This window comes from Pinus tabuliformis, chromosome 6, assembly GCF_031772625.1.
Source record: "Pinus tabuliformis cultivar Carrire ecotype Pingquan chromosome 6, CPIR1, whole genome shotgun sequence".
Taxonomy (NCBI): domain Eukaryota; kingdom Viridiplantae; phylum Streptophyta; class Pinopsida; order Pinales; family Pinaceae; genus Pinus; species Pinus tabuliformis.
In genome coordinates this window covers 1399571102-1399643190 of record NC_142292.1, presented here as the reverse complement: position 1 = coordinate 1399643190, position 72089 = coordinate 1399571102, and the positions used below count along the sequence as shown (strand labels likewise).

The following is a 72089-nucleotide window of genomic DNA, read 5'->3' as shown; positions in this document are numbered from 1 at the left end:
ACCAATGTAGATCCATATTAATGCCTGATCTATCAAGTCCAAAGAGGGATCAAATCCCTCAAGGTACAAACCTCTTTTTTGAGTACAAAACTTGAGTATAAGTTTGCAACACAAGATATTTGATCGGTGAGATATATATATATATATATATATATATATATCACCGATCAAATATCTTGTGTTGCAAACTTATACTCAAGTTTTGTACTCAAAAAAGAGGTTTATATATATAATTTAATTTAATTTTCATGTAATTTGATTTCATCAAAATATTTAGATAGCATAACATAACCATAGTATTACATGACATTTTAAGATCTATTCAATTTAATTTTAATATTGCTACTAAATTAAATAACAAATTAGTGTATAAAACTCTTTTATTTATAAAATAATAACCAACACATCTATATAAATTAAATAAACAGTAAACATTGATAAATATAAAAAATGTTTACATGCACATTAACAAAATTAAAAAATTATAACTTTATCATTATTAATTATAAAAATAATACATAATAAAAACATGTAAACAAAATTATTAAACATAAAAAACACACCTCTCTTCATAAACATATTAATAACTTCAAATAATATTTAGAAATAAAAAAACAAACTCAAATTATAATGACAGCATTTAAAAATTATATGTCAAATAAAGTAATTCACTTTCACATATATTCTAAAACTAATTTTTAGAAACGAAAGAGAAAATATTAAACAGTAAGCTAATCATACTTTTTTATTTTCTTAATTAAATAAGAATAAGATATTATTTAATAAGCAATAGGAAATTGGTCTCTGTAATCATTGAGTCACCCCTTTTCATTTTCTTAATTAAATAAATCAGAACAAAATATTATTTAATAAGCAAGAGCAAATGAAACCAACCACCCTCGGATATTTTCATGTAAGGTTTATATTATATAATAAGCAATAGGAAAAGAAACCAACAACCCTTGCGATAATTGGTCTCTATAACCATTGAGTCACCCCTTTTCATTTTCTTAATTAAATAAGAACAAAATACTATTTAATAAGCAATAGGAAATGAAACCAACCACCCTGGGATAATTGGTCTCTCTTTCATGTAAGGTTTTTGAATTAAATAATTAAATTAAATTAAATTAATTTAATTTAATTTTAATACAGAGATAAAGTAATTTTGTTTTTAGGAAAAATGAAAATAGAAAAGTATTTTATTTTAAAATGTGAGGTTTTTAAAGATAATAGGGAAAGTTATTCACAGTTAAAATTATGAAGATATGGTTTCATGGACATTCAAGTAATTTTATTTCTTTTTTTCTTTTTATAGAAATAAAGTAATTGGAAAAAAATGACTTTCTAGTATAAGATAAATATATAATGCTTTTAATACTTAATATGGAATTGACAAATGAAATGTAAAAATAATATTATTGATATTACATAATGTGTAATTTATTGACATGTAATATTTAAAACAAAAATATTTTAATAACATAAAAATAAAGGAGAGAATTGGTAATTCCTTTAACATGTAATATTTTAGAAAATATCAATAACAAAAATAAATTAATATATATGTATATAGCTTTAGAGAGAATATTCTATGGATATATGTTTTCAAATATAAGAAGGCATGTATTAATATTTTAATATGGAGAGTGTCAATCATAAATATGATATTTCAATGTTGATTTTATGGGTAATCTCTGTGGTGTGAATATTGACTTTGATTGTAGGTTTTAACCCCGTACAAAAATTACCTTCATACGAATTCTCAAAAACAGAAAATAAACAAAGGCGAGAGCATAACACATAAAACAAATATACACAAAGATTTTCCCTTGGATCCTAAAACCAGGACTACCAGCTTGATTTTTCATTATGTTCATTTCATATGTTACAATACATATATATACATGTTGAAGCATCCAATATCATGGACTGAAAACCATCGCGCACAAAACCATGTGTGAAAACCATGCACAAAACCATAGGTAGGTTCACCCACCTAATATAGGCTCCAAAAAAAAATTCGCTGTTGCCACGGACCCCGTAGAGGGGACCTACCCACCCCACTCAAACCCCATGTGACCCTCCCGCTGCGCAATCAACGCAAAAAAAGGGGAGGGCCCTGGTTAACTAGGGGGGATAGTCGTAGAAAGAATATAACACAACCTGGCATTCTCCCACTTGTTGTTTTCTTTCCACAGGAGAGCTTAGTTATTTATCTAGCCCTGCAACACCCATTGTTTCTCTACACCAAGAGAACTTCTCAAAGCTCACAAATTTTTTCAATGCATCTGCAGAATTCTTCAAAGTGTCCACCTTTACTAGCAACACCTTTTTGTCTTCTATCATATCCCTCACAAAGTGATACTGAACATCTATGTGCGTTGTCTTTGAATGGTATGCAGGGTTCTTTGCCAAGAAAATTTCACTTTAGATGTCACAGTCTATCCTTATAGCTCCCTATACTAACCCCGTGCTTGAACAATCTCTGCAACTAAACTGCTTCCTTGCTTGCATGAGTGGCTGCCATGTATTTTGCCTCTGTAGTTGATAGTGCCACTACAGATTGCTTCTTACTCATCCAACTAACTGCACCTCCAAATAGGTTAAACACATACCCACTTGTAGATCTTCTCTGATCCAGATCTCCAGCCCAGTCTGCATCAACAAAGTCACGAATATCCAAAACTCTGTCCAATCCTGGTCTTCCTTGGTAGCACAAACCATAATCACTAGTGCCACACAAATACCTGAAAACCCATTGCATTGGTGTCCAATGCTCCTTCCCTGGTTTTGACATAAAGTTGTTCAATACTCCCACTACATGTTCAATGTTTGGTCTAGTACAAACCATCGCATACATCAAGCTACCAAATGCACTTTCATATGGAACACGGGACATGTCCTCTTCCTCTTCTTGTGTCTTAGGACACTGTTCAATAGATTATAACTTTACACCTACAGGAATAGGAACCTTCATGGTTTACTATCCTGCATATTAAACCTCTGTAATATTGTCTCGACATACTTCCTTTGGTTTAACCAGAGCTTCCTCTTTTCCTGATCTCTTTTAATTTCCATTCCCAAAATATAATTTGCAACACCAAGATCTTTCATGTCGAATTTGGAGGACAATTTGGTCTTCAAATCCTGGATAATTTCTTTGTCACCAGCAACATGTCATCCACCTACAAGACCAGATAAATAACACTGTCACAAATTAATTTAAAATACACGCAGTGATCTGATTTTCTTCTGGTGAAGCTAATTCCCTATATAAATGTATCAAATTTCTGATACCACATCCTTGGTGACTGTTTTAGCCCATACAGAAACTTCTTTAACTTGCACACCAGTTCTTTCTTACCCTTCACTGCAAAGACTTCAGGTTGCTTCATGTAGATCTCCTCTTCCAGATCCCTGTGAAGAAATGTTGTCTTCACATCCATCTGTTCTACTTCAAAATCAAAAGCAGCAGCAACAGATAAAAGTAATCTAATAGAAGCTACCTTGGAAACAGGAGAAAAAATATCACCAAAATCAATTCCCGGTACCTGGGAATAACCTTTTGCTACTAACCGAGATTTGTATTTCTCCACCTTTCCATCTGCATTTGTCTTCTTATTGAACACCCATTTGCTGCCAATGGGTTTCCTTCCAACCCGCAACTCCACCAGATCCCAAGCCTCATTTTTTGGCAAAGATGCCATTTCATCAACCATGGCCTCTTTCTAGAGTTTGCGATCCTCTAAATCTACTACTTCCTTCACAGTTTTGGGATCGTCATCAGTAAGAGATAAAGAAAAATTTGAACAGAAAGTAGATGGACTATACCTTTCTAGTTGCCTTCTTTCTCTAACCGATCTTCTCACAACCGGAGATTGTGGCTCTTCATCTTTTGATTCCTCTTTTGATGTAGAGTCTAATTCTTCCTCCTCTAGCTCAAACCTTATGTTCTCAAGTTCCTTTGATGGGACTTCATGTATAATAACATCTTTCACCTCTTTGAACACCACATCTCGACTGTACAAAACCTTCCTTATTACTGGGTTCCAAAGCTTATAACCCTTTAAACCATCCTTATACCCAATAAAGATGCACTTTTTAGATTTACTATCTAACTTGGTTATTTTCTCCTTTGGAACATGTACATATGCATCATATTCAAATACCCTCAGATGTGAAAGAGAGGGTTTCTTACCAGTACATACCTCTTGTGAAGTCTTATCCTCCAACGTTAATGAAGGTGATCTGTTGACCAATTAACATGCTGTCTCCACTGCCTTTGCCCAGAATTCTTGTCCTAACCCAACACCACTAAGCATGCTTCTTGCCATTTCCATCAACATCTTGTTCATTCTTTCTGCAACTCCATTTTGCTTAGGTGTGTATGGAGTAGTCTTTTTTCGTGCTATTTCACACTTCTTACATAATTCTTCAAATTCCTTGCTACAAAAACTCTCCACCGTTATCTGTCCTCAACACCTTTATCTTATTACCTCTCTAGTTTTCCACCAGAGCCTTAAATTCTTTAACTTGTTAAAGACTTTAGATTTCTTCTTGAGGAAACATATCCATTTATTCCTTGAGAAGTCATCTATAAATGATACATAGTACAAAGACTTACCCAGTGATGGAACCTTCACAAGTCCAAACACATCACTGTGCACAAGCTCTAATATCTATTTCGCTCTCTTACCACGAGAGGGGAAACTCACCCAATTCTGCTTCCCATATACACAATTTTCACAGAAATCAAAATTCAAAGAGCTATTATTCATACCTTCTACCATAACCTTACCATGAAGTATTTGAGGGCCCTTCTTTCCAATATGTCCAAGCCTTTGATGCCATAGAATGATATTTTCTCCAGAGACCACTAGATTTTCTACTCCACTTTTAGGAACCACATAATTGTTGCACCCATCAATAATAGTGCTACCTTGCAGCTTGTAAAGAGTTCCAATCCGAACTCCCCGCATCAATAACAATGCTCCCCGAACCATCTTGCAGGTATCTTTCTCGAACACTATTTTTACACTTGAATCATCCAACTTGCTTACAGAAATCAGATTTCTGGCCAATGCAAGAATATGCAGAACACCCTGAAGTGTTCTAAACCTTCTACCTTACAACTTCAACTTTACTTTTCTGTGACCAACGATTCTAGCCTTCCTATCATCCTCTAAGAAGACATCACCACCATCATATTTCTCATACTCGCAGAACCACTTTCTATGGGGATTGAAGTGAAAGGATACTCCTAAGTCAATCAACCATGCCTCATGATCTACATGTGTACTTGAAGAAGCCATGTATACATCCCCACCTTCATCTGATGTGGTTTTTGCCTCTATAGAAGGAGCATCATAAGAACTCGTTCCTTTGTTAGGAGCTTTAGATTTACAGTCCCTTTTGTAGTGCCCTTCCTTTCCGCCTTTCCAACACACCTTTACAGGTTTTCATGGAGATTTAGATCTCCCTCTAGATTTAGATCTCCCACTCGATGACTTATTTTTGTTTCTGTTCTGGGACCGTCCTCATACAAACAAGGCATCACCATTCTGGCTCTCCATATTTTTCCATCTCATCTCCTCCATTAGCAAGGATGAGACTATTTCATCAAACTTTAAGGCAGTTGCATTGCTACCTATTGCAATAACCTAACTATCCCACGAATCTGGTAGAGAACACAACAAACTGATGCACTTATCTTCATCTAAAATTTTAATATCAATAGATAATAAATGACTTACCAAAGTATTAAATGCATTCAGATGCTTTATCACCGAGTCTCCATCTTTCATCCTTAGGTTATACAAATTTTTCCGTAGGAACAGTTTATTCACCAGAGACTTAAATTGGTACAAAGTCCCTAACTTGTGGCACAAAGCCTTCGTCATAGCATCCCCTAATACATTCATCAATAATGAATCTGAGACATACAATAGTATTGTGTTATTTTCCTTCTGATCCATTTCTTCTATTCTTCATCAGACACTCCCGTTGGTTTAATACCCAGATCTACTGCAATCCACTGATCTTTGTCCACCAACAGATCCTCCATCTTGAGTTTCCACAACTCAAAACTCTGACCATTAAATTTCTCGATCTCTATCTTTCCATTACTCGCAATCTTTTTCTAGAATCAATCCGACAGATCTCCCACTGAACAGGGTCTACCACAACCCCTCAGCAACAAAGGCATCCCCTTGAAGCCAAAAAAACATTGATACCAAATGTAGGTTTTAACCCCATACATAAATGACCTACATACGAATTTTAAAAACAGAAAATAAACAAAGGCGAGAGCATAACACATAAAATAAATATACACAAATATTTTCCCCTGGATCCCAAAACTGGGACTACCAACTTGATTTTTCATTATGTTCCTTTCATATCTTACAATACATACATACATACATACATACATACATACATACATATATATATATATATATATATATATATATATATATATATATATATATATATATATATGTGCCAAAGCATCCAATACCATGGACCGAAAACCATCGCACCCAAAACCATGTGCGAAAAACCATGCAAAAAATCATAGGTAGGTTCGCCCACCTAATATAGGGTCCAAAAAAAAATTCCCTAGGGCACTGCCCCGGCCCTGTCAAACCCCCTATGATCCCCCTGCTGTGAAATCGGTGCAACAAAGGAGGGGCTTCGCCCCCCCTCTAACCCCACGGTTAACTAGGGGGCTAGTCATAGAAAGAATATAACACAACCCAACATTGATCTCTGTGGTGCAGGTAATCTCTATGGACTAGTATTGAAGACTAGCAAAATTTTGTGGTCTGAGCCACAAATTCTCGCCTTCGTATATAGATTTAATCTCTGCGATGTGGGTTTCGCTGGGTTGAAATATTGATTTTGATCGTTCAAATTTTGGTTTTGGTTTCATTGGGTTGAAATCTTTGTTGCAATTGGTCATCTTCTGCAATTCGGAGAAGTCATTCGCTAGGGTTTATGGGCTTCTAGTTTCATTTCTATCATGAGGTTTCAATCAATCTCTTTTGCAGATTTTTGCTTGGGTTAACTTGCCACTTAAATATGGGTTTTGCTGGTCTTGAATAGAATGCGGTGGTGTTTGTGGTGCGGCATTTAAAATAGAAAATTTGTTTGGACACATGACTAATATTGAAGACTAGTGAAATTATGTGGTTTGAGCAAACAATGAATCCTATTAGCGAGTTCGCTATTAGAGGGTTCAAATATTCTAAGTTTTCCGTAGAGTTACGGACCAAATCCTAAATCTGTAGTAGGGTCCACGAAATTCAATAGCTTTATTCGAAGACTGATAATCCAAATTTTGGGGCACGAATTAAGATTTGAAGCAAGCAATCCGAGAGTTTGTCAAAATTCCAAATGAATAGCATCTCTTCTCTACTGTGCACTCTACATATCTCTGCAGGTGACCTCAACTACTTGGACTTTGACAGGTTCATACATTCCCTCTTACCCTCTTTTGTTAAGTTTTCTTGTTTACTTTATGAGTACTTCCCGTCACATATCTAAGCCCCTCTCTAGCAAAGGGAGACCAAGTAAAATTACTCTCAACAATCCTTATGAGTAAATTGAATCTTTAGACATATGAAGAGAAGAAAAAAAAAAAACCAATTTAAAATAGAATTCACGAAAGTTGCTTGAAAACAATCACAAATCGCTAGAAAATAAAATAATCTCACTTGAGAATGAAATCTGAGGAATCAAAGGCATGATTCAAGAAATAGAACATAGTAAACAACCAATGATTGAAGAAATTGACGGTTTGAAAAACGATATTAAAATTCTAAAAAAAACCTAAATAATAAGTTAGCCCTAAATAACACAAAGAGTAAATTATTTATTAAACCCAAAAAAGAGGAAATTAACAAATTGATTGAACTCGACCATGAGTTCCATAAAAGAGCCTTACACCTTATAATTACTAGAATAGAAGAACAAAACAATGAGGACACATTATAAATAGTAAAAAAACAATTAAAAGCAAAATCTCAAAATAACTTATATCACGGAAGCAATCCAGGTAGGAAAGTTACTTGAGAATAAACATAGACTAATCCGTATTAAGGTAAGTTTCAATGAACACAAATTATATATAATCAAGAAATCCTTGAGCCTAAAGGGAACTAGAATCTTTATAAATGAAGATATGATTCGAGAAGACCAAGCGGAACTCAGGAAAGAAGTCGAAAAGGTCAAATAGGCAAGAAAATAAGGGAAATGGGCTATCATTAGGAATAGGAAAGTTATTATTCAAGATAGAGTCCAAAATATGAGTGATAAATAGGGATTAGGATCACCCAGGATCCTCTTCTGGATCTATCATGGTGTTCCATGGCATAAAAGGTCCTATGTGAAGTTGGATCCCAAGTGATATTGACCTTATTTTTCTAGTTGAAAATTGAGAGCATGACGAATCTAGGGTTCCTCACCTTGACATATTCATTCTTTGGTCTGCTTGGAATAATAAATCCTATCGAAGGGGTCTTGTGGGGTATAGACTGTTATATTAAGAACATTATTTCTCCTCACATCCAACTTCATACTATCAACCCCTTCAATCAGTACATTTGGATCGAGATCTTTGATTCTTCCTCCAATAGGATTTTTCTTGCAATCTGCTATTTCTGTCCTATCAACTCTACCTCCTATAAGAAAAACAACTTAGATAAGAATTTTGATTTCACTACCTTAGAAAAAGAGATTTACAACCTAAGGAATGACGGTAATATCCTTTTTCTTGGGGACTTCAATGCTAGAACTGCTACCAACCAAGCTATTATGTTAAGTAACCACTCTAAGCCTGATCCCTTGTGGCTTGGCGAGGATGGTGACTTAGTTAATAGATTCAAGAGAACCTTTGAAGACAATCGAGAAATTATTTGGCACCAAGCTCCTCAGATTTGTAGTTCCCAAGGTATCATTATCTATAATATTGGTATTAGCAAGTGGCCTTCCTCTGGCCAGATGACATGTTTACATGGTTGGGAAATAGTGTGTTGGACTATGTGATTTCGGACACCCGTGTCCTTAACCATATTACCAACTTTGAGCTTCTTAAAGATTCGAGCCTAACTCTAACCACATGCCTTGGTCTTTAACCCTCAATCTTGTTATGCATACCAACCACATGCAAGATACTAGTTTATCCAGGTGGATATTAGTGGCAATCGAGAAATATAATTTTAAGAGGTGATTGGGTATTATGGCCTAGAGATTTCGTGTATTTGTCATTTGATGTAAAGTGCTCTTTCTCTCTTTTGTTATGAAAACGTGGGCATTTCTTTCATTTGAATGCCCAACTCCCCCAAATTTTAAGAAGATTTTTTATGTTAAAATGCTCTCGTATCATACTATCCTGCCCCCCCTTTCTAAGCTACCCCTATAGATTCCCTTATTTGGTATTTTTTGCTGAGTGGTCTTGGGTTTTCATTTTCAGCGATTTTTGCATCTCTGCTGCTTAGTCATATGCCTGGCTTACTCAGTGACCCACCTGAGCATTCTCAGACCCAATCGTTCATTCATCCAAATCCATCAATTCCATCAGACACAGAGACGCGTTTGTTGTTTAATTTATTCGTTCATTGTATAATTGATTCCCCTTACTCCAATTGCCTTGTGTGTGTCAAGCACTTTTGGTTGGCTCTTAGGATTGTGGGTTCTGTCAAATTGTGAGTTCAAGGCATAACCCATAAGAAGTTCTCTTCTATCCAACCCCCCTAACTCTCCACTCCACAAATTTCATGAACCTTACCTTGTTCTAACGTTGTAGGGAAATAACCCTCTTTATCTCTTGCTATGTATTTTTTTCTTTTTTACCATAGACCAGGTTCAACAAGCTTCTACAAAGGACACACTAAAAGTGAAGGATTTTTACTGCAACTTATGTTAAGATGGTATGATATCGCTGGCTTCCAGTGAAAACACGAGAATATTTTGTTCTTCTTGGTTATCCTAACTCAGAGTTGGATTCAGGTTTATTTTATATAAACGATGGGAATTGGGGAAGAAGCAACGCCAACTAAGCTTGTAGCAAAACCATCTTCCTCCTCCCAGGGTAAACGACAACAATTGTTTATCTAGATTGGGCAGTTGCTTTCTAGGCTTATTATGGTCCAGGTGCTACCCCACCTCATCCTGTGTTTTTTGCTTCAATAGTGGTATCAGAGAAGGTTACGATTCCATGGGAATGAGGGTTTAATGCATATTTCAGTTTCATATTTTTGCAGCAATATTCAACAAACTTCAAGCACGTGCTATGACCTCTACAGAGCGCATTCTTGGGCCAGGCATGGAGAATTTTTATTTTTTCATTTTTAACAGGAATTTGTTTTGGGCGGCAAGTTTGCAGATCATATCTGAAACATTTGGTGCTAAATTTACAAGAACAAATAACATATCTGGATTCCTTGCGAAAAAATACGAAAATTCAAAAAAAAATTGGTCGAATCAGAGTTTGGATGAGGGAGATATCGCAGGTTTAAAACCAGTTATGTTGTAGACTTTTTTCTAACAACAACTGGTGGACGACGAATATCCTATCATTTTGAAGATTTTGTGTATAATTTCAGAACAATGGTTGCAAATCTGAGCTTCTCTTGAAAAATCACCCAATTTCCAAAAACATGGGTCGAATCGGAGCTTGGATGTCGGAGATACCCCTGATTTAAAATCAACTATTTTTTTAGAACTTTTGTGATAGCGGAATAGTTGCAGCACAAATATGAGATTCCAGAGTGTCCAGATAAGGATTTCCAACACATGGGAAGATGTAGAATGGTCATTCTGTTTCAAAAAATAGGTTATAATAAATATTCTGAGTTATATTGACCGAGTTATGTCCATTTTAAATATGGAGTAGCATTTAGAGAGGGTTCCCTTTGGAGATGTGCCCCCCACTTTAGTAGGCACCTACTTCACATTCATCAGTTTCAGCATAGCAGCATCTAGCTTGGGTTCTCTGGAGACGTTCCCTCCCATCCCAAGTTATGTCGGCACCTGCTACTTCATAAACAATCAACATCACGATTATGGGTCAACCGCACAAAATCCTTGTCATCGAAGTCCATTTGCTAGGCCGCACACTGTTAGTATCATAGTTGGTCATAAACATTACATGGTATCTCTATCTGCAGATCTTCGTTTGTCATGGTTATCGGTCATCCACAAACCCACACTTCATCGAGGTCCATTTTCTAGGCCGCACATTCTCAATATCACAGTTGGTCACAAGAATTACATGGTATCTCTATCCTTGGATCTTCGTTCATCATGGTTATGGGTCATCCACAAACCCACACTTCATCAAAGTCCATTTGCTAGGTCACACACTGTCAGCATCACAGTTGGTCACAAGCATTACAAGGTATCTCTATCCCTGGATCTTTGTTCATCATGGTTATGGGTTAACCACATAAAACCCTTCTCTTCAGTGGCTCTTCATATTCAACAAAGGCTTTGCAGGAGGTAACTTCACGCAATGGGGATAATTGCTTCTTAAGGAGGGAGGAATGATCCGAATGGAAAATGAAATCAACCCATGGTATTCATCCACCCATGGGATTTATCCATGGTATTGTAAGTGGCATCCACGCATGGTATTGTAAGTGACATCAACCCATGGTATTTGCCCATAGTATTGTGACATCCACCCATGATATTCATTCACCCATGGAATTTACTCGTGGTATTGTAACTGAAAAATACTATATGTAACACGTCACATTTTGTAAAAGGAACGTTTGTTCGCCACAATGTCTCTTTTACAGTTATTCTCCATTTTAATAAAAAGTTTCTTTGTGGTTTTAAGGCCCTAAACGGCGTTTTTTGGGAAAATGGAGAGACCGAAAATATCCCAAACTGGCTTCGGACGATTAGGACCTAAAAAACTGCCAAAAATAGTAAATTGTGCTACAATTAAGGAAACCGAAAAAACTAAAAGAGACATTGTTGGGGGTCCAAGTGGAATAGGCAAATGGCTACCAATATCCACTTGGATCACTAGTGAAAGCCAAAGAAACACTTGTTTCAATTGGAATAATATTGACCTCTTCTTAAAGGAGTTAAAAAGGGATTTATGTTCCCTCACTTATAATAACAATATTGATCAAATTTATTACAATTTTACTACTACCCTTTCCATTACCATTAACAGGTTCTCTAATGAGGTTTCATACAACAAGATTAATAGAACTTCCAACCCTTAGTATGACAAAGACTGTAAAAGTGTCAGGAAAACTATTTGGTACACTCCTATCGAAATTGTAAAGCTCTAAAATATTAGTATATACAAATCCCTCATTAAAGAGAAGAAGCATCTTATATTAATAAAATACAAGAGCATTTTCTTCACCTTTCTAATGTTGCGTCCAAACATTTTTGGCGGAATGTTCTTGTTCGTAAATGTAAAGATAATCATCTGATACCCTTAGAAAAATGGGACATTTATCTTAATAAAAAATGCATACCCCCCCCCCCCCCCACCCCCCCGATGCCACCCATATGGAAAAATAAAAGTTGGTCGAAGGGGCTGAGGGTTCAGGTAACACAAGCAGAGGTTATGGTAGCCGATGGGCGGAGATTAAATTTTAATCTTGTTGACTATGGTAGGAGGTTTAAAAAAGATAACCCAACAAGGCTGGGTGGGGTTGGTGGATGTTTGGTTGGAAGGTGGGGTGATGGGGTTGGTGGATGTTTGGGTTGGAAGGTAGGGTGATGGGGCCCCATCAAGGAGGGGCCCTATCTTACTATATGATGCATTTTGGCCCTCTCCCAGCTTTGGTGGCAGTTTTGGGCAAGCTCCATCACTTGCCCAAAACTGCCACCCCTTTGGATGCCGGGAGAGGGCCAAAAAGCATCATATAGTGAGATGGGGCCCCTCCTTGATGGCCAAAATGCATCATATAGTGAGATGGGGCCCTCCTTGATGGGGCTCCATCACCCCACCTTCCAACCCAAACATTTGCGAACAACATGGAAAACATCGTTAGAACTCTTATTAAGGAAGATATCTTTTCTCTTAAGGACGTTGAGTTTGGGATTAACAAGCTCACTAGTGGGAAAGCTAAAGATATTGAAGGATACCAAGCTAAGATCTTAAAGCTGGGAAGATATATCCTCATTCATCATCTACATAAGCTTCTCAATTTGGCTAGAAATCATGTCTTCCCTAAGCCTGACGCAAATCCTTATTGTGCTTACCTTTAAAAATGGGGACAAAATTGTTCCCTCTAACTACAAGACCATTATGATTAGTTACATCTTAGCCAAGCTTTATGGTCTCATTTTGGAAAAGGATATTAGTGATTGGCTTGAAATCCATGGTAAAAGAGCTAAGGGAAAGTTTTTTTAGGAGATACCACTCGACTATCAACCATACTGTCACTCTCAAGGTCATTACCTAGGAATGTCGCAATAGTAAAGTTGATCTCTTTTGTTGCTTTGTGGACTTTAGAAAAGCCTTTGACATTGTTCCTCGGGATAAGATTTGGAAAATATTGGATGAGATGATGATTCCTCCTGAGTTGAATCTTGCTTTGATTCTCCTCTATGAGACGGTAGTTTCCAATCTTAAGACCAATGAAGGGTGGTCTAAAGAGATTAAATGTAATATCGGGATTAAGCAAGGGTGTCCCATTTCCCTACCCTATTTGGTATTTACATTGATAAGCTAGAGGAGTGTTTGGAAATTGGGGTGTAAGGGGACCGAGCTTGCTGGTATTATCATTACTCTTCTCCTCTATGTCGATGATATCGTTCTTCTTGCTAGAAGCCATGAGGACCTGGACAAGCAACTTAAGACTCTTCATGATTATTGTTCCTAGATGGGTATGATGGTGACCTCTGACAAGACTAAAATCATGATAATTAAATCCAAAAAGATCACCCATGAAAATTTCGTCTATGATAACAATTGCTTGGAATGGGTCTCTTCTTATAAATATTTGGGTATTGACATTCCTTATCATCTCAACTAGAATTACAATATTGAGAAAATTATTATTGGAGGTTGGAAAGCTTATTATGAGCTTGAAAACAATTGTAAGGCTACAAATCTTTGTATTTGGAGTAAAAAAAGGTTCCTCTTTGAGACCCTCGTCACCCCTGTTGTCATATACGGTTGTGAAGTCTGGGGTTGCAATATATCCATAGAGTCGTGGAGAAAGATTAAGATGATTCAAAAGCAATTCATAATGTACAAAATCAAGATTAAGGGAAATACCCCCTACCCTATCCTGTTGATCCAAGCTGGCCTCTCCCCTATTGAAAGCAAGGTTATGTTTAAGTATCTCATGTATAAGAAGAAGCTTTACAACATGGAATCCAAGAGGCTTCCTAAAATTTCTTCTAACTTTAGTCAAAACCCCCACCTTCGCCTTAAGCATGGGTGACATAAGGATGCTCAGTCTTGGCTCAACCATTGGGGGATAAATGAGGAGATCATCGTGGAAAGCAAGGATACTGTCAAAGATACTATCACCTCCAAATTTAAAGATAAGCTATGGGATGATAAGGAGTTGGAGGGTAAAAGAAAGTTAAGATATTATAAGGAGGTGATCAACCCAACCCTTGAGAATTAGAATTATCTTTTTGTTTTGACCAGCTCGAATAAAAATATGAACATTGCTAAGATTAGAACTAATTCTCCTGAGCTTCGAAGTGAAACTGGACGATGGTCTACTCCCAAGACTGCCTGGGACAATAGAATTTGTTAGCTTTGTGATATTAAGAGGTTGGAGGATGAAAGGCACTTTCTTTTAGATTGTCCGACCCTTACTCACATCCACTCTCATTTCCCTAACATTTGTCACACTTCCAATCTTATTGACTTGTTAAGTCAGCACAACTATAGTGGTTTTGGCGCACTTCTTTCCCTTCTTTTTAAGCATAGAAATAAGATTCTAAAGAATTACAATTAGATTCTTATTCTTATTAAAGTTCAATAGACCACATTGGTCTTAGTGGACGTTAATCATCATCATCATCATCATCATCATATATATATATAACAAGATTATCATCTATGTTAACTTTGTATCTACCAAAAGCCTAAAATATCAAATTTCTAGAGATGCAAACTTTTCCTCAATTTTTGTACTAAAAAATAAGTTTGTATTTTAAGAAATGTCATATTTTCAACTCTTCTACGATTTCATTCCTTCTATTAATAGTATATGCTTATGTTTCTATATGGATTACATTATTCTTTTGATATTGTCACGATCTCTCTCTCACATATATATATAATTTTAAAATATGAAATTATAATAATGATACTTTTTAATAATAATATACATTATAATATTTCTTGTGAAACTAGATTTGATCTCTTTGGGCGCTTGCTTGGTAGATCTAAAGTTAAGTTCAATAATATTATTTAATAATAATGTACATTATTATATTAATTTAAAGTAAATAAAATGATTATTACAATAATTACACCAATAGGCGTGCTTATTTCAAAATAGGCCTCCACAGATTTAATTTAATTATCAGTAACTATTTGGTGGATGGTAGAGATTTAATATCCATGGAATATGTCAAAATATTCATAGTAGTATTCACATGTGAAAGGTTAAAATTAGTCTCCAAGTTAATTATGCTCTTTTAAATAATTATATTGCAAATTAATCAATTAAAGAAAATGTCATAGCAACACATGTCATATTGGGCACGTGGTATTGACAGGCCATGGTATCGACACATGGTATTGTAACAAGAACTATGAATAATGTTGCATGTTTATATATATATATATATATATATTACTTTTTTTATTAATATATTACTTTTTAATTAATAATAAATGATAAATTAAAATAAAGTTATAATTTAGTTAAATTTTACGATTTTTTTAAAATAAAGGCAATGCTAGATATATCATGAGGTAACTGATTTTTGACGCTTATCATGGATTTTGTGTCTATTCACTTAATCAACCATTTAATTTATATGGTTGTGCTAGTAACCAATGTAGATGCATGTTAATTCTTGATCTATCGAGGGCAGAGAGGGATCAAATCCCTTAAGGTACAAACCTAGTTTTTTGCAACACAAGATATTTGATCTCTCTCGGTGCTTTATATATATATATATATATATATATATATATATATATATATATATATATATATAATTTTTCTTTTTATTTTTATGTAATTGGCCTAGCCAAAATATTTAGATAACATGACATGACGATAACATTATAGGATATTATAAGATCTCTTCCATACTGGGTTGCAATAATTTAATTACGCCAAAGACATTTTTCTCTACAAGCTTTCAATGTGCAAACATTGTTCATTGCAATGAATTATAATCCCTCATTTTCATCTTCCTTCGTCGAGTAAGAAAGTTACGCCTAGAAAGAGTATTGCCCTTGTCATCTTGCTTGACCATGGATGGTGGGGAAATTTTCATTCTCACTTGGAAGGTCTTGAATGCTCTTCAATACTATAGCAAACTTGCTCTAGTTGGCCCTGATGTTGTTGTTATTGATCTATCCAGTTCATCTGAGAATGTTCAACAAGCTCCTCAGTCTCTCAATCTCTTCTAGTGATATGTCATTATTCAGGGAGGCACCCTGGGGCATATCAACGTACATGAAATTGGTTATGGCCTTGATCCCTCGCATTGATCGTGCAACTCTATCATAAGCAAATATTGCTTCTTTGGTTGTATTGAAGGTGCCGAGCCAATGTATTTCTTTGGTAGTGGAGCCTCGAATCTCTGCAACATCACGACCCCATGGCCTCCTTCTAACACCCAAGTACCGACCTAGTACTTATTGTTTTCTCTTGAACTTCCTCTCTGGAGATGGTGATAATGATTTCCTAGTGGCACTTGACATGTGAGGGGCAAGAGATGAAGAAGAAGATTGACTCGTTATGCTGGAATCTGCTAGAAATCTATCATTGTCAGATACTAGAATGTTATTATGCTCAAATGAAGCCATTAGACCTCCAAAAGCCCTGATCACTTTATTAATAAAATATATAATACAATAGGCAACAAAAGAGAATAATACAAACCGCCACAAGTTAACAACAATATTTTGCTTGCCTGCCCAGGAATAAATTTGCACTTGCACCTTCTGTTTTCACATGAAAGACCCAAATTTGCTCGGAGAGTAGCACTAAAATTCCTAGGACTTACCACTTCAGGATAAGCCCATAAAAAATTACAGGCCAAGAATTTAACCAAATCTAATTATGGTAAACTCCTATAACCACTTTCCAATTAGACCAAAGCTCAACGGAGACCTTGATGTCTCAAATTTGGGGGCAAGATGGATAGACAGAGGGAAGGGACAAACAGGCTTGAGATGATGGAAAAAAGCTTTAAAAAAATGGGCAACAAACATCTAGAGTTAAAAAATGAAAGAACGCAATAGTGAGCAATTTCCCCAATGTCAGAACTCAATAAACTGCAACACGAGACAATAGATGAACAATTGCCCAAATGCTAGAACTCAATAAGTTGTAGTAAGAGACCATGAATGAGCAACTTCCAAAGTACCAGAAACGCAAGCAACTGCAACATGAGACAGTGAATGAACAATTGCCCAAATGCCCGAAACTCAAGCAACTGCAGCAGGAGACTTTGAACGAACAATTTCCCTAATGCGAAAATTTCAAGTAACTACAGAAGGAGACAGTGAAGTGCCAAGCTCAACAGATGGGGATTCTTTATATGGCCAAGCGTATTATCTCCACACTGATTAGAATACACCAGTGTAGAACTATATTAAACTTGAATCTGTAATGTTCCAAGAATGAACAATTGCCCAAATGCTAGAAATTCAATAAGCTGCAACAACAGACAATAAAGCGTTAGGCTCAACAGACAAGGATTCTTAATAGGGCAAGCCTATTAGGAATACACCAGTGTAGAACTATATTAAACTTGGATCCCTAGTGTTCCAAGAATGAACAATTGCCCAAATGTTAGAAATTCAATAAGCTGCAGCAGTAAACACTAAAATGCCAAGCTCAAAGACGAGGATTCTTTACAGGGCCAAGTCTATTATCTCAACACTAACTGGAATACACTAGTGTAGAACTATATTAAACTTAGATATGCAGCGTTCCAAGAGATCTCAATTTCAAATTTCAAATTCAAATTCAATCCCGGTAGCTGCCAACACAGACCATGAGAGACAAATATTTCTATATCCCACCACTTGATTACATAGAAATGCTTCTTTGTATGGAAAACTAGTTGAAAACCCAATAATGGTCAGGAACTCTCTACATGGCAACATAGATCTCATGGTTGTCTGTCTTATCAACAATAGAAGCAACAAAATGGCTATATTTATATCAGCATCGTATGCTTTTTTCTGCTTTGATTTCAAAACCCCTGAGACCACCCCTCATTTATGGAGACACATTTTAATGTCCACTTAAACAAGTTTTGCCCCAAAGATGCTCTAAAGCTTATTATTAAGGAGATATTGTCACTAAATGCCAAATTGAAACACAGTAAAATAATACATACATTAACAAATTAAAAAAATAGTAATAAAAAAAATCAAAGTAAGCCATATATAAAATGTTTCAATTGCACCTTAATTTCCACTTTAGTCATTAACTCCATATCTTTTACTTGGTTATTACCTTTCACATTCTCACTCCTCCTTTCTGTGTTCCTTTACACCTCTTGGTGCAATTGCTAGTTTTAATATTACAACCAAATTAGACATCAAAATGATGTATAAAACCCATTTATTCATAAAATAATAACTAGTGCATTTATATAAATTAAATAAGTAGTAAATGTTAATAAACATATAAAAAACAAACAAACAAACACTTACTTCACAAAATTAAAAAATCATAAAAATTTAAACCAAATTATAACTTTACTATTATCATTAATTATAAAAATAATATATCAAAACATGTGCCAAAATTCTTCACCATACAAATTTAACAACACTTTTAAAAATTAAACACACCTCTTCTCATAAATATATTAATAACTTTAAATAAAATTTAAAAATAAAAGACAAACTCAAATTATAATAACAAAGCATTTAAAAGTTATATATCACAGACAAAGTGATTCACTTTCACATATATTCTAAAACTCTTTTTTTTTTCTTTTTTTTTCAATTCATATATTTTTATATGAACAACTTCAACTAATAGTTAGAATTAAATAAACAAATTCAAAGTTAAAGTGAGAAAGCATTCAAAAGTTGACAAAATTGGAAAGTGATTCACTTTCACATATATTTTAAAATTCATTTTCTTTAATTTATATAATTTTTAAATAACTACATTTTATTTTGGTAACAAAATTATTTTTCGAAATAATCACATTTTGTTAATTAAATAAAAATAAAATATTATTTAATAACCAAAAAATCAAAATATATAATTTGAACATATATTCTAAAACTGTTTTTTTTAATTTATATAATTTTATATAACAGAGAGAATACATTAAACAGTAAGCTGACCATTGGGTCATTTTGTTGATTAAATAAGAATAAAATATTATTTAATAAGCAATAGGAAAAGCACTGATCATTGAGTCACTATTCATTTTGTTAATTAAATAAGAATAAAATATTATTTAATAAGTAATAGGAAATGAAACTAACCATCTTGATATTTGGTATTTTGGATAAGCTATAGTTTAAAAATTATGTTTTTTCCTTCTTTTTTTTTCTTGAGAATTATGAAAATTCTAGTTATATTTTGAAAAAATTTGATAAAATTTTTTGTAAATCCAAATAAAAATTATCAAAATTTATAATTTTAAGTATTTTAGATCTTGAAAGAAGAAAAAAAGTTTCAGATTTCTGTGGTATGATTCAGCATTTGAATAATCGATAGTATTTTTCAAATTTTATGGACATTTAAAATTTCTCAAATTTTATGGACATTTTTGTAAATCCAAATAAAAACTATCAAAATTTATAATTTTAAATATTTTAGATCTTGAAAGAAAGAAAAAAAGTTTCAGACTTCTGTTTCTTTCAAAAGTTTCAGACTTCTGTGGTATGCTTCCGCATTTGAATAATCGATAGTATTTTTCAAATTTTATGGACATTTAAAATTTCTCAAATTTTATGGACATTTAAAATTTCAAAGTAAATTAGTCTAGACAGCCACATAATTTGAAAAATATTGTAGATAATACGAATTCTTCTTCCACACCAGAAGAAAAAATTTCAATTGTCTAGCAATTGGCTAATTTTGCTGTCTATAAACAACGTGTACGCTTCCTAGCGTTTCACCCCACCACATGAAATGAAAAAGTAAAATCAATAGTACTGCTCGATGTGATAGGAGGTCACGGGATAGAGATAAAGATGCATACGGCTTCTGTTTGGCTACAATTTTGAAGGGACAGATGGTGTCTCTGTGATCGCCCTTCTTTCCACCCATACAGACCCGAATTGAAGTTTTCTAAACCAGACAAGGCTTTGCCATGGCAATCGACCAGTTTCTGCTTGCCTTTCTTCTCTTCTCATTTGGCTTCCTACTCTTTTTCATTACAAGAAATCGGAGCAATCGGCCATATCAAGGTCCTGTAATATATCCTGTAATTGGTATTCTGTGGGAATTTTCCAAGAACAGGGACAGGGTTCTGGAATGGACAGTGGATATTCTTTCCAGAATCCCTTCCCACACATGTATGGTCCAGCGCCCAGGAGGCGTCAGAGGCTTTATCACTGCGAATCCCTCTAACGTGGAGCATATTCTGAGAGCCAATTTTCAGAATTACCCCAAGGGAGAACGCTTCAGTTTCTTTCTCCACGATTTCCTGGGCAAGGGGATCTTCAACACTGATGGGGAGCTGTGGAAAATGCAGAGGAAGGCTGCGAGCTACGAATTCAATACCAAGTCGCTCCGGAACTTCGTGGTGGAGGCTGTTCAGTGGGAAATCAAGAACCGGCTAATGGTGGTGCTCAAGAGCGCATGCGAAGGGGGAGAGATCATAGACTTGCAGGACGTTCTGATGAGGTTTGCATTCGACAATATCTGCAAGGTGGCGTTCGGTGTCGATCCCGGTTGCCTCCACCCTTCTCTGCCCAGGTCCCAATTTGCAGAGGCTTTTAACGATGCTCTTGATATTAGCGCTGGCAGGTTTTTTTCCATTTTCCCCTTTCTGTGGAGAATCAAGCGAAAGCTTGACATCGGTTCTGAGAGGCGGTTAAGAGAAGCCATAAATGTAGTGAACGAATTTGCCATGGACATTATTCGTTCCAGGAGAAGTGAGATCTCTGAAGGGCATCTGAGGGAAGACTTGCTTTCAAGATTCATGGCGGCAGCTCTGTCTGATTGGGAGCTATTTGAGACAGAATGCGATCAGAAAGGTTCGCAGAAGATGGCAATGGCGGGCGAAAAATCGGAATTATTCATCAGAGATATGATGGTTAGTTTTATAATGGCAGGGAGGGATACCACTTCGACTGCCTTAACTTGGTTTTTCTGGCTGATTTCGTCTCGACCCCATGTCCAGGAAGCCATTCGCAGAGAAATTTTGCTCGTTACAGGCAACAGAAATTCCATACAGCCCGAAGATGAATGGGTTGTCTTCGACTTTGATGAACTGAAGGGCATGCGGTATCTCCATGCCGCGCTCTGTGAGTCCATGAGGCTGTGGCCTCCCGTGCCTGTCGATACAAAGGTTGCTGCGGAAGATGATGTATTGCCGGACGGGACTGTTGTACCCCAGGGATGGTTTGTGAGTTACAATATATATTCAATGGGCAGGATGGAGAGCATTTGGGGTGAGGATTTCATGGATTTCAGACCCGAGAGATGGCTGAAAGATGGGGAATTTGTGGGGGAAAATCCTTACAAATTTACTGTGTTCCAAGCCGGGCCTCGCATATGTTTGGGAAAAGAGATGGCGTTCATACAGATGAAGTCCATTGTGGCATCTGTCATTCATAGGTTCAGTCTGGAGGTAGACACCGGGTACATTCCGAAATATGTATTGTCCATCACTTTGCGAATGAAGAATGGACTGCCTGTCAGTGTGAGAAGTCACTGAAACAGGGACGATATCAGGGGTCAGGCAGCGATAACTGGAAGGTGCCCTGTAACATCTTCCAGCTATATGAATATTTAAATATAAAGTACAGCTTTGTAATTATTTTAGATGGTCCCTGTAACTGTATGAATATTTAAATATACAAGTAGAGCTTTGTAATTATTTTGGATGGATGTGAATTTAGGGATTAAATAAGCATTGTAATTAAGTAGTAAGGTATTTTGGATGGATGTGAATTGAGGGATTAAATAAGCATCGTAATTAAGCAGTAATGTGTTTCTTTCTGAAATGAACTCTCCCTCCATGTTACTCTGTTTCATCGTGGGCCACTCTGTCTTATCGTGGGCTATTAGATCGACTGTTAGACGGTGAAAAAATCTAGTGGGCCATTAGATCGATTGTTATACGATGAAAAAATCTTCCACCATTGGATCATCAGTGAAGAACGTTCTAGGCTGTTGAGAATACTAATCTCGGAAGAATCCTCCTGCCAGTGCGTTGAAGATATTTTCGGGCCTTAAGATGGTTGTGCTTCCATGACTTTGAAACGGTTAAGCCATTAATGCCTGATTCTGAGCGCACGATAAACCTCCTACAGGATGGTGAACTTTTGTCTGCATCATTCAGTCCTTTCTCAGTAGCACCTTCCGTCTCACCTCAATCGAACCTGCCCAAGAAACGCTGTGCAACAGACTCCCCTAGGATATAGGGGTCAGAGCAGCCATTTGAACTTGCCCAAGAAACGCTCTGCAACAGACTCCCCTATGACATACAGGGTTAGAGCAGCCATCGAAGAGAAAAGTAGGAGGCAGAGGAGAGAGCCGCATATCTTCCAGAAACCTGCAACGTCCGCCACCTTCCGGACATAAATTAGATTACACAATAAACATGTTCGACTATGTGCAATCCCTGTGCAATCCCTTCCATTCTTATGCAAATTTTCCGTGTTTGCTCCACTGTGTGAGCAGGAGAGAGAACAGGCATACGAACTAACAAGGTACCATTTAAAAAGTTTCACTGACACTTACGTTTTGCCCATCCAGATACACATTTTTCGTCTCCCACCATCCCTTTCTGTTTATGGAGTCCGGGTCTCTAAGAACAGGATCATTCCTCTCATATCTACTATACAGAGAGCTTTCCTCTGGAACAATGTTGTACTCTATATATTCCAGTCCCAATTTCATCGCTGGCTGTCCATAATAAGTAGCAGCAGCCTAGTCTGTACCCAAAGGCACTATATGTATAAACACAGAACCAGGCTTCATCAACAAAATGTGTGTCATGGCAGCGTCATGGACACCCAGCATAACATCGCATGAATTCAAAGCTCTGAACTACTCTGCCATCGCTCATCGCTGTAGCTCGTTTGGGATTTAACACTTCCACATGGAAACCTATTTTCTGAGCTAATCTCGTTATTTCTTTCTAGTTCAGCATCACTCTTGATTTCTGCCTAGATATTATTACCAATTTGGGCTTTAATCCATGAAGAGGAACATTAGAGGTTTCGTTAATCAAATTTGACAATCTTTTGGGAGCATACACCTTGCTGAGAAGCCAATGAAAGTCCCTAATTGTCTTACCTTCGTTCATGAGCGATGGATCCACACTCAACTCGCCATGTATCGTCATTCCCACTATCATCTCCGGAAAACAATGGACTCTCTTATCCTTCCTGAAATAAAAACCTGGGTACTTGCTCAGCTGCTTCACACGATCCTGGTATTTCATCATTCACCACTCTTGGTATCCATTCGAGAATGTTGAAAACAACTTCGCCTTGGAGATGTTGTGAAGTTAAATAGAGAGGCAATAAACCATCGTTGAACTCATGGTAAACATTTCCTGTGTATCCTCCAGAGGAGAAAAACCAGTGCAGGCACCGAGTGCTGCACTTGGCAGGAATTTCGGAGCTGTTCGTGCCCATTCTCATCGGTCTGACTCACTATTTTAAGAGGGACTTCGTCATTCGTGCTCATGATACTGCTCTCCCATTTGCGTGTATATGCCCTGATTTTCTCCTCTCTAGTCATTCGATTATTATGAGTAAAGGAAAACAGAGGAAGATTGAGAGTGAGTACGCACATCTGTGTGAAAGTGTGAACTATCACAGCACAAAATCTCTCTGGTATTTCTCCTAAGTTTTATTACTCCTCCTACACAAATTGTAGGTTTCCTTATAGAGGAGCTTATGGTTATATACATCTATAGGCTCTCGTCTCATTTCATTTCATTTAATAAAAGACTGAATGAACTACCAAATTCATTTTGTTTTATTTCATGGTCACCATCAAAGCAGGTTTCCAAATTCATTTTGTTTTATTTCATGGTCACCATCAAAGCAGGTTTCTCTCTTTTCATTACAGGGTTAATGAATTTGCAAATGCAATATAAACTAGGAAGCCTAAGAGATGAATTAGACTTTTTTTTCATTTTGAAAATGTTTCTCTTCCACCACTTTATGATATACAAGGTCGAGAACTCTAATAACAAAAATTAACCATGGATTCATCCCTTTAGTTGCTGTAGGTCTCTGTTGCAAGCCTAACCAAACTTCGTGGAATTTTAGTTTATTATTTTATTCAATATTAAATTATTTTTATTAATAAATAAATAAATTTTAAATTAATTATTTATAATATGTGCAATGCTATATATATTGAACTCATTATAATATGAACTAAAAAATACAAATGAGATTATTATTTTTTAAATAATTTTCAAGTATTCAAACAATAATTTATATTTATCAAATGTTAATATAAATATTACACTTGATTATATATATATATATATATATAGTTTAGATTTGGTAACCACCATCACTTTCAACGAGTTAGGGAATCTACATTTTTATGGTACAATACCACCACCAACCCTCAACGAGACTAACACTATCATTTTGAGGGGAAGGGGTTGCCTAACCTAATCACATGGTCTTGGTCTTGGTGGGACTCCTGAGATGTTTCCCTAGATTGAATATTCATTAGTTGCGGGGATTAGTTGGGTTAGGGCGGGCTATAGAAGTTTTATGACCTAAATGATAATTTAAGTTTTACATTTAGTATTTGGATTTTTGAATTTGAGGAAATATAATTAATAATTTTGAGTAATATTGTATTTTTCATTTCAATAATATATTTTTAAATGTAGCCCTGATCAGGATGCGGGTCGACAGTTGGGATAAACTGGTTGTAGTAATGATCAGTACTCTGGCAATTAGTACCGCAGCCCCCCACATGCTTAAGGCAGTGGATGCGTGGACCCTTGGCATGAATGCAAGCTGGGGAGGTGGGAAAGGTGGCAGGATAGGAGGTAAGGCAAGGCATATAGGCTAGCAAGTGAAGCAGGTGTTCAGTGTTGGAGGGTCAGCATGTGGAGAAAGGTGGTATCGCAGTGAAGCGGGAGGACGACGAAACCAAAGATGCCAAACTCAACGACAAATGCCTGTTGATCCTGGGTATGTAATTCGACTTTGCTCCACCATTATAATTATGTTATGGTTGGGGTTTTGCTGGGGGGAGAGGAGGGTAAATAGAAAGAGGGCTTGGGGGATAGAAAATTGCTAGTGGCAATGGGGAAGGCAATTACTGGCAATTGCCTGGGTTTGTATCCATACCCTCTGCCAGACGGGTAACGTCTATGACCGTCGAGGGGAAAATTGCATGATGATAGGTTTGGATGCACCGTGCTCCTTAAACAATGCTTGGGGTGAGGTTAACTGTAGCAAGAGAGTGTATGAGGGACATGAGATGGTAAAAGGGGGCAGGGGGAAGCAGTTGGTAGGAGGCTTGGGGCGCAACCACTCTCGCTGCATGCAAAGAAAGTGTTGGGTTAATCGGAATTCCTATCAGACCAATGGCAAGGCCAGAAAATCAGAGTGGAAACGCAATTGGGTGGAACTGAGGGGCAGCGCCACTAATCCCTGGGCAGAGGGGGAAAGGGACCTGAACTGCTCCGCACAAACTATAAGAAGAAAGAGGGGTCTACGAGAATGGCTTAGGAAAGGGTCGGCTGATCTGCATGCGAACGCTAGTAATGGGGATTGGAAAAAGGGTGCGATGGGGGGTTTGGTCTATGGACCTCCCCATTGTAGGCTACGGTCTCAGGACCACCCCAGCTCGGAAACCGTGAGAGAAGGCGGAGAGGAGAAGCAGGGGATGGTGCATAACGATGGAAAAGAAATTCAGAACATAGTCACTAGGGGGTGGCGCATAACTACAATGTTGTGTTTCAATTTAACTAATTGTTGTTATTACCAGTGCTCTGGCAAGCAGGTCACGGCTCGTGCTGTGAGGGGACGTGGTCGTGGAAGGAGAGGCCCGACACTTAGGAAAGACAAGGAGTCGAGCACTTTAGAACCGCGCAGAGGCAGGAAGTCAGTAGAACACCTTATCACTGAAGCGACAGAGGCTTGCCGTGAGGGGATGGATGCAGGAATCTGGAAATTGTTAGAAGAGTGGGAGGAGGAAATAAAACAAGGCAACGAGACAAAGGAAGAAATGGGCAATTGGAGGACCTTAGTCTCAAATCCATGCAGGGAAACATTTAGGGGCTAATATTCGCCCATGGGCTAATTTTCTTTACTTTTTCCAGAAAAAAGATTGATTAATTTCCATTTTTTTGTAAAAATGATTCGCCAAAATTTTATGGAATGAAATTATTTTACCCTAAAAATTGCCAAAAATATATATATAGACTATATAAAAATATTATAAATTTGAATATTTTTACAGAAATATCTCCAAACATTTTATAGATTTCATATTATGGACTAGTGGGATTCGCCAAGGTTTCTAAACTTTAAGATAAATTTCCATCCTTAAACTTTTCCCTGAATCCGAGCAACACTCGAGGATGAATCACGCAGTTTAAGCAAACTTTGTACCTTTACTGGTTAATGAAGAGTTTATTAGGCAAGGCAATGGAATATATTTCCATGGGAATGGTAGTGACACTCCAGGGAATGGCGAGCTATAAGCAGGATTTGCATTAAATCCTCTTCCAACTACATAAACAAGATATCAGGTTGGATAGAATTGACGTCCACATCCCTTGCATACTGGAGCTGAATGACATGTCAGGGGCATCCGCCAAGGATCCGACACCTGTTGAATCTGCCTTAGAGGAACAGAAGGAATAGACTCTTACCCATGCATACTTTTGTTTTATGCGGATAGCTTTTAACTTTTGTGTTGCAAATATCAGTACAGATAGTTATGTAGTGTATGGACACAAATTTGAGACATATCTAACATGGCTTGAGAGATTAATACTTTATTTTTTTTGGATGGCTTACAATGCAGACAAGTGTAGCAAACTTGGTTTCCCTTCGGGGCAAGTTGAGGCTACCTCGTCAATCTGTGTGGTGTAAACTTGCTTATGTTTAATAGAAAATGGAATGATCTTGCCAAGTTTTGTTGGAAATACTGAGGTGGGGGGGTGTGAATCAATATTCCTTTTCAATTGTTATTTTTACCAGTTAAATCATTTCTATTTAGAACACAAAATGAACAATAGGAATAAATGATTTTATTAATATAATCCTTACAATAAATCAGGTACAATATATATAAGGCTCCAACCTGTTGCCAAGCACCAACATGGTCTTTTGTGAGGCTCCAACCTTTAGGACACCAACCCTATCTTCTCAAGGCACCAACCTTGTGTTTAGGAGCACCAACTCCAATCCTTCCAATTCTGAGGCACCAACCCCAAGGGCTCCGACCCTATCTTGTCAAGGCACCAACCTTGGATTTAGGAGCACCAACTCCAAGGACACCAATCCTTCCAATTCTGAGGCACCAACCCTAAGGGCTCTGACCCTATCTTGTCAAGGAACCAACCTTGGATTTAGGAGCACCAACTCTAAGGACACCAATCCTTCCAATTCTGAGGCACCAACCCCAAGGGCTCCGACCCTATCTTGTTAAGAAATATTTTGATTATATTACACTGCTTTCAAAATCTTCTTCACAGTGTTCTGTAAATCTACAACTTCACTGCTCCATCAATGACAACCTGTCTTCATATGAAGGAGTCTTCACAATTCTTCATATTGCCTAGACAGAGTCTGCAAAGTTACCTCATGATTATTTCAAATAGCCATCATGATCTACAATAGTCTTCACACAACTTCAATGTGTCTACAATGAATCGCACTAAGCTCTGCATAAAAACAACTCTCTGTTTCAAGCCTCTGTTCTCACTGTCACGGTAAATGCTTCAGGAGTGACCGCTTCAGGAGTGAATTCTTTAGAAGAGTGATTGTCGCAGTTTCATATTTTGCATTCAATTAAAAACAACCCTGTTGATACTAAGATAATCTTCTTAGATCCGCAGAGGCGTCCTTTTGAATTTTTATCTCAATCATTATCAAACACAGGTCCAAGCTTTTCAATAAATAACCTAGTCAACAGAATGTTCGACCTTCAGCTTCCTTCTTCTTTCGCAGGACCTTTCGGCTTCCTTCTTTGTTTGCTCGACCTTTGGCTTCCTTCTTCTTCCGCTGGACCTTTCGGCTTCCTTCTTCGCTCGCTCGACCTTCGGCTTCCATTTTTGTTCGCTGGACCTTTCGGCTTCCTTTTTCGCTTGCTCGACCTTTCGACTTCTCAATCTTCGGCTTCCTTTGTCTCTTCAAGTTCACAAGTTGTGAACTATTACTTCTTCTCTCTGTTAGTTGCCTGAGATCAATTACCTGAAGTGAAGCGTTTCAACTTGTATATATGTGAGTTTTGCCAATAACCAAAAGACACGTTCATTGGGAGGAGAGGCCGACTTATGAGTTCGCAAATTATATCGAAGAGTCTTTCATCCATAGACTTGATTATTCACGAAAACCATATAAGAGAGGCTATACCCACAAGGAGGTCCCACATGCCACGTCACTACCTCAATCGCAATCGAAACTTTCAGAGGTCTTTTGCAAGTCGTGCCCATAACATGGCTGATGGCCGATTGCCCCTATTGGATGCGATATTATATTAAACTATTTTGATAAACCTGTTGGGTCCACTACTTTATCGCAATCGTAATTTCATAAGACTCCCACAATTGCAACTTTATGAAAATCCACATTAATAGAGGTCCCCACACGTCATGACTTTAATCCCGCAATCGCAACTTCATGAGAATCCCGCAATCACAACGACCGATATTCACATATCACCCCGTAGCAGATGCAATATTTAATAAACCATTTTTAATAAGTCCACCGGATCCACACCTCTATCGCAATATGGGGTTTGACATTCGTTTGAAACTTGCGATTACTACGGATGTGATTTTTTATTAAGTCATGCTATAATGGTGCAGTGGGTCCGCAATGTTATCCTAGTCGGCGGTTCGGGGGTTTATCGCAATCGACGATTCGGGGTGACAACCCTTTGTGATTTTTGTAACTTCCCTGATATCTGGACACGATACTACATAAAGGTATGTTCTAATGGAGCTATCGGGTCTGCATATTATATTGCAATCTATGGTTTGCGGGACTTCGACTGGCACATGGATTAAAATGGCCTTAACCCCCGCAGTTGACTGTGATCTAAGAGTTGAATATGAGATCGACGGCTAGGATTGAGTGCGAGACTTCAGCCACGATCAAGGAAATCCATACTTTCCTACCCCCGCAGTTGCTAATCACCGTCGATCTAATAGACAAACGATCCAGATCTATTCCTCCGCCATTCTTCTTCCGCAAGCACTTGGGTTTGATCTCCGCCATTCATTTCTTGACTCCATTATATTGCAATCGAGGGTTTGAGAAGTGTTTACATAACTTAATATAATAGAACCGCCGATAAAGTTCCTCCGATATAAATTCTCTGATGCGGTGTTATTACATGGTTTTATTCTTGGGTTCTTGCTCCTGTGACTTCTCTTCACTCTTTCGCTCTTCTGATAGTTGTTGCTCCTATGGCTTATCTTCCTGTGACCTCCAATAACTCTGTTTATGCTCCTCTGATATCGTTGTTGCTCTTTGTTCTTACGATAACACTTACCCTTGGGCATATGCAATAACATGCTTCCTCGATGGCTTCTGATGAACTCTTCCTCTTATTCTTTGGCTTCATGGCTTCTCCTCTTTACTCCTTCTCTTTCTCTTCTGATGGCTTCTGATATATTTCCTCCCCGGTTCCACTATTTCTATTACGTCTGTATTCAATCCTTGGATCCTCCATGAGCAGTATTAAGATCAATGGGCATCAATAGACAACATCATGTATTAAAGAATTTGCCATCACAAACACTACTATATTGGCATCAATGTCAACCTAGATTAACAATCTCCCCCTTTGTCATTGATGGCAATATTCTTCTTCTCTCCCCCTTTGACATCAATGGAAAAAAGGTGCACAAGAACTCCCCCTGTCGAACTGCTCCCCCTATCATGCAACATCTTCTTTCTATAGTAATTTTGATGAGCCATTTTTCTTTTTGTTCTAGTAAAAGTTTCTGCAAGTTATTTCTACTAGCAGATTTGACATACAGTCTGTGACTGTCTTTTGAATTCATTTTACTGGTTGACAACTTTCTGCAATGTTTCAATTATGCTAGATTCTTCCAACTGCTCTTGCTTCAAGCTCCATTCCCAAATGTGTCTGTTTGTTTGAAGGTTGCCTCTATTACTGTCCTTGATTTACCTGTTCTCACATCATATCCCTGAGTCGAGACATTCAACTTTTGTAATACCAACAACATAGTTATTTTCCCTATTTCTCTAGCATTGGATGGCCTTCTCTGCTACTCCAATTTATCCTTAGTGATCAAGTGGAAAACATCTTAAACAATAGTCTAAAGAATGGTTACAAGATCATGTTCTTCAATGTAGTGCCCCTGAGAAACGATCTTTATCAAAGAATGATTGTTAATATAGCTCATCAAGGATTCCATAAGGACCCTTCCACGGATAGCTTTTGCAATAATGATCAAGAATAACAAGCTCCCCCTAACTATATGCATGGTCTCCTTTTGGCAGAATCACATCATCAAATACTCGGAATATCAAGGATATCTTCATCAAGTCAACAACATGTGTTGTTGGCTGGAGAGTTCAGGAGATTTTCAGATTGTATTTGCTTCCTTCTCCATACTTGTGTAACTTTCTTCTTTTGCATGGTTCTAGCTTGTGTAGGAGCCCAAGTCAAGTTACACTCACGTGCCATATGACCAATGTTATGACATTTGAAGCATTCTATGTTGTTCATGAATAAGAATGCATGATTTCTTGCTGTGGAATTGCTTCTCGGAGATTGTCAAGGACCATAGTGTCTATCTTTGTGGTATGCCCTACAATCTTTTTCCATGTGTCCAAAGTTTGTACAAGAATAACAATAACCAAGAAATAAACTTTGGTACCTGGGAGATGGAGATTTCCTTGATGTACTTCTGAAGTCTTTCTGCCTTGAGATCCTTTGATGATAACCATTGCTTCTCGCATCCTTGACATCATCTACATTTCTTCTTGGAACAAGACTTCATTCATTGTTGCCTTGACTCTTATCTTTACCTTTGCTGAAACTGGGAGCATCAACATTTCTTTCTGACTTTTTCATATCCTTGTTGTTTGAAGCAATACCATTCTTGCTTGAGGATTCACCTACATACCCGAGACTTGATTTATCAAATGGAGATCTTTGATGGTTGAGCATGTCATCCAAGGCTTGGGAGTTCTTCAAAAATTTGTCCATCCCTTCAACCTTTTTCTTGAGGGAGACAATTTCTTCTTCCAATCTTTTGTAGTCTTTATTCTTCTTAGCAAGTTGTTTCTCAATCTCTTCCTTGATACAAGTTGCTTCATTTGCTTCTATTTTAAGAGAGATGATATCTGATTTCATTCTAAATATTTCTTCATTTTCCTTAGCTATACTGCTCTCCATTTCCTCCATGATCCTTGTATTTTTACATGTTCTGGCCTTGAGAAGGTTGAGGTCGGATTTTAGTTTGAATATTTCTTCATCCTTTTCTTGTAGTTGGCATATCATGGTGTTTCTCTTCTTTTCTACTTCATCAAGCTGTCCTTCTATGAATGCCAAAGTTTTCATTTGCTTCTCAGATCCTTGTGTTTGTTTCCTTGCTTCTTCTAGTTGAGATCTAAGGGAGGAGACCTCTTCCTTGTATTGACCAATCTCTGCTTCAAGTTTGTTCAAGCTTTTGTGCCTTTGTTCAAGGTGGTTTGACAAGGCATCTTCCCGTTTCCTTGCGTTATCCAATTGATTTGTCATCGATATGACTTTTTCATGATGTTTTCTTTTGCTTTGATGAAATTCCTTCTTAAGCTTGGAAAGCTCTTCATCCCTTTCTTGTACTTGAAGCTTGACAAGGTCAAATTTCTTCCTTGTTTGGTCTTGGTCACCGGCAAGTGCTTTCTTATTAAGTTCTTTGTTTTCCTTTTTCAAATTGATAATCTCTTCCATGGCAGCCATAAGTTTAGTGAGGAGATCTTCTTCAAAATATTTTTCATTCTCTTCATCTTCTAGGTGTTCTTTAGAGTTGGTGGCATCACTATTATCTTCAGCTTCCTTGATGGGCTCTAGATTTCCTTCTTGCTTTCCATCATCTTCTTGACTAGTGGTCATGGTCAATGCTCCTTTTGAGTGAAGGTCATGACGTTTATCCCATATATCCTTTGCTGACGAACATTTTCCAAATTGGCCTTTATAGAATCTGGTAGCCCATTCAAGATTTCCTTCATTGCTTTTGCATTGTATGCCTTGGATTCTCCATCCATCATGCTATCAACAATCACAATTTCCAGACTTCAATGCCTTGAGTCTTTAAGAAATTCCTCATTCTTTCCTCCCATATATCAAAGTTTCCATTGAACCATGGAGCCTTCACAAATTGATTGACTTCTATTTCAGTGGTAGAGGGAGACACATCTTTAGGAGGATTGGAGACTTTCTTCCTTGGATTCGCCATTTGTGTTCTAATGATCAACCTTCAAGCTATTAGGCTTTGAGTGAAGGTACTAACTCTAATACCAATTATTGGAAATATTGAGGGGGGCAGGGGGGGGGTGAATCAGTATTCCTTTTCAATTGTTATTTTTACCAGTTAAATCATTTATATTTAGAACACAAAATGAACAATAGGAATAAATGCTTTTATTAATATAATATTTACAATAAATCAGGTACAATATATATAAAGTTGCAACTTGTTGCCAAGCACTAACTTGGTCTTTTGTGAAGCTCCAACTTCTAGGGCACCAACCCTATCTTCTCAAGGCACCAACCTTATGTTTAGGAACACCAACTCCAAGGAAACCAATCCTTCCCATTCCGAGGCACCAACCCCAAGGGCTCCAACCCTATCTTATCAAGGCACCAATCTTGGATTTAGGAGCACCAGCTCCAAGGACACCAATACTTCCAATTCTTAGGCACCAACCCCAAGGGCTCTGACCCTATCTTGTCAAGGCCCCAACCTTGGATTTAGGAGCAGCAATCCAAGGACACCAATCCTTCCAATTTTGAGGCACCAACCCCAAGGGCTCCGACCCTATCTTGTCAAGAAATGTTTTGATTGTATTACATTGCTCTCAAAATCTCCTTCAGTGTGTTCTGTAAATCTACAGCTTCACTGCTCTATCAATGACAACCTATCTTCATATGAAGGAATCTTCACAATTCTTCATATTTCCCAAACAGAGTCTGCAATGTTACCTCATGATGATTTCAAATAGCCATCATGATCTACAATAGTCTTCACACAACTTCAATGTGTCTACAATGAACTGCACTAAGCTCTGCACAAAAACAACTCTTTGTTTCAAGCCTCTGTTCTCACTATCACGGTAAATGCTTCAGGAGTGACTGCTTCAGGAGTAACTGCTTTACAAGTGACTGCTTTAGAGGAGTGACTGTCGTAGTTTCATATTGTGCGTTCAATTAAAAACAACCTTGTTCATACTCAGATAATCTTCTTAGATCCGCAGAGGTGTCCTTTTGAATTGTTATCTCAATCACTATCAAACACAAGTCTGAGATTTTCAATAAATAACCCAATCAACAGAATTTTTGACCTTTGGCTTCCTTCTTCTTTCGCTGGACCTTTTGGCTTCCTTCTTCTTCCGCTGGACCTTTCGACTTCCTTCTTCTCTCACTCGACCTTCAACTTCCACTTTTGTTCGCTCGACCTTTGGCTTCCTTTTTCGCTCACTCGACCTTTCGACTTCTTGATCTTTAGCTTCCTCTGTCTCTTCAAGTTCACAAGTTGTGAACTGTTACTTCTTCTCTTTGTTAGATGCCCAAGATTAATTACCTGAAGTGAAGCGTTTCAACTTGTACATATGTGAGTTTTGCCAATAATAATAAGACACATTCATTGGGAGGAGAGGCTGACTTATTAGTTCTCATATTAAAATTATATCGGAGAGTCTTTCATCCATAGACTTGATTATGCACGAAAACCATATAAGAAAGGCTGTACCCACAGGGGGGTCCCACATGCCCCGTCACTACCTCAATCGCAATCGCAACTTTCAGAGGTATTTTACAAGTCGTGCCCATAACATGGCCGATGGTCAATTGCCCCTACTGGATGCAATATTATATTAAACTATTTTGATAAACCCGTTGGGTCCACCACTTTATCGCAATCGTAAATTCATAAGACTCCCGCAATTGCAACTTTATGAAAATCCACATTAAGAGATGTACCCACACGTCATAACTTTAATCCCGCAATCGCAACTTCATGAGATACCACAATCGCAACATTCAATATCATCGATATTCACATATCACCCCATAGCGGATGCGATATTTAATAAACCGTTTTCAATAAGTTTGTCGGGTCCACACCTCTATCACAATCAGTGGTTTGACATCCCTTTGAGACTTGCGATTACCACGGATGCGATATTTTATTAAGTCATGCTATAATGGTGCAGTGGGTCCGCAATGCTATCCTAGTTGGTGGTTCGGGGGTTTATCGCAATCGGCGGTCCGAGGTGACAACCCTTTGTGATTTTTGTAACTTCCCCGATATCTGGACGCGATACTACATAAAGATATGTTCTAATGGAGCTATCTGGTCCACGTATTATATCAAAATCTATGGTTTGCGGGACTTCGACTGGTACAGAGATTAAAATGGCCTTAATCCCCGCAGTTGACTGTGATCTAAGAGTTGAATATGAGATCGACTGCTAGGATTGAGTGCGGGACTTCAGCCACGATCAAGGAAATCCGTACTTTCCTACCCCTGTAGTTGCTAATCACAATCGATCTAACAGATCTGTTGCTCTGACGATCCAGATCTATTCCTCCACCATTCTTCTTTCGCAAGCACTTGGGTTTGATCTTCGTTGTTAATTTCTTGACTCCATTATATTGCAATCGAGGGTTTGAGCAGTGTTTACATAACTTAATATAACAGAACCACCGATAAATTTCCTCCGATATAAATTCTCTGATGTGGTGTTATTACATAGTTCTATTCTTGGGTTCTTGCTCCTGTGACTTCTCTTCACTCTTCCGATAGATGTTGCTCATGTGTCTTATCTTCCTGTGACTTTCGATAACTCTATTTATGCTCCTCTGATATCGATGTTGCTCTTTGTTCTTCCGATAACACTTACCCTTGGGCATATGCGATAACCTACTTCCTTGATGGCTTTTGATGAACTCTTCCTCTTATTCTTTGGTTTCATGGCTTCTCTTCTTTACACTTTCTCTTTCTCTTCTGATGGCTTCCGATATCTTTCCTCCTCGGTTCCACGATTTCTATTACATATGTATTCAATCCTTGGATCCTCCATGAGCAGTATTAAGATCAATGGGCATCAATAGGCAACATCATGTATTAAAGAATTTTCCATCACAAACACTGCAAATATCAATTTTGATAGTTATGTAGTGTACGGACACAAAACTGAGACATATCTAGCTTGGCTTGAGAGATTAAGACTTTATTGTTTTTGGATGGCTTACAACGCAGACAGGTGGTTGGCAGACTTGGTTTCCCTTCCGGGCAAGTTGAGGCTACTTGGTCAATCTGTGTGGTGTAAAATTGCTTATGTTTAATAGAAAATGGAAAGGTCCTGCCAAGCTTAACAAAAAAATATACTTTTTTAAATGTAAAACTATATTATAAATTTTTAAATAATAATAATTTATTTATTTTTAATATATTATTTTAATGAAATAATTAAAAAAATTAACTCAATTTTTATATTCAGAAACTTTGAAATAAATGTCTGAAATTAATGATATAATATTCATGTAATGTAATGTGGCTGATTAGGCTCATCGTAAGATGAAGATACTAATAAGATTATCAACTAGAACTAGAAGATACAAATTGAATCCATTCAAATGTCTAAATTTTTGGGAAGATTTCAATTTCAAAGGTTATGAATTTCATCCATAAAGTCCATGTAAGTAGAGAATAAGAAATAAAAAAATATCATATAAATTATATTTATCCAACACTCGGCTACTAATCATGAAATAATGTTTCGAATAAGCAGACTTTATCTACTCATCAAAAAATAAAGTTTTGAATAAGTAGGGTTATTATTTCTATTTAGTTTTGAATAAGAAGGTTTATTATTTGAAAAATATTATAATATTATATTACTAAACCATGAATATTTGTAAAGGTTGCAGACTTTGGACATTGATGGACTGGACCCACTCTTGATCAGACTCATGGAAGTACTGCAGTGAAAGGTAATTTTGGGTACCTTGATCCTGAATACTTCAGAAGGTAGCAACTAATATAGAAATCTAATGTTTATTCTTTTGAAGTAGTGTTAATGGAGGTTCTGTCTGCAACACCGACTCTTAATCTTGTTCTACCGAGAGAACAACTCAATATCGCAGATTGGACAATGCATTGGAAGAAAATGGGCAAGCTTGAAAAACTCATTGACTCTCACCTTGTTGGGACCATTAGCCCTGGTTCTCTAAAACATCTTTGGGAGACTGTCGAAAAGTGCTTAGAAGAGCAGTGCATCAACAGGCCTGCCATGGGAGATCTTTTATGGAACTTGGAATATGTTAAAATTGGCAACTAGGGCCAAAATCCATGTGGGTCATCTTATTAATGGCAGCTGATATTTTTCTTGGATCCCTCTCATCGAGAGGTGCTGGATTGATCTAAAGATCATCTAATTTCGATAAGTATTCATGGAGATATGAATTTATTAGTGTTATGGGACAATTCGTTAAGGTCGGCCAACAACCAAATAAACCCCACTTGTGCTCAACGTTTTAGTATAAATAGAGGTGGCCTTCAATTCATCTCTACACACACTTGGGATCTCTTCCTCTCTACTTGTCTTTGGGTTTTACTAGGAGAAGAGATCCTAAGGGATAACACTACCCTAATGGAGAAAGGCTCTACGCTGGCCTAATGAAGAAGCCCTAACACAGTTAATAAAAGAAGGCTTTATGCAGTCAAAGGGAGACCCTCACCGCTGTCATGAAGGAGATTGAAGTAGGATCCCTCGCTGTCCTATAAGGGTTTACTATATGCCCTAAATTGCTATGCGTTCAAGCCCTAGCCCTAGCCGCGGGTCTAAAGGGAGATCTCTGTTTTGAGGCCATAGCATGGGAGGCTAGGGAAACATGGGTTGGAGTACTATTTCATGGGTCGAACAAAGTCCGAAGTCTATTGTAGGAAGTCGTGATGCTTGTTGTGCTAGGCCGAGGCCTTGGGAGCTGAACACTAGCTTGTTTAAAGGCTAACGGATGGTTTGTATCATTGTTGGACGGTGTCGTGAGCAGCATTATTGTTGTGTGGTAGGCCACATGCCATACCACTACAACAAACCTAGCATGGGAAGGTTTGAGGGCTGTCTTGAGTCCTTATCTTCAGGGTGGAGGAGGAGCATCTCTCTTTGCCTAGTCTGTAGTTTTTGAAGGGTTGTTCGAGGACTGTTGAGAGGAACTTAGGGCTGCAGCAGTATGCCCAAGTTCCCTAAACAAAACAGTCAAGAACAACAAAGTGTCAATCAAATTTGAAGTAGTGTTAGAGGTGCATTGTGTCAAGGATATTGACCAGATTTGGATCAGACTTGTAACAGCCTGTGGGAGCCACATGTTGGGTCAACATGGACTAATGAATACTCCAAAGGAGTGCAGCCTGATGTGATGAATGATGTGACATAGAAAACATAGCATATGACAGTTGTATACATAGTACAACATAGTGCTATCAACATATAGTGATGGATAGCAATGCAACATAATGTAAAAAGGGTGCAACATGGTATGATGCATAGTACAACTCTATGTATGATGCAGCTATATGGTTGGATGCTACATGTCTTCATGCAACAGTTAAATACAACAAGCTTATACATGGGACAACTGCAAGTGGGACAACTGCAAGATTGGTGACACATGGGATAACTGCAACATGGGGCAGCGACAAGCATGAAGAATCATGGACAGCAACAACATCGTAAAGCATGGACAACAACAAGTACATTGGGACAGCAATAAGCAATTTTGTTGGAAATTTTCAAGAACATGGACAGAGTTCTCGAATGGACAACGAATCTTTTTTCCAGAATCCCTTCCCACACATTTATGGTCCAGAGCCCAGGGGGCGTCCCAGGTATTCTCACTGCCAATCCCTCAAACGTGGAGCATATTGTGAGAACCAATTTTCAGAATTACCCCTAGGGAGAACGCTCCACTTTCTTTCTCCACGATTTAAGGGTGTCTAATGTAGTTATCTTTGATTTTGAAAGAAGAAGAAAGGTTTCAGACTTCTGTGGTATGCTTACGAATTTGGATTATCCATAGTATTTTTCAAATTTTATGGACATTTAAAATTTCAAAGTAAATTAGTCTAGACGGCCACAAAATTTGAAAAATATTGTAGATAATCCTAATTAAATTTGAAAAATACTTTGGATAATCCGAATTCTTCTTCCACACCAGAAGAAGAAAGTTCAATTGTCTAGCAATTGGCTAATTTTGCTGTTTAGCGTTTCACCCCACCACATGAAATGAAAAAGTAAAATCAATAGTGTTGTTCGATGTGATAGGAGGTGACGGGATAGAGATAAGATGCTTCTGTTTGGCTAGAATTTTGAAGGGATAGATGGTGTCTCTGTGATCGCCCTTCTTTCCACTTATACAGACCCGAATTGAAGTTTTCTAAACCAGACAAGCTTTTGCCATGGCAATCGACCAGTTTCTGCTTGCCTTTCTCCTCTTCTCATTTGGATTCCTACTCTTTTTCATCACAAGAAATCGAAGCAATCGGCCATACCAAGGTCCTGTAATATATCCAGTAATTGGTATTCTGTGGGAATTTTTCAAGAACATGGATAGAGTTCTGGAATGGACAGTGGATATTCTTTCCAGAATCCCTTCTCACGCATGTATGGTCCAGCGCCCAGGAGGCAATCGAGGCTTTATCACTGCAAATCCCTCTAACGTGGAGCATATTCTGAGAGCCAACTTTCAGACTTACCCCAAAGGAGAACGCTTCCGTTTCTTTCTCCACAATTTCCTGGGCAAGGGGATCTTCAACACGGATGGGGAGCTGTGGAAAATGCAGAGGAAGGCTGCGAGCTACGAATTCAATACCAAGTCGCTCCGGAACTTCGTAGTGGAGGCTGTTCAGTGGGAAATCAAGAACCGGCTAATGTTGGTGCTCAAGAACGCATGCAAAGGGGGAGAGATCATAGACTTGTAGAACATTCTGATGAGGTTTTCATTCGACAATATCTGCAAGGTTGCGTTCGGTGTCGATCCCGGTTGCCTCCAACCTTCTCTGCCTAGGTCCCAATTTGCAGAGGCTTTTAACCGATGCTCTTGATATTAGCGCTGGTAGGTTTTTTTCCATTTTTCCCTTTCTGTGGAGAATCAAGCGAATGATTGACATCTGTTCTCAGAGGCGGTTAAGAGAAGCGATAAACGTAGTGAACGAATTTTCCATGGACATTATTCTTTCCAGGAGAAGTGAGATCTCTGAAGGGCATGTGAGGGAAGACCTGCTTTCAAGATTCATGGCGGCAGCTCTGTCTGATTGGGAGCAATTTGATACAGGGTGCGATCAGAAAGGTTCGCAGAAGATGGCCATGGCGGGTGAGAAATCAGAATTATTCATTAGAGATATGATGGTTAGCTTTATGATGGCAGGGAGAGATACCACTTCGACTACCTTAACTTGGTTTTTCTGGCTGATTTCGTCTCGACCCCATGTCCAAGAAGCCAGTCGCAGAGAAATTTTGCTCGTTACAGGCAGCAGAAAATCCATACAGCCCGAAGATGAATGGGTTGTCTTCAACTTTGATGAATTGAAGGGCATGTAGTATCTCCATGCCGCGCTTTGTGAGTCCATGAGGCTGTGGCCTCCTGTTCCTGTCGATTCAAAGGTTACTGCGGAAGATGATGTATTGCCAGACGCGACTGTTGTACCCCGGGGATGGTTTGTGAGTTACAATATATATTCAATGAGCAGGATGGAGAGCATTTGGAGTGAGGATTTCATGGATTTCAGTCCTGAGAGATGGTTGAAAGATGGGGAATTTGTGGGGGAAAATCCTTACAAATTTACTGTGTTCCATGCCGGGCCTCACATATGTTTGGGAAAAGAGATGGCGTTCATACAGATGAAGTCCATTGTGGCATCTGTCATTCATAGGTTCACTCTGGAGGTAGACACAAGGTATATTTCGAAATATGTATTGTCCATCACTTTGCGAATGAAGAATGGACTGCCTGTCAGCGTGAGAAGTCACTGAAACAGGGAGGATATTAGGGGTCAGGCAGCGATAACTGGAAGGTGCCCTGTAACATCTTCCAGCGATATGAATATCTAAATATAAAGTAGAGCTATGTAATTATTTTAGATGGCCCATGTAACTGGATGAATATTTAAATATACAAGTAGAGCTTTGCAATTATTTTGGATGGATGTGAATTTAGGGATTAAATAAGCATTGTAATTACGCAGTAAGGTGTTTCTTTCTGAAATGAACTCTCCCGCCATGTTACTTTGTTTCATCGTGGGCCACTCTATCTTATCGTGGGTTATTAGATCGATTGTTAGACTATGAAAAAAATCTAGTGGGCCATTAGATCGATTGTTAGACGATGAAAGAATCTTCCACCATTGGATCATTAGTGAAGAACGTTCTAGGCTGTTGAGAATACTAATCTCGGAAGGATCCTCCTGCCAGTGCGTTGAAGATATTTTCGGGCCTTAAGATGGTTGTGCTTCCATGACTTTGAAATGGTTAAGCCATTACTGCCTGATTCTGAGCGCACGATAAACCTCCTACAGGATGGTGAACTTTTGTCTGCATCATTCATTCCTTTATCAATAGCACCTTTCGTCTCACCTCAATCGAATCTGCCCAAGAAACGTTTTGCAACAGACTCCCCTATGATATAGGGGTCAGAGCAGCCATTTGAACTTGCCCAAGAAACACTCTGCGATAGACTCCCCTATGACATACAGGGTTAGAGCAGCCGTCGAAGAGAAAAGTAGGAGGAGGCAGAGGAGAGAGCTGCATATCTTCCAGAAACCTGCAACGTCCGCCACCTTCCGGACATAAATTAGCACACATAAATTAGATTACACAATAAACATGTTCGACTATGTACAATCTCTTCCATTTTTATGCAAATTTCCCGTGTTTGCTCCACTGTGTGAGCAGGAGAGAGAACAAGCATACGAACTAACAAGGTACCATTTAAAAAGTTTCACTAACACTTACGTTTTGCCCATCCAGATACACATTTTTCGTCTCCCACCATCCCTTTCTGTTTATGGAGTCCGGGTCTTTAATAACAGGGTCATTCCTCTCATATCTACTATATAGAGAGCTTTCCTCTGGAACAATTTTGTACTCTATATATTCCAGTCCCAATTTCATCGCTGGCTGTACATAATAAGTAGCAGCAGCCTAGTCTGGCCCCAAAAGCAGGCTAGTCTGTACCCAAAGGCACTATATGTATAAACACAAAACCATGCTTCATCAACAAAATGTGTGTCATGGCAGCGTTGTGGACACCCAGCATAACATCGCATGAATTCAAAGCTCTGAACAATTCTGCCATCGCTGTAGCTCGTTTGGGATTTAACACTTCCACATGGAAACCTATTTTCTGAGCTAATCTCGTTATTTCTCTCTGGTTTAGCATCACTCTTGATTTCTACCTAGATATTATTACCAATTTGGGCTTTAATCCATGAAGAGGAACATTAGAGGTTTCGTTAATCAAATTTGGCAATCTTTTGGGAGCATACACCTCGCTGAGAACCCACTGAAAGTCCCTAATTGTCTTACCTTCGTTCATAAGCGATGGATCCACACTCAACTCACCATGTATCGTCATTCCCACTATCATCTCCGGAAAACAATGGACTCTCTTATCCTTCCTGAAATAAAAACTTGGGTACTTGCTTAGCTGCTTCACACAATCTAGCTGCTTCACACGATCCTGGTACTAACTGTTGTTGTTACCAGTGCTCTGGCAAGCAGGACATGGCTTGTGCTGCGAGGGGACGTGGTCGTGGAAGGAGAGGCCTGACACCTAGGAAAGACAGGGAGTCGAGCACTTTGGAACCGCGCAGGGGCAGGAAGTCAGTGGAACACCTTATCACTGAAGCGACGGAGGCTTGCCGTGAGGGGACGGATGCATGAATCTTGAAATTGTTAGAAGAGTGGGAAGAGGAAATAAAACAAGGCAACGAGACAAAGGAAGAAATGGACAATTGGAGGACCTTACTCTCAAATCCGTGCAGGGAAACTTTTAGGGGCTAATATTCGCCCTTGGGCTAATCTTCTATACTTTTTCCAGAAAAAAATTCATTAATTTCCATTTTTTTGTAAAAACGATTCGCCAAAATTTTATGGAATGAAATTATTTTACCCTAAAAATTGCCAAAAATATATATAGACTATATAAAAATATTATAAATTTGAATATTATTACAGAAATATCTCCAAACATTTATAGATTTCATATTATAGACTAGTGGGATTTGCCAAGGTTTCTAAACTTTAAGATAAATTTCCATCTTTAAAATTTTCCCCAGATCTGAGCAACGCCCGAGGATGAACCACGCAGTTTAAGAAAACTTTGTACCTTTACTGGTTAATGAAGAGTTTATTAGGCAAGACAATGGAACATATTTCCATGGGAATGGTAGTGACACTCCAGGGAATGGCGAGCTATAAGCAGGATTTGCATAAAATCCTCTTCCAACTACATAAACAAGATATCAGGTTGGATAGTATTGACCGCCACATCCCTTGCATACTGGAGTTGAATGACATGCCAGGGGCATTCGCCAAGGATCCGACACCTGTTGAATCTGCCTTAGAGGAACAAAAGGAATAGACTCTTACCCATGCATACTTTTGATTTATGTGGATAGATTTTAATTTTTGTGTTGCAAATATCAGTTTAAATAGTTATGTAGTGTATGGACACAAAATTGAGACATATCTAGCTTGGCTTGAGAGATTAAGACTTTATTGTTTTTGGATGGCTTACAATGCAGACAGGTGGCTAACAAACTTGGTTTCCCTTCGGGGCAAGTTGAGGCTACCTCATCAATCTGTGTGGTGTAAACTTGCTTATGTTTAATAGAAAATGGAATGGTCCTACCAAGATTTGTCGGAAATACTGCCGGGGGGGGTGGTTGAATCAGTATTCTGTTCAATTGTTATTTTTACCAGTTAAGTCATTTCTATTTAGAACACAAAATGAACAATAGGAATAAATGTTTGTATTAATATAATCCTTACAATAAATCAGGTACAATATATATGAGACTCCAACCTGTTGCCAAGCACCAACTTGGTCTTTTGTGAGGCTCCAACCTCTAGGGCACCAACCCTATCTTCTCAAGGCAACAACCTTGTGTTTAGGAGCACCAACTCCAAGGACACCAATCCTTCCAATTCCGAGGCACCAACCCCATGGACTCTGAACTTATCTTATCAAGGCACCAACCTTGGATTTAGGAGCACCAACTCCAAGGACAACAATCCTTCTAATTTTGAGGCACCAGCCCCAAGGGCTCTAATCCTATCTTGTCAAGGAACCAACCTTGGATTTAGGAGCACCAACTCCAAGGACACCAATCCTTCCAATTCTGAGGCACTAACCCCAAGGGCTCCGACCCTATCTTGTCAAGAAATATTTTGATTATATTACACTGCTCTCAAAATCTTCTTCACAGTGTTCTGTCAATCTACAACTTCACTGTTGCATCAATGACAACCTCTCTTCATATGAAGGAGTCTTCACAATTCTTCATATTTCCCAAACGGAGTTTGCAAAGTTACCTCATGATGATTTCAAATAGCCATCATGATCTACAATAGTCTTCACACAACTTCAATGTGTCTACAATGAACTGCACTAAGCTCTGCACAAAAAAAACTCTCTGTTTCAAGCCTCTATTCTCACTGTCACGGTAAATGCATAAGGAGTGACCGCTTCAGGAGTAACTGCTTAGGAGTGACTTCTTTAGAAGAGTGACTGTCGTAGTTTCATATTGTGCGTTCAATTAAAAACAACACTGTTGATACTTAGATAATCTTCTTAGATCCGCAGAGGCGTCCTTTTGAATTTTTATCTCAATCACTATCAAACATAGGTCCGAGCTTTTCAATAAATAACCTAGTCAACAAAATATTTGACCTTCGGTTTCCTTCTTCTTCCACTGGACCTTTCGGCTTCCTTCTTCGTTCGCTCGACCTTTGGCTTCCTTCTTCTCCTGCTGGACCTTTCGGCTTCCTTCTTCGCTCGCTCGACCTTCGGCGTCCACTTTTGTTCGCTTGACCTTTGGCTTCCTTTTTCGCTTGCTCGACCTTTCGACTTCACCATCTTCGGCTTCCTTTGTCTCTTCAAGTTCACAAGTTGTGAACTGTTACTTCTTCTCTCTGTTAGATGCCTGAGATCAATTACCTGAAGTGAAGTGTTTCAACTTGTATATATGTGAGTTTTTCCAATAACCAAAAGACACGTTCATTGGGAGGAGAGGCCGACTTATGAGTTCGCATATTAAAATTATATCGAAGAGTCTTTCATCCATAGACTTGATTATTCACAAAAACCATATAAAAGAAGCTATACTGACAGGGAGGTCCCACATGCCACGTCACTACCTCAATTGCAATCGCAACTTTCGGAGGACTTTTACAAGTTGTGCCCATAACATGGCTGATGGCCGATTTCCCCTATTGGATGCGATATTATATTAAACTATTTTGATAAACCCGTTGGGTTCACTACTTTATCGCAATCGTAATTTCATAAGACTCCCGCAATTGCAATTTTATGAAAATCCACATTAATAGAGGTCCCCACACGTCATGACTTTAATCCCACAATCGCAACTTCATGAGAATCCCACAATCACAACATTCAATATCACTGATATTCACATATCACCCCATAGCGGATGCGATATTTAATAAACCATTTTTAATAAGTCTGTTGGGTCCACACTTGTATCGCAATATGCAGTTTAACATCCATTTGAAACTTGTGATTACTACGGATGTGATATTTTATTAAGTCATGCTATAATGGTGCAACGGGTCCGCAATGCTATCCCAGTAGGCGGTTCGGGGGTTTATCACAATCGACAATTCGGGGTGACAACCCTTTGTGATTTTTGTAACTTCCCCGATATCTGGACGCGATACTACGTAAAGATATGTTCTAATGGAGCTATCGAGTCCGCATATTATATCGCAATATATGGTTTGTGAGACTTCGATTGGCACATGGATTAAAACGGCCTTAACTCTCGTAGTTGACTGTGATCTAAGAGTTAAATATGAGATCGACGGCTAGGATTGAGTGCGGGACTTCAGCCACGATCAAGGAAATCCATACTTTCCTACCCCCGCAGTCGCTAATCACCATCGATCTAACAGATCTGATGATACAAATCTATTCCCTCGCCATTCTTCTTCCGCAAGCACTTGGGTTTGATCTCTGCCATTCATTTCTTGACTCCATTATATTGCAATCGAGGGTTTGAGAAGTGTTTACATAACTTAATATAATAGAACTGCTGATAAATTTCCTCCGCTATAAATTCTCTGATGCGGTGTTATTACATGGTTTTATTCTTGAGTTCTTGCTCCTGTGACTTCTCTTCACTCTTTCGCTCTTCTGATAGATGTTGCTCCTGTGGCTTATCTTCCTGTGACCTTCAATAACTCTGTTTATGCTCCTCTAATATTGTTGTTGCTCTTTGTTCTTATGATAACACTTACCCTTGGGCATATGCGATAACCTGCTTCCTTGATGGCTTCTGATGAACTCTTCCTCTTATTGTTTGGCTTCATGGCTTCTCCTCTTTACTCCTCTTTCTCTTCTAATGGCTTCTGATATCTTTCCTCCTCGGTTCCACTATTTCTATTACGTCTGTATTCAATCCTTAGATCCTCCATGAGCAGTATTAAGATCAATGGGCATCAATAGACAACATCATGTATTAAAGAGTTTGCCATCACAAACACTACTATATTGACATCAATGACAACCTAGATTAACAATCTACCCTTATCATTGATGGAAACATTCTTCTTCTCTCCCCCTTTGACATCAATGGCAAAAAGGTGCATAAGAACTCCCCCTGTTGAACTGCTCCCCCTATCATGCAACATCTTCTTTCTATAGTAATTTTGATGAGCCATTTTTCTTTGTGTTCTAGTAAAATTTTCTGCAAGTTATTTCTACTAGCAAATTTGACATCCAGTCTATGATTGTCTTTTGAATTTTTTTTACTGGTTGACAACTTTTTGCAATGCTTCAATTATGCTAGATTCTTCCAACTGCTCTTACTTCAAGCTCCATTCCCAGATGTGTCTGTTTGTTTGAAGGTTGCCTCTATTACTATCCTTGATTTACCTGTTCTCACATGATTTCCCTGAGTCGAGACATTCAACTTTTGTAATACCAACAACATAGTCATTTTCCCTATTTCTCTAGCATTGGATGGCCTTCTCTGCTGCTCCAATTTATCCTTAGTGATCAAGTGGAAAACATCTTAAACAACAGTCCAAAGAATGGTTACAAGATCATGTTCTTCAATGTAGTGCTCCTGAGAAACGATCTTTATCAAAGAATGATTGTTAATATAGCTCATCAAGGATTTCATAAGGACCCTTCCACGGATAGCTTCTGCAATAATGATCAAGAATAACAAGCTCCCCCTAACTATATGCATGGTCTCCTTTTGGCAGAATCCCATCATCAAATACTCGGAATATCAAGGATATCTTCATCAAGTCAACAACTTGTGTTGTTGGCTGGAGAGTTCAGGGGATTTTCAGATTGTATTTGTTTCGTTCTCCATACTTGTGTAACTTTCTTCTTTTGCATGGTTCTAGCTTGTGTAGGAGCCCAAGTCAAGTTACAATCACGTGCCATATGACCAATGTCATGACATTTGAAGCATTCTATGTTGTTCATGAATAAGAATGCATGATTTCTTGCTGCGGAATTGCTTCTCAGAGATTGTCGAGGACCATAGTGTCTATCTTTGTGGTATGCCCTACAATCTTTTGCCATGTGTCCAAAGTTTGTACAAGAATAACAATAACTAAGAAATAAACTTTGGTAACTGGGAGATGGAGATTTCCTTGATGTATTTCTGAAGTCTTTCTGCCTTGAGACCCTTTGATGATAACCATTGCTTCTTGCATCCTTGACATCATCTACATTTCTTCTTGGAACAAGACCTCCTTCATTGTTGCCTTGACTCTTATCTTTACCTTTGCTGAAACTAGGAGCATCAACATTTCTTTTTGACTTCCTCATATCCTTGTTGTTTGAAGCAATATCATTCTTTCTTGAGGATTCACCTGCATGCCCGAGACTTGATTTATAAAATGGAGATCTTTGATGGTTGAGCATGTCATCCAAGGCTTGAGAGTTCTTCAAAAATTTGTCCATCCCTTCAACCTTTTTCTTGAGGGAGATAATTTCTTCTTCCAATCTTTCGTAGTCTTTATTCTTCTTAGCAAGTTGTTTCTCAATCTCTTCCTTGATACAAGTTGCTTCATTTGCTTCTATTTTAAGAGAGATGATATCTGATTTCATTCTAAAGATTTATTCATTTTCCTTAGATAGATTGCTCCCCATTTCCTCCATGATCCTTGTATTTTTACATGTTTTGGCCTTGAGAAGGTTGAGGTCAGATTTTAGTTTGAATATTTCTTCATCCTTTTCTTATAGTTGGCATATCATGGTGTTTCTCTCCTTTTCTGCTTCATCAAGCTGTCCTTCTATGAATGCCAAAGTTTTCATTTGCTTCTCAGTTCCTTGTGCTTGTTTCCTTGCTTCTTCTAGTTGAGATCTAAGGGAGGAGACCTCTTCCTTGTATTGACCAATCTCTACTTCAAGTTTGTTCAAGCTTTTGTGCCTTTGTTCAAGGTAGTATGACAACGCATCTTCCCATTTCTTTGCTTTATCCAATTGATTTGTCATGGATATGACATTTTCATGATGTTTTCTTTTGCTTTGATGAAACTCCTTCTTAAGCTTGGAAAGCTATTCATCCCTTTCTTGTACTTCAAGCTTGACAAGGTCAACTTTATTCCTTGTTTGGTCTTTGTCACCAACTAGTGCTTTCTTATTAAGTTCCTCGTTTTCCTTTTTCAAATTGGTAATCTTTTCCATGGCAGCCATAAGTTTAGTGAGGAGATCTTCTTCGAAATCTTTTTCATTCTCTTCATCTTCTAGGTGTTCTTTAGAGTTGATGGCATCACTATTATCTTCAGCTTCCTTGATGGACTTTGGATTTCCTTCTTGCTTTCCGTCATCTTCTTGACTAGTGGTCATGGTCAATGCTCCTTTTGAGTGAAGGTCATGAAGTTTGTCCCATATATCCTTCGCTGATGAACATTTTCCAAATTGGCCTTTATAGAATCTGGTAGCCCATTCAAGATTGCCTTCATTGCTTTTGCATTGTACGCCTTGGATTCTCCATCCATCATGCTATCAACAATCACCGATTTCCAGACTTCAATGCCTTGAGTCTTTAAGAAATTCCTCATTCTTTCCTCCCATATATCAAAGTTTCCATTGAACCATGGAGCCTTCACAAATTGATTGACTTCTATTTCAGTGGTAGAGGGAGACACGTCTTTAGGAGGATTGGAGACTTTCTTCCTTGGCTTCACCATTTGTGTTCTAATGATCAACCTTCAAGCTGTTAGGCTTTGAGTGAAGGTACTGACTCTGATACCAATTATTGGAAATATTGAGGTGGGGAGGTGAATCAATATTCCTTTTAAATTGTTATTTTTACCAGTTAAATCATTTATATTTAGAATGAAAAATGAAGAATAGGAATAAATGCTTTTATTAATATAATATTTACAATAAATTAGGTACAATATATATAAGGCTGAAACTTGTTGCCAAGCACCAACTTGGTCTTTTGTGAGGCTCCAACTTCTAGGGCACCAACCCTATCTTCTCAAGGCACCAACCTTGTGTTTAGGAACACCAACTCCAAGGAAACCAATCCTTCCCATTCTGAGGCACTAGCCCCAAGGGCTCCAACCCTATCTTATCAAGGCACCAACCTTGGATTAGGAGCACCAAATCCAAGGACACCAATACTTCCAATTCTTAGGCACCAACCCCAAGGGCTCTGACCCTATCTTGTCAAGGCACCAACCTTGGATTTAGGAGCACCACTCCAAGGACACCAATCCTTCCAATTCTGAGGCACCAACCCTAAGGGCTCCGACCCTATCTTGTCAAGAAATGTTTTGATTGTATTACATTGCTCTCAAAATCTCCTTCACTGTGTTTTGTAAATCTACAGCTCCACTGCTCCATCAATGGAAACCTGTCTTCATATGAAGGAGTCTTCACAATTCTTTATATTGCCCAAATAGAGTTTGAAAAGTTACCTCATGATGATTTCAAATAGCCATCATGATCTACAATAGTCTTCACACAACTTCAATGTGTCTACAATGAACTACACTAAGCTCTGCACAAAAACAACTCTCTATTTCAAGCCTTTGTTCTCACTATCACGGTAAATGTTTCAGGAGTGACTTTTTTAGAGGAGTGACTGTCGTAGTTTCATATTGTGCGTTCAATTAAAAACAACCTTGTTCATACTCAGATAATCTTCTTAGATCCATAGAGGTGTCCTTTTGAACTGTTATCTCAATCACTATCAAACGCAGGTTCGAGCTTTTCAATAAATAACCCAATCAACAAAATTTTCGACCTTCAGCTTCCTTCTTCTTCTACTGGACCTTTCGGCGTCCTTCTTTGCTCGCTCAACCTTCGGCTTCCTTCTTCGCTCGCTCGACCTTCAACTTTCACTTTTGTTCGCTTGACCTTTGGATTCCTTTTTCGCTCACTTGACCTTTCGACTTCTCGATCTTCAGCTTCCTCTGTCTCTTCAAGTTCACGAGTTGTGAATTGTTACTTCTTCTCTCTGTTAGATGCCCGAGATTAATTACCGGAAGTGAAGTGTTTCAACTTGTATATATGTGAGTTTTTCCAATAACCAAAAGACACATTCATTGGGAGGAGAGGCTGACTTATGAGTTCGCATATTAAAATGATATCAAAGAGTCTTTCATCCATAGACTTGATTGTTCACGAAAACCATATAAGAGAGGCTATACCCACAGAGAGGTCCCACATGACCCGTCACTACCTCAATCGCAACCGCAACTTTCAGAGGTATTTTACAAGTTGTGCCCATAACATGGTCGATGGCCAATTTCCCCTACTGGATGTGATATTATATTAAACTATTTTGATAAACCCGTTGGGTCCACCACTTTATCGCAATCGTAATTTCATAAGACTCCTGCAATTGCAACTTTATGAAAATCCACATTAATAGAGGTACCCACACGTCATGACTTTAATCCCGCAATCGCAACTTCATGAGAATACCGCAATCGCAACATTCAATATCATCGATATTCACATATGACCTCGTAGCAGATGCGATATTTAATAAACTGTTTTTAAGAAGTCCGTCGGGTCCACACCTCTATCACAATTAGTGGTTTGACATCCCTTTGAAACTTGCGATTACTGCGGATGCGATATTTTATTAAGTCATGCTATAATGGTGCAGCGGGTCTGCAATGCTGTCCTAGTCAGCGGTTCAGGGGTTTATCGCAATCGGCGGTCTGGGGTGACATCCCTTTGTGATTTGTGTAACTTCCCCGATTTCTGGACGTGATACTAAATAAATATATGTTCTAATGGAGCTATCTAGTCCGCGTATTATATCACAATCTATGGTTTGCAGGACTTCGACTGGTACACGGATTAAAATGGCCTTAATCGCTGCAATTGACTGTGATCTAAGAGTTGAATATGAGATCGACTGCTAGGATTGAGTGTGGGACTTTAGCCACGATCAAGGAAATTCGTACTTTCCTACCCCCACAGTTTCTAATCACGATCGATCTAACAGATCTGTCGATCTAACGATCCAGATTTGTTCCTCCACCATTCTTCTTTCACAAGCACTTGGGTTTGATCTCCACTGTTCATTTCTTGACTCCATTATATTGCAATCGGGGGTTTGAGCAGTGTTTACATAAATTAATATAATAGAACCACAGTTAAAGTTCCTCTGATATAAATTCTCTGATGCCGTGTTATTACATGCTTTTATTCTTGGGTTCTTGCTCCTGTGACTTCTCTTCACTCTTCCGCTCTTCCGATCGTTGTTGCTCCTGTGTCTTATCTTCTTTTGACTTCCGATAACTCTGTTTATGCTACTCTGATATCAATGTTGCTCTTTGTTCTTCCGATAACACTTACCCTTGGGCATATGCGATAACCTGCTTCCTTGATGGCTTATGATGAGCTCTTCCTCTTATTCTTTGGTTTCATGGCTTCTCCTCTTTACTCTTTCTCTTTCTCTTCTGATGGCTTCCGATATCTTTCCTCCTCGGTTCCACTATTTCTATTACGTATGTATTCAATCCTTGGATCCTCCATGACCAGTATTAAGATCAATGGGCATTAATAGGCAACATCCTGTATTAAAGGATTTTCCATCATAAACACTGCAAATATCAGTTTAGATACTTATGTAGTGTATGGACACAAAACTGAGACATATCTAGCATGGCTTGAGAGATTAAGACTTTATTGTTTTTGGATGGCTTACAATGTAGACAGGTGGCTGGCAGACTTGGTTTCCCTTCGGGGCAAGTTGAGGCTACCTGGTCAATCTGTGTGGTGTAAAATTGCTTATGTTTAATAGAAAATGGAATGGTCCTGCCAAGCTTAACAAAAAAAAAAAAAATTTTAAAATGTAAAATTATATTATAAATTTTTAAATAATAATAGTTTATTTATTTTTAATATATTATTTTAATGGAATAATTAAAAAATTTAACTCAATTTTTATATTCAGAAACTTTGAAATAAATGTCTGAAATTAATGATATAATATTCATGTAATGTAATGTGGCTGATTAGGCTCGTTGTAAGATGAAGATACTAATAAGATTATCAACTAGAACTAGAAGATACAAATTGAATCCATTTGAATGTCTAAATATTTGGGAAGATTTCAATTTCAATGGTTACGAATTTCATCCATAAAGTCCATGTAAGCAGAGAATAAGAAATAAAAAAATATCATATAAAATATATTTATCCAACACTTGGCTACTAAACATGAAATAAAGTTTCGAATAAGCAGAATTTATCTACTCATCATGAAATAAAGTTTTGAATAAGTAGGGTTATTATTTCTATTTAGTTTTGAATAAGAAGGTTTATTATCTGAAAAAATATTATAATATTATATTACTAAACCATCAATATTTGTAAAGGTTGCAGACTTTGGACATTGATGGACTGGACCCACTCTTGATCAGACTCATGGAAGTACTGCAGAGAAAGGTAGTTTTGGGTACCTTGATCCTGAATACTTCAGAAGGTAGCAACTAATATAGAAATCTAATGTTTATTCTTTTGAAGTAGTGTTACTGGAGGTTCTGTCTACAACACCAACTCTTAATCTTGTTCTACCCAAAGAACAACTCAATATAGCAGATTGGACAATGCATTGGAAGAAAATGGGCAAGCTTGAAAAACTCATTGACCCTCACCTTGTTGGGACCATTAACCCTGGTTCTCTAAAACATCTTTGGGAGATTTTCAAAAAGTGCTTAGAGGAGCAGCGCATCGACAGGCCTGCCATGGGAGATATTTTATGGAACTTGGAATATGTTGAAATTGGCAACTAGGGCCAAACTCCACGTGGGTCATCTTATTAATGGTAGATGATATTTTTCTTGGATCCCTCTCATTGAGAGGTGCAGGATTGATCTAAAGATCATCTAATTCCAATAAGTATTCATGGAGATATGAATTTATTAGTGTTATGGGACAATTCGTCAAGGTCGGCTAGCAACCAAATAAACCCCACTTGTGCTCAACGTTTTAGTATAAATAGAGGTGGCCTTCAATTCATTTCTACACACACTTGGGATCTCTTTCTCTCTACTTGTCTTTGGGTTTTACTAGGAGAAGAGATCCTAAGGGATAACACTACCCTAATGGAGAAAGGCTCTACGCTGGCCTAATGAAGAAGCCCTAACGCAGTTAATAAAAGAAGGCTCTATGCAGTCAAAGGGAGACCCTCATTGTTGTCATGAAGGAGATTGAAGTAGGCTCCCTCGCTATCCTATAAGGGTTTACTATATGCCCTAAACTGCTATGTGTTCAAGCCCTAGCCCTAGTTGCAGGTCTAAAGGGAGATCTCTGTTTTGAGGCCACAACATGGGAGGCTAGGGAAACATGGGTTGGAGGACTGTTTCATAGGTTGAACAAAGTCCGAAGTCTATTGTAGGAAGTCGTGATGCTTGTTGTGCTAGGTTGAGGCCTTGGGAGCTGAACGCTAGCTTGTTTAAAGGCTAACGGATGGTTTGTATCATTGTTGGAGGGTGTCATGAGCAGCAATAATGTTGTGTGGTAAGCCACATGCCATACCACTACAACAAACCTAGTGTGGGCAGGTTTGAGGGCTGTCTTGAGCCCTTACCTTCAGCATGGAGGAGGAGCATCTCTCTTTGCTTAGTCCGCAGTTTTTGAAGGGTTGTTCGAGCACTTTTGAGAAGAACTTAGGGCTGCAGCAGTATTCCCAAGTTCCCTAAACAAAACAGTCAGGAACAACAAAGTGTCAATCAGATTTGAAGTAGTGTTAGAGGTGCATTGGGTCAAGGAAATTGACTAGATTTGGATCAAACTTGTAACAACCTGTGGGAGCCACATCTTGGGTCAACATGGAGTGATAAATACCCCAAAGGAGTGCAACCTGATGTGATGAATGATGTGACATAGACAACATAGTATATGATAGTTGTATACATAGTACAACATAGTGCTATCAACATACAATGATGGGTAGCAATGCAACATAATGTAAAAAGGGTGCAACATGATATGATGCATAGTACAACTCTATGTATGATGCAGCTATATGGTTGGATGCTACATGTCTTCATGCAACAGTTAAATACAAAAAGCTTATACATGGGACAGCTGCAACATGGGGTAGCTACAAGCATGAAGAATCATGGACAGCAACAACATGGTAAAGCATGGACAACAACAAGTACATTGGGACAACAATAAGCATGGTACAGCAGTGGCACTATGTACAACAATGCTAAACATTGGGACAACGGCAACATGAGGTCCAGCATTGTGATGATGGGAGCAACATGGTGCAACATAGTGAGGTGCAGCATGATGACGAGATGCAACACTATGATAGGTGAAGGAGTCACCCTGGAGAATCAGTTGAAACAACATGTCTTCAACTAATCTCATGTATCATCATCCTAGGAGATGATCTATGCTCTTATCTAGATAAGTCAAAGTGTTGACTTCTGTTGTAAATGTACTATCTCTATCTCTCTCTCTGTTGAACTATTGAAGATCATATAAGAAGAATTGATGAAGGGTTTCCCCACATTGGGGTTTGTCCTTGGCTAGTGCCACATTTGTGTCCTCTTGTCTTGGATTGTCTTTTGCGATTTATATTTATGTTCTATCTACAGTTTACTTTAATGCTGTTGTGATTGCTAATCTAGAAATATATTGAGCTAACTTTGAAAATTGAAATAAATTTCTCTAGCATAGAACATACCTAAATTTAACATGGTATCAGAGCTGAAGTGAAGACAATGCCCAACCAAGAGTGAAAGAGAAATCACCAAAGACAGTTGGGAAAGGACAAAAGGATCAATGGATTCCTCATCCCTCTTCAAATTCACCAAGGGTGAAGTCGAAGCAGAGTATATTAAGGTGCAACGGAAGCTTCTAATGGCCTACCTATAGATCACTTCAATGGGAAGTATGGATCTCAGGGTGAAAGGAAAGGCAGATGCCTTGCTTACAATAAGTTCGGTCACTATGCGAAGGAGTGTCCAAATGGATGGGACACATCTCTTGATGAAGATAACAATCATTCCAGGGACATCTTCAATGATCAGAGGAATTCCAGGTAATGCAGATCATCAAGGAAACAACCGACTCTTCAGAGAAAGCAAGGAACCCCAGATAGAAGGGTGCTCTCTCTAATTTGATAGAGATGGAAAAAATCGTGGGATTATACTTGGAGCCGATGCCACCTATCCCGGAAAGGGTGTAGGAAATGTTACCCCTCAATTGAATGAGGGTAATTCGATTCATCTACAAAGTCTATTTTATGTACCTGATCGCAAGAAGAACCTGGTGTCCATTTCGGAAATGGAAGTCAAAGGTTACAGGGAAGCATTCATTGATGGAAAGGTACGTGTTTGAAAATATAATTTTCAAAAGATGTTTTTTCTCATGGGTTCAGGGTTGGAAATTTGTATCAAGTTGCAGGATGGTTCATTGGGTATCATGTCAATTGACATATCTCATCTATAACACCGGAGGTCTACTTATGGGGCCCTACCCGATGTGAGTCAGATGGTGACAGGGATGCCCGAATTCAAAAAGAGCATAAAGGTACATGTTTGAGATGTACCGAACGAGAATCCTACAAGGGGACCATTGCCCTCATGTAGCAGGTCCACAAGTTTGGAATAACTCGAGGAGTTTGAGATTCATGATCGAGAATCTCATGTATAAAGGTGGAAGAAATTCCTCTATGGCTTGAAGCAAATCACCCTAGGTTTGATATGAGAGGATTGATAGTTGTCAGATAAAGCTGAGATTCACTAAGAGTGAAGCCAATCCAAACCATTGTTTGAAGGTTGTGCATGATATACCTCTCATACCGACTCCTTCTAAGAACGATCTATTTCTGATAGGTTCTGACCCTCTCACTTATAGAAGTAAGAGGGAGTTGGATTCCGAATGTGGAATGGTAAACTGAAAGCCCGTGACTACCTCGAGGATCTTAACTTTCAGAAGTTATATGGTGATGATGCCAGACCAGATTTGGGAAATGCCTCTGATTTTCATAAACTCATTTGCATTTATGTTCTTGGTGAACTTCTGTCTGGATATATGTTTTGCAGTTTGCATGGTGAGCTCATATTTGGTTGAGCTTCACTGGATTGGTGCCAAGAATCTTCTGAGATATATTTGGGGCACAATCTCTCATGGATTGAGATACATTCTTGGAAATATGAAGTTGCATGATTATTCGAATATTGACTGGGCAGGCAGTGTGGAGGATCACTAGAGCACTTCGTAATGTTGGTTCTCTTTGGATTCTACTTCGATATCATGGATGAGCAGGAAACAAAAGTCGGTTGCTATAAGCACCACCGAGACCGAATACATAGCTATGAGTATGATCTCATGTGAAGCTACCTAGTTGTGGAAGATCTTGAGTGAGCTATTTGTACACATGATGAATACCATTGTGATCCTCTGTGACAACCAAGAGGGATTCGATTGTTGAGGAATCCCGTATTCGATGATTGCTCCAGCAAATAGACATCAGATACTACCTTATCTGGGATATGGTAAGTCGATGAGCGAGGAGGCTCCATCACATTGAGACTGATGTATAGGTCGCAGAAATTTTGTCAAAGCCCCAAGGAAAGGTCAAACCTGTGACTTTCCTGAATGACTTGGAGTCGTTGAGAGACCTTCTTAAAAGGGCCCTGCATGTTGCATGCATTGAGCTTTGGGAGCTCTGGGGGCTTGGGGTACTTACTGGAGCAACACACGACCATAGGGAAACTCACCCTCCCTTAATGGTGCGATGTGTATAGGGTAAATGGCTCAGCCTTCCCCTGTGATACCTCGTGGCGACTTTGGGACATGATGATTAGTTCTCCTATGGGACAGGATGATTAGTTCTCCTATCGAGGCATCCTACCCATGCAGTCTGTAACTCATGGGAAGTACCTCTCATCTGATCAATGAGCAGGGAAATGGGGTTAGGGACCATATTAGTACTATCGATCGATGCATTGTTGTATCTACTACACTCCCTATGCTAGGATGACCTCCATTGATCTGAGATCAATATGAGTGGTTTGAGACGCTCTCTTGTGATATTGATCTGGGATCAATTAAACTAACTTTGGGGCAGTAGAGGATGGTATGAGACATTCTCGATCAATTATTCTTCTTCATGGTTCAGCAGAGCAGAGTAGTGCAGGGCACTAATGGCAGAGATAGTACAGTCGGACATATAGATCAGCAGATGGAGTTCTCCCTAGTTGAGAGGGAGTGTTAAAATTGGCAACGACCAAAATCCATGTGGGTCATCTTATTAATGGCAGATGATATTTTTCTTGGATCCCTCTCATCGAGAGGTGTAGGATTGATCTAAAGATCATCCAATTCTGATAAGTATTCATGGAGATATGAATTTATTAGTGTTATGGGACAATTCGTCAAGGTCGGCCAACGACCAAATAAACCCCATTTGTGCTCAACGTTTTAGTATAAATAGAGGTGGCCTTCAAGTCATTTCTACACACACTTGGGATCTCTTCCTCTCTACTTGTCTTTGGTTTTTAGTAGGAGAATATATCATAAGGGATAACGCTTCCCTAATGGAGAAAGGCTCTACGCTGCCCTAATGTAGAAGCCCTAACACAGAAAAGAAGGCTTTACACAGTGAAAGGGAGACCCTCACCATTGTCATGAAGGAGGTTGAAGTAGGCTCCCTCGCTATCCTATAAGGGTTTACTATATGCCCTAAATTGCTATGCATTCAAGCCCTAGCCCTAACCGCAGGTCTAAAGGGAGATCTCTGTTTTGAGGCCACAACATGGGAGGCTAGGGCAGCATGCGTTGGAGGATTGTTTCATGGGTTGAACAAAGTCCGAAGTCTGTTGTAGGAAGTCGTGATGCTTATTGTGCTAGGACGAAGCCTTGGGGAGCTGAACGCTAGCTTGTTTAAAGGCTAACATATGGTTTGTATCATTGTTGGAGGGTGTCGTGAGCAGCAATAGTGTTGTGTGGTAGGCCACATGCCATACCACTACAACAAACCTAGTGTGGGAAAATTTGAGGGCTATCTTGAGCCCTTACCTTTAGCGTGGAGGAGGAGCATCTCTCCTTGCCTAGTCCGCAGTTTTTGAAGGGTTGTTCGAGGACTGTTGAGAGGAACTTAGGGCTGCAGTAGTATGCCCAAGTGCCCTAAACAAAATAGTCAGGAACATAAAAGTGTCAAGCATATTTGAAGCAATGTTAGAGGTGCATTGGGTCAAGGATATTGAATAGATTTGGATAAGACTTGGAACAACCTATGGGAGCCACATGTTGGGTCAACATGGAGTCATGAATACCCAAAAGGAGTGCAACCTAATGTGATGAATGTTGTGACATAGAAAACATAATATATGGCAGTTGTATACATATTACAACATAGTGCTATCAACATACAGTGATGGGTAGCAATGCAACATAATGTAAAAAGGGTGCAGCATGGTGTAATGCATAGTACAACTATATGTATGATGTAGCTATATGGTTGGATGCTACATGTCTTCATGCAATAGTTAAATACAACAAGCTTATACATGGGACAACTGTAATGACACTAGGACAACTGCAATGACACTAGGACAACTGCAAGCTTGGTGACACATGGGACAACTGCAACATGGGGCAGCTGCAAGCATGAAGAATCATGGACAACGACAGCATGGTAAAGCATGGACATCAGCAAGTACAGTGCAACAAGTACATTGGGACAATAGTAAGCATGGTGCAGCAGTGGCACTATGTACAACAGTAAGCATGGTGCAGTAGTGGCACTATGTACAATAGTGCTAAACACTGGGATACCAACAACATGAGGTCCAACATTGTGACGATGGGTGTAGCATGGTGCAACACGGTGAGGTGCAACATGATGACGAGATGCAACACTATGATAGGTGAAGGAGTCACTTTGGAGAATTAGTTGAAGCAGCATGTCTTCAACTGATCTCATGTATCATCATCCTAGGAGATGATCTATGCTCTTATCTAGATAATTCAAAGTGTTGACTTCTCTTGTAAATGTACTACTTCTCTTTCTCTCTCTCTCTCTCTCTCTCTCTACTGAACTATTGAAGTTCATATAAGAAGAATTGACGAAGGGTTTCCCCACATTGGGGTTTGTCCTTGGCTAGCGCCACATCTTGTGTCCTCTTGTATTGGCTTGTCTTCTGCGATTTATATTTATGTTCTATCTACAGTTTACTTTAATGCTGATGTGGTTGCTAATCTGGAAAGATATTGAGCTAACTATGAAAATTGAAAAAAGATTCTCTAGCATAGAACATACCTAACTTTAACAGAATATGCATTCCAACTCCAGGAGGCAGCCATGCAAAATGATCCATATGAGAATGATACAAATCATCTCACAGATGTTCCTTTACGCTACTCGGAGCCTGAGCCTTTTGGTCCAAGTTTAGTGTGACTTCAAGTCTTGTACGAAAGTTCTCAATTTATAGGTTTCGTTAATGAGTGTGTGGAATTTTGGAGTTCTCAACATCCCAAAGAGGGATACTTGTGAGAATTTACCTCTTGTTTGGAACATTTTCTTCTTCAGCGGATATGACACATAGTGGATCCATACCTTGGCACAACAGTTCCTTACCTCGAGATGTTTGCACATGATTCATGGAAAAGTTAACACACAACACTAGTGGTTTTGGTTTGGGAGGAGAGCTACAATTATGTAGAAGAGATTGAGGGCACATGCATCATGTTCCTTTGTGTTGCCGAGAGTCTAATACTTTTGATACTATCGTTATTGGTAGAGGTGTTGGTGAAAGTGATTGATGATTTAGGAGATGCAACCACAAGTGTTGTGTTCTTACAATTGGAGAATCCTCATGGGAGGTGATCACAGAACAATTTAAATTCGGAATGCAACTAAATGGATGCATATTACTACACTACTTTGTAGTTGGCTCCATGAATGCAGGTGCCCTATTCTATCCACTGGTTACATCAAACACCAGAACCAAACTTTATGCTGCAAATTTCAAGCTTCCAAGGGAGTTATATCCATTCTATTTTATTTTTCATATTTTTTCCTCTGTTTACTTTCTGTTTCAATCTTATATTATTTCACATTTTGAATGTTTATTTTTTGATGACTTATTTTAAATTTCAAGCATGTCAAACATATTGTAGCTTGCCTTGGGAAACTGTAAAATATACCATGTCTAAGTTGCATTTCACTTTTAGACTTTATATGCTCTTTTTGCCTCTTTATGAATGATCCATTAGGTGGAAATCAAAATTTGATGATATTTGTGGTGCTTTAGTTTTGTTTTTGGGGTATTCACAGTATGGGTTAAATTTTGACCCCTTCTCCAAGGTAGCTAATTACAACTATCACACTTAGACCCATCTTCCAAGCTTTAAACTTTCTAAAGATACAATCATTGATATTACATGTCCTTGTTGAGGATGTTTAACATTTAAGAGTGTAAATTTTTTCCTTTGTTTCTTTCTTCAATCTTTCCGATCAATGGAAGGGTGCAAGATTGGTTGAAGCTCCACTAAAAATAATTGTGGAACGATTAGTTTTATTTGTTGCTCTGAGCTAGTTTTCTAGAAGCTTCCTTGTTTTCTCTCTACACAAGTCTTAGAGTGTTAGTAAGAGAGACAAAATGCGAGCTCTTGTTTGGAGTTAATATATGGAGTTTTGAGTGTTATACATTTCTGCTTTTCAATTCGTATATTCAATTAGCTACGTGTTCATTGATCTAGCATACAAACAATAGTTTTGAGAGTTCATGGAATTTACATAGGGCTAATATTGTAATCTTGATTCATGGAATATAAGTATTTCCAACCATGGTCTACTAAACCTGCATGGCCACATGCAAACAAAACACCAACAAAGGTGAAATGGTTGGGTTTTATGCCAGAGTGTTGCATTTGTTCAAATAGTTGAAGGGCTTCCTTTCCAAATCTATGAATAACATATCCTACAATAATAGAAGTCCAAGAGACAACATCCCGTTTAGACATTTTACTGAACATTTTATGTGCATCAACATCTGCAAAAAGAGCTCCATAGCCTTATCAAGATACCCCTTACGTGCATATCCAACAAGTATTGCAGTCCATGAAACCATGTCCCATTCAGGCATTTGAAGAAAAAGTTTCATGGCCTCATCTACGTTCCCATCCTTTACATACCTTGATATCATAACATTTCAAGATACTACATTTCATTCAGGCATTCTATCAAACACTTGTTGTGCATTCTCTATGCAACCACATTTAGCATACATATTTACAAGAGCACTCCCCACAATGCCTTACACTGCAGTCCACTAGCAATTATGTCATGTTGGACACCTTAATCACTTTCTAGATCTACCAAACTAGCACATGTTGAGAGAACACTGGTGAATGTGAAATGGTTAGGTTGGGTACATCACCGCCTCTCATAATCGGACACCATTGCAAATGATGACACCATATTTAGTTTAGACATTGACTTAAGTAGGAAGAGTGCCGCTATCTCTCATCTCCCTATAAAGTACTTTAGTCACATATTATTTCTTCTATGATATTGGTTCCTATGCTACCGCCTTATGGCGTTTCCTTTGCAACATCTAGTGCAATTTCTAGTTTTATTATTTAAAAAAAAAATTACTTTTTTTTTATATACTTACTATCTTTATATTTGTATATGAGACATTTTAATGTTTTATTAAAAAACAATTTAGATATAAATATTTTTTATTTCGCTTAGAGAATGAATATTTTTTCTATGTTAAATATATGACTTTAATATCCATAAATCTAATAAATAGTATAATAATAAGTTATAAGAATATGGAAGTTATAATTTATATGTTGTTTTTCATTTTATGTAATCATTTTCTTTTAGTAACTTTTATTTATATATTTGAACTTCTTAAATGTACCGTTTAGGAAATTTATGTATGCATATACTTAAGATGTATATTTATAGAAGTTTCATTATCTTTTATGTAAGTATATATATACGAAATCTACTTATGTATATGCATAATTTATGTATATAAACACATATATGAAAGATAAATTTTATATATTTCACTTTTTTTTGTATAAGCACAATATAAGATACTTTTGTATATGTACACTTTTTATGTGTGGTTGCATGTTCGAAAGTAAACAACGTTCGTATATGTGCCCATGTACGGAAGCCGACATCCATATATGCATGCCTTATGCATGTATACATAAAAGATATGTACACATATATAAAAGATGTGCATATATGAAAACTAACTTTGATATATGTGCAACTTCAATATGCATCAACATGGTTTCTTTATCCACAAAGCCACACATATATGAAATTTAACTTGTGTATATGGCATGCATCTTTCACATATACTTCTATATATACATAACTTTTGTATATGCACACATATTTGTGATCTTCCATATATGCACACTTTCATATGTGCACAACTCGACCTCTGCATATGCACACATATTTGTGATCTTCCATATATGCACACTTTCATATGTGCACAACTCAACTTCGGTATATGCACACATATTTGTGATCTTCCACATATGCACACTTTCATGTGTGTGCAACTTAGGATACTCTTGTATATGCACGATTTGTGTATATGCGCACGTACATAGAAGTCACACATTTATAGAGTCTTGAATCTCCCGATCATCATTTTGACACTAGCTTGTATATGTACACATATAAGGAAGCCATACATATACAAAAGCTAGCTTAAGTATATGCGCTTTCACTTCCATATATGTTTAACTTTTGTACAATTCAGATTTGTATGTATAGTGGAATGGTGAGTTCATTCAAATCCCAAGGTACATCAAAGTCTAGTTATCTTTCAACTTGAGGGCCCTCTTACCCAACTTAGAGTTTGCTCTCATCAAATTCACATTGATAGATATCACTATATTCCTTGGGAGCATCATAGTTACTGGATATGCTCTTTAGATAATGACACTCATAACCATTTTGAATTTTGATGCTCTCCCTACTACTCGTTTAGAGGATGGTTCTTTTGTCTCGTTAAAGATTCATCATGGTTCTCTCTAAAAACTCATGGCTTATCAAGACTAGAGATGCCTAGCCCTCTTCTTTCAAAATATGTTTGACCTTCATTCATGGTTCTCTCTAAAAACTCATGGCTTATCAAGACTAGAGATGCCTAGCCCTCTTCCTTCAAAATATATTTGACCTTCATTCATTACTTGCTAGAGGCTACTTTTCCAAACTAGCACGCCCATGTTAATTACCTATTGACTTCTAGCCCTTTGACTCCAATACAAACAGGTTCATGGCTAACTCGCTAACTTCCAACTCTACATGATAGATGTATGAGGCATTGTAAGCTTCATGAGGACCAAGGCCTCACAGGCATCATATATATCTTTGTAGCATTGAATGTTGGAAGTGCTTCTCCATAGCATTGTCCTTATACCATTGAGTTGACATTTTCTAAATATTTTCTTCTTTTTCCTTCTTTTATTTCAATTTTTTTTTATTTTTATTTTTTAATGGGCAAATTATTTCTTTAGGGAGGGCATTTCCAAAAATGGATTGTCCAAACCACCTTACATAGAATACCACTTGTTTTTGTCCAACTATCACTTTAATTGTTTACGACCTCCACCATCATAGTCCATTTACCCTCTTGTCCATCTCTCCCATCATTGTCACCATCATCATAGTCCACTTACCTTCTTGTCCATCTCTCCTATCACTATCACCATCATCATAGTCCACTTACCTTCTTGTCCATCTCTCCCATCATTGTCATGATAGTTGTTGTTCAATTTTATTTATTTTTATTTTTATTTTATTTTATGTGCAATAGCCACTAGATTTCACTATTTACAATAGGAGTTGTCTTTAGTGGGACTTTTTAAACTTTCTGGTATCATAGTCCACTTACCTTCTTGTCCATGTCTCCCATCATTGTCATGATAGTTGTTGTTCAATTTTATTTATTTTTATTTTTATGTCTCCCATCATTGTTAGTTGTTGTTCAATTTTATTTATTTTTATTTTTATGTCTCCCATCATTGTCATGATAGTTGTTGTTCAATTTTATTTATTTTTTATTTTTATTTTATTTTATGTGCAATAGCCACTAGATTTCACTATTTACAATAGGAGTTGTCATTACAATAGGAGTTGTCTTTAGTGGGACTTTTTGGACTTTTTGGTATCATAGTCCACTTACCTTCTTGTCCATCTCTCCTATCACTGTCACCATCATCATAGTCCACTTACCTTTTTTTCCATCTCTCCCATCATTGTCATGATAGTTGTTGTTCAATTTTATTTATTTTTATTTTTATTTTATTTTATGTGCAATAGCCACTAGATTTCACTATTTACAATAGGAGTTGTCTTTAGTGGGACTTTTTGGACTTTCGGGTGTCGTAATCCGGTGGAAAAATTTGAAGTGAAATCTTGATTTATATTATTTACACTGTTTTTTTACTGTATATATGGATTCAACACGTTGGAAAACCCCTAGAGCATTTTGATTGTGCAGGTTTCCCATCAAGATTGTGATTTCAATAAATTCCTGCCTGATTTTGGAGAAATTAGATTAGAAAAACCCACATGAAAAGCTTCCAGAAATCTCACTAAAGACAACTTGTTTATGGTATACATCATCAACCTAAACATTAAATATTAATTCCCATTGTAAATTAAAACTAAATTTGTTATGGAAGACCAATGGATATAAACAAAAAGAGATGAAAAGCATGAGAGTATGACATTGAAAAGAGATTTCCTAAATTTACATGGACCATAACTTAAATGTAAATATTTCAATTCATTGTTGTCATATGTGAACTTTAAGAAGACATTGATTTCTTCTTAATGGTGGCTGATGTGCTGATCTTTCATTTTGAAAGAAGAAGAAAGTTTTGTTTAACAATTGGCTCCTTTTGCTGTCTATTTGCTAGGGTTTCACCCCACCGCGTGAGATAAAAAGTGAAATCATGTGGTCTTCTTATGTGAGAATGGAATAATGCTGTTGTCCAGCAATTGGCTCCTTTTGCTGTCTATTTGCTAGGTTTTCACCCCCACCACAGGAAATGTAGAAGTAAAATCACGTGGTCTTCTTATGTGAGAATGGAATAATGCTGTTCGATGTGGTAGGAGCTCATGGGATAGGGATAGGCTACAGAGGTAAGAAGCATACGGCAGCCACGCTTTCTTTGTCATCCGGTTTTGTTTGGCTTCTGTGGTGTCTCTGATGCGCCCTTGTTTCCACTTACACAGATCCGAATTGAAGTTTTCTACACCAGACAAGCTTTTGCCATGGCTGTCGACCAGTTTCTGCTTGCCTTTCTTCTCTTCTCATTTGGCTTCCTACTCCTTTTCATTACAAGAAATCGAAGCAATCGGCCATACCAAGGTCCTGTAGTATATCCTGTAATTGGTACTCTGTGGGAATTTTTCAAGAACAGGGACAGAGTCCTGGAATGGACAACGGATGTTCTTTCCAGAATTCCTTCCCACACATTTATTGTTCAGCGCCCCGGAGGCGTCCGAGGCATTATCACCGCGAATCCCTCAAACGTGGAGCATATTCTGAGAACTAATTTTCAGAATTACCCCAAGGGAGAACGCTTCAGGTTCTTTCTCCACGATTTCCTGGGCAAGGGGATCTTCAACACTGACGGGGAGCTGTGGAAAATGCAGAGGAAGGTTGCGAGCTACGAATTCAATACCAAGTCGCTCCGGAACATAGTAGTGGAGGCTGTTCAGTGGGAAATCAAGAACCGGCTCATGGTGGTCCTCAAGAACGCATGCGAAGGAAGAGAGAAGATAGACTTGCAGGACGTTCTCATGAGGTTTGCATTCGACAATATCTGCAAGGTTGCGTTCGGGGTCGATCCCGGCTGCCTCTACCCTTGTCTGCCCAGGTCCCAATTTGCAGAGGCTTTTAACGATGCTACTGATATCAGCGCGGGTAGGTTTATTTCCGTTGTTCCATTTCTGTGGAAAATCAAGCGAATGCTTGACATCGGTTCTGAGAAGCGGTTAAGAGAAGCGATAAATGTAGTGAACAAATTTGCCATGGACATTATTCGTTCCAGGAGAAGCGAGATCTCTGAAGGGCATGTCAGGGAAGACCTGCTTTCAAGATTCATGGCGGCAGCTCTGTCTGATTCGGAGCAATTTGAGACAGATTGCGATCAGAAAGATTCTAAGAAATCGGAATTATTCATCAGAGATATGATGGTTAGTTTTATGATGGCAGGTAGGGATACTACTTCGTCTGCCTTAACTTGGTTTTTCTGGCTGATTTCGACTCGGCCCCATGTCCGATAAGCCATTCGCAGAGAAATTTTGGTCGTTACAGGCAGCAGAAATTCCATACAACCCGAAGATGAATGGGTCGTCTTCGGCTTTGATGAACTGAAGGGCATGCAGTATCTCCATGCCGCGCTCTGTGAGTCCATGAGGCTGTGGCCTCCCGTGCCTGTTGATTCAAAGGTTGCTGTGAAAGATGATGTATTGCCAGACGGGACTGTTGTACCCAGAGGATGGTTCGTGAATTACAGTATATATTCAATGGGCAGGATGGAGAGCATTTGGGGTGAGGATTTCATGGAGTTCAGACCCGAGAGATGGCTGAAAGATGGGGAATTTGTGGGGGAAAATCCCTACAAATTTACTGTGTTCCAGGCAGGGCCTCGCATATGTTTGGGAAAAGAGATGGCGTTCATACAGATGAAGTCCATTGTAGCATCTGTCCTTCATAGGTTCAGTCTGGAGGTAGACACCGGATACGTTCCAAAATATGCAATGTGCCTCACTTTGCGAATGAAGAATGGTCTGCCTGTGACAGTGAGAAGTCACTGCAACAGAGATAATATAACTGCCTGATCTCTCCCGGCTGCATGATGTCAAGGGTCAGCCAGGGACAATGTAACTGGAAGGTGCCCTGTAATAACTTCAAGCTATATGAATATTTAAATAGACAATTTACAGCTTTCTAATTATTTTGGATGGTTGTGCATTTAGGGTTTAAATGACATGTCAAACTGTCAGTAAATTTCTGCCGCAGCAATGATCTGATATCATTTTGTTCTATTCTAGCCGTGGATGAAAAGTTGGAAAAAGAAATTAGAGAGGTTCTATTCATAAATAGACGTGTCGAATTTTACATGGTTTTGGGTTTTTTAAGTTTTTCTATTTTGGAATCTGGGTTTTAGAATTTTAGTGGGCAAAAAATTAAAGATATTTTATAATATACGTGTTAAATTTTAGATGGTTTTTGTGTTTTTTTAAGTTTTTATTTTATTTTATTTTGGAATATGGTTTTTAGAATTTAATTGGAAAAAAAATAAAGATATTTTATTTATGAAGAGCGCTGTTGAAATTGTTGGGTCTGGAGTATGCCTTAAAAGACATAATTTATTTAAGGCATAATTTTTGAATTTTATATGGTGTGTGTGTTTTCTAATAATTATAAGATAAAGTTTTTATAATTTTAATTTAATTATCATTAATTATTAATTAGAAAATAAGAATTTAATTTCAAATAAATATTTTAGAATATTCATAATAATATATACAAATAGACAGCAAAAGGAATTAATAACAATAACAAATCATATTTATAGATTAAGAATCTCCATAGTAAAGTGGGACAATTTCTATGGTTAACAATTTTGTTCCATGTTTTTTTAAAATGTATGTATTTAACTTATTTATTAAGTTTTAATAATAATAATAATGTACAATAAAGTTATAATTGAGCTAGATTACTTAATTTTTTAAATTTTAAGAACATGATATGTATAATGAAGTATGTGTTTTGATGCTTATATCTTTTTACCAACCATTTAATTTACAAGGTTGCTCTAATTTTTTAAGAAAAATATAAAGTTACATTCTTTATATGCTTTCGGGGATTTTTTTCACTGATTTTATTTGGGACATTTTAAAGTTTTATCAAAAAAATAAGTTAGATATAAATTTGTTTTTTTCATGAGATTTAGTACAAGAAGAAAAAAAAACTCTATTTATTTTAAAGTTGTGATATTCTTTCAATATTACAAATATGACTTTAATATATATAAATAGAATAAATAGTATGATAAAAATTGCTAAAGAGTAAATTTTGATAATAAAAAATAAAAGATCTTAGATTACTTCATGAAAGAGAGTGGTAATATCTAGAAATGTCCCCATTCCTTTTTGGTATTGTCATACAGGTACCATGTTGCAACACAATTCCACTTTTGGATAAATCATCAACTTCCATAATTTTCCCTCTGTACATATGTTGAAGAGTGATATGGTTGAAAATTACTCTCAAACCTTTGGTTTCTTCCTAGAAAAAATTTAGAAACACATTGTGACATCTTTTGTTCAACTTTTAGCCATGTGATGACAATTTGAGAATCATCAAAAACCTATAAAAATTGTAACTATTTGACCCCTCCCCTAATCCTACCCTAAACTTGATGGAATAGTTATCTTCAAAGAATAGAATCCCCCCCTCCCCCCCCCCCCCCCACAACATACAGGAAGATCCCCTTGTGAGTGTTATTAAATGGCATAAGGTGTATTTATGGGTAAATGGTCATATCTTGTTTGGTTTTTGGCATGCCACCAAATACATGGAGATATTCTTTATAGTTTTATTGATCATTTATTGGAGAACATATAATTAGGTAGGTTAGAAAGTTAATATTCCAAGAGGGAGTGTTTAAAGACACCAATACAATAATTAAATATAAACAATCATACTTCAACATACAAAGGAATGCAAGAAACCAAAATATTTACATACAAAAAATGTCACTTGTCTTGTTCATAGACCATTGTTAAATTAACTCATAAGGTGATTTTGTATTGTAACAAAATGTAACTAACTATATTATATCCACAAAGATTGGCGAGATTGGCAAGGGCACATAACAAACTCATGATTTTTGCTATTTTTTTAACACCAGTGCAATATTATGGCTATTCAAGAGGTGAAATTACCTCCATACACCCACCAATAATTGCACCTTATTGAAGCCCAAGCATAGTGCAAAGTTTAACAAATCTAGCATCTAATAGAGGCTTCATAAAGATCTCAATGACCAAATCATTTGTAGCATAATATACAAGGTTCACAACATTATCATGTGCTAATTCTCTCGAGTCATGAGCATGAAGCTCCACATGCTTTGTTCTGCAATTTGCAATAGGATTTTGTACAACCTATATTGCACTTGACTTTCATAGTATACTATCGTTGAAGTATTGACTAGAAAACCAAATTTACATATTAAATGTTGAGTCCATATTGTTTGTATTAACATGCATGGCCTATGATACTTTATTTTTATGGTTGAAATAAAAACACATTTTTCTTTTTAAAACACTAGAGTATGGGTTCGGAACAAGACAAAGCCCATAGCAAAATGTATACTTCTTATCATTGCTATATCTAGCACAATTCAAGTTGGTGTAATTAATCAATTGGTTCACTTTATCATTACAATGCTTTATACTAAGCTAGTAAGTTTTCTTAGTATAATGAATAATTTTGTTGATAACATTACACTGGCTTTCTCTCAAATTGCAAAGGAAAGATTTAGTTAGTTGTGATTTAAATAGATAAGACTATCAACAAGTTGGTAAAAAGTGTAACATTAGCTTTCAAGAAATCACATTCTTCAATTAATTTCACTCTCAATAATAAAGTGTAAAGAAAAATTGTGAGAGATAAAATAAACATTTTAAATAATATTATAAATTAGTCATTTTATTAAAAAAAATATTTATAATTTACTTATTTCACTATAATATATAAATATGGCATAATAATAATAATAATAATAATAATAATAATAATAATAATAATAATAATAATAATACTTTATCAACTAAAAATGAAGTTACAAAAATCATTATTCATTAAATAATATATAAATATAAATTATATAATATATTATTAAATAAAATCTACGTAATTGAAATTTATGGCATAATGTTTATAGGTAAATATAATATATACATATTATATAATATGTGGATATACGTTTATATTAAGGATAAGTTTTATATAAATATTATATATATTATAATATGATGTAATATATAATAGAATATTTATATTAGGAATTATATTTATATTTATATGAGTTTTATTTTTATATTGAAAAGGGTATGTTATAATTTAATACGAGGGAGATATGTAGTTATTTTCTAATTGATATATGTTTAGATAAAAATAAATTACATGTAATTATTGGTGGGTGTTGTCACTAGGAAATTAGGTTTCCAATTAATATTAGAGTTAAGTAGTATAAAGTTTTATATCTATTTTAATAAAAAGATTGATATCAAAAAATAACAACTTTGACTAGACATAATCATAAATAAATTAAAAAGCATAAATAAATTTAACATAAGCAATCATATTGCTAATCTTCTTCATTATGATAGAGTAATGTCCATGATTCTACTACTACACACTCTCTTATAATCCAACATTCAACATCGTTAATGGTTTAGGTCTTCCTCGTATTGGTTTAGGTTCTGCCCCTACATTGGTTTAGGTGTATCAAACTCATTAGTTCACATGTTTGAGACTACAATGAGTTCCCACTCTTCCTTATTAACTTCACACCCCTCACCAACAATGATAATTTGCCTTATGTGATGTTGTGGAGGGATGGGTGGCAAGGTCTATAGGGTGGCAGATGCGTGGAACTAATAGCGTATCCCATCCTTACCTATTGCATTTATTAATATTCATATATATATATATATATATATATATATATATATATAACAAATTAAAAAGCATAAATAAATTTAACATAAGCAATCATATTGCTAATCTTCTTCATTATGATAGAGTAATGTCCATGATTCTACTACTACACACTCTCTTGTAATCCAACATTCAACATTGTTAATGGTTTAGGTCTTCCTAGTATTGGTTTAGGTTCTGCCCCTGCATTGGTTTAGGTGTATCAGACTCATTAGTTCACATGTTTGAGACTACAATGAGTTCCCACTCTTCCTCATTAACTTCACACCCCTCACCAACAATGATAATGTGCCTTATGTGATGTTGTGGAGGGATGGGTGGCAAGGTCTATAGGGTGGCAGATGCATGGAACTAATAGCGTATCCCATCCTTACCTATTGCATTTATTAATATTCTTATATATATATATATATATATATATATATATATATATATATGACTTATTCCTTTACATTTTAGTGTGAGTGAGATATGTAATTTCTCAAATTTTTAATATGGATTTGACATGTGATACACACATATATCTTAACTTGGGATCTATCATGCACAAGAGGGATCAAGTTTCTCAAGGTGAAATCTTTTTTAAAATTGAAAAAAATTGAGTAAATGTTTGCCCAGATTTGATTTCTTTTGGCACATGATAAATCCAAAGTTAAGAGAGACATTTGCTAAAACAATTTAATTGCATCAAGAGGCACTTTTTGTGACTCCCTATAAGAAATATGTGTAATTCTTTCTATATTCAACTTGAAATTGACATATGATACATACATCATAGATCTATCTTAATTCTAAATTTATCATATAAAGAAAAAGATTAAAATTCCTTGAAATATATATTTTT

The 72089-nt window shown here is 37.5% G+C and overlaps 1 protein-coding gene and 4 pseudogenes across 1 annotated transcript; 3 read left to right on the top strand and 2 right to left on the bottom strand.

Annotated features, from left to right (window-relative positions):
* Positions 1-20380: 20380 nt before the first annotated feature.
* Positions 20381-22215, top strand: LOC149263886 (cytochrome P450 94A2 pseudogene; annotated as a pseudogene).
* Positions 22216-22994: 779 nt separating this feature from the next.
* On the bottom strand, positions 22995-24261 carry LOC149263885 (xylan glycosyltransferase MUCI21 pseudogene; annotated as a pseudogene).
* Positions 24262-39201: 14940 nt separating this feature from the next.
* LOC149263884 (cytochrome P450 94A2 pseudogene) lies at positions 39202-40883 on the top strand (annotated as a pseudogene).
* Positions 40884-41728: 845 nt separating this feature from the next.
* LOC149263883 (xylan glycosyltransferase MUCI21-like) lies at positions 41729-42525 on the bottom strand. The gene is made up of 3 exons (XM_089391896.1): positions 42503-42525; positions 42210-42417; positions 41729-41941 (listed from the first exon to the last, which is right to left on the bottom strand). Exons 1-3 carry the CDS (start codon positions 42523-42525, stop codon positions 41729-41731), a joined length of 444 nt encoding a protein of 147 aa, XP_089248022.1.
* Positions 42526-65622: 23097 nt separating this feature from the next.
* LOC149263882 (cytochrome P450 94A2 pseudogene) lies at positions 65623-67632 on the top strand (annotated as a pseudogene).
* The last annotated feature ends 4457 nt before the right edge of the window (positions 67633-72089 follow it).

Excerpts from the sequence above, each read along its gene's own strand:
- LOC149263883 (XM_089391896.1), bottom strand. The coding sequence starts at position 42,525 with ATGTCCTGCTTGCCAGAGCACTG. Across the intron at positions 42,418-42,502 it reads TCCTGCTTGCCAGAGCACTG|GAAGGATAAGAGAGTCCATT; the intron begins GTAACAACAACA and ends TTTTTATTTCAG. Across the intron at positions 41,942-42,209 it reads ATGGATTAAAGCCCAAATTG|GCTGCTGCTACTTATTATGT; the intron begins GTAATAATATCT and ends GGGCCAGACTAG.